Source organism: Phoenix dactylifera, chromosome 13, assembly GCF_051530095.1.
Source record: "Phoenix dactylifera cultivar Ajwa chromosome 13, Ajwa_hap1_PhDact_Kaust_v1.1, whole genome shotgun sequence".
Classification (NCBI taxonomy): Eukaryota; Viridiplantae; Streptophyta; class Magnoliopsida; order Arecales; family Arecaceae; genus Phoenix; species Phoenix dactylifera.
This window is the reverse complement of record NC_143202.1, coordinates 16,754,767-16,820,858: the sequence shown is the minus strand read 5'-3', so window position 1 is coordinate 16,820,858 and position 66,092 is coordinate 16,754,767. Positions and strand designations below refer to the sequence as shown.

The 66,092-nt window shown below is 39.3% G+C and overlaps 2 protein-coding genes across 3 annotated transcripts; both read right to left on the bottom strand.

Annotated features, from left to right (window-relative positions):
- Positions 1 to 8,456: 8,456 nt before the first annotated feature.
- On the bottom strand, positions 8,457 to 19,446 carry LOC103697320 (ferrochelatase-1, chloroplastic-like). Of its 2 annotated transcripts, none has more exons than XM_008779158.6 (10): positions 19,275 to 19,446; positions 15,922 to 16,029; positions 15,263 to 15,614; positions 11,745 to 11,888; positions 11,363 to 11,464; positions 10,617 to 10,720; positions 10,385 to 10,511; positions 9,961 to 10,113; positions 9,662 to 9,762; positions 8,457 to 8,911 (listed from the first exon to the last, which is right to left on the bottom strand). In XM_008779158.6, exons 2-10 carry the CDS (start codon positions 15,996 to 15,998, stop codon positions 8,599 to 8,601), a joined length of 1,473 nt encoding a protein of 490 aa, XP_008777380.3. In that variant the 5' UTR covers positions 15,999 to 16,029; positions 19,275 to 19,446; the 3' UTR covers positions 8,457 to 8,598. The 2 variants fall into 2 exon arrangements, with proteins under 2 accessions (XP_008777380.3, XP_008777382.3); XM_008779160.6 differs by having other exon boundaries at positions 10,385 to 10,490; positions 19,275 to 19,416.
- Positions 19,447 to 21,831: 2,385 nt separating this feature from the next.
- On the bottom strand, positions 21,832 to 33,961 carry LOC103697321 (U1 small nuclear ribonucleoprotein C-like). The gene is made up of 6 exons (XM_008779162.5): positions 33,628 to 33,961; positions 33,490 to 33,532; positions 29,358 to 29,399; positions 29,009 to 29,279; positions 26,492 to 26,547; positions 21,832 to 22,443 (listed from the first exon to the last, which is right to left on the bottom strand). Exons 1-6 carry the CDS (start codon positions 33,633 to 33,635, stop codon positions 22,102 to 22,104), a joined length of 762 nt encoding a protein of 253 aa, XP_008777384.4. The 5' UTR covers positions 33,636 to 33,961; the 3' UTR covers positions 21,832 to 22,101.
- Between the last annotated feature and the right edge of the window lie 32,131 nt (positions 33,962 to 66,092).

The window sequence follows — 66,092 nt, the reverse complement described above, 5'->3', positions numbered from 1 at the left end:
TAGGAGGAAGATCCGTCGACTAAGCGCATCAGCAGCCTTATTTTCAACTCCAGCTTTATGTTTCAGCACAAAAGTATAGGCTTGTAGAAACTCAATCCATCGACCGTGTCGAAGGTTTAGTTTTTTTTGAGAATTGAGATACTTTAAAGCCTCATGGTCTGAATACAGGACAAATTCTTGCGGTAGCAAATAGTGTCGCCAATGTCGCAAAGTTTGCACTACCGCATAGAATTCCTTATCATAGGTGGAATAACGCAACCTGCCGTCACTTAACTTTTCGCTAAAGAACGCGACAGGGTGACCTTCTTGGCTTAACACACCACCTATGCCAACGCCAGAGGCATCACATGCAACCTCGAATACCTTAGTGAAATCAGGGAGGCGCAAGACAGGTGCTTCGGTCATCCTATGTATAATATCGTTAAATACTTGGGATGCCGACTTAGTCCAGATAAAGTCTCCTTTCTTCATGCAATCTGTGATGGGAGACATTATTGAACTAAAATTCCTAATGAAGCGACGATAGAAAGTAGCCAGACCATGAAAACTACGTACTTCTGCTAAGGTCTTGGGCTCAGGCCAATCGACTATCGCGCTTACTTTTTCTGGATCAGCGGAGACACCCTTGGAAGACACTATGAATCCTAAGAAAGTGACGTGATCAGTCAGGAAGGCACACTTCTTAGGGTTTGCAAAGAAGCTTTCTTTCCACAGGACTTCACAAACCTGCCTTAGGTGTGAGAGATGGAGCTCTTGAGTTTGACTATAGATGAGGATGTCATCAAAATATACAACGACAAATTTGTTCAAGAAAGGTCGAAAGATCTGTGTCATCACCCTCATAAAAGTACTTGGAGCATTTGTTAGTCCGAAAGGCATTACTAACCATTCGTAGAGTCCATCTTTTATTTCCATTCATCCCCAGAACGAATCCGAATCTGGTGGTACCCACTCTTTAGGTCGATCCTGGAAAAAACTGTAGCACCAGACATATAGTCTAAAAGGTCGTCCAGCCTAGGAATGGGAAAACGATACTTAACCGTGATTTTATTGATAGCACGGCTATCGACGCACATCCTCCAAGAGCCATCTTTCTTGAGAGTGAGGAGTGCAGGTACAGCACAGGGGCTCAAACTCTCATGAATATACCCTCGAGTGACGAGTTCGTCAACTTGGCGTTTCAGTTCAGTGTGCTCGTTTGGATTGAGTCTATGGTGGGGAAGATTTGGCAGTGACGCTCCAGGAATGAGATTAATTACGTGCTGGATATCACGTATTGGAGGGAGTGCCTCTGGAAGATCAATTGGGAAGACAGAGTGAAACTCCTCCAACAGAGAAACTACGGCGGCCGGATGTTCGGCATTTGACTCCACATTGATAACTCTAGCCACAAGGGCGAACACAGGTGAATGGCTTTCGATATCTTTCATTACCTCTTTCGAAGTAATGATGTGAAGTGACTCATCTTTTTGTGGTGTAGCACCCTTCTTCTCAGGGCCGGGCTCTCTAGGAGGCAATGAATTCAGTATAATTTTCCGACCCTGGAACATAAAACTACACGAATTTGACCGACCATGAAGTGTGACGTCCCTATCGTATAACCAAGGTCTTCCTAGAATGACTTGACCTACGTCCATCGGAAGGCAGTCGCACCAAATCTCGTCTTTATAAGATAGGAATTGAATCGGGACAAGGCATCTTTCTGATACCGAAATGGACGTCTTATCTACCCAGGCTACTTTATATGGATTAGGATGAGGGGTAGATTTCAGGCCAAGGCGAGAAACAACTCCAGACGCAATGGCATTGATGCAACTCCCACTATCAAATAAGATTTTGCATGTTTTACCATTGATCTTAATAAGTGTATAAAATAGGGAGGTTCTTCGCCAGTCTTGTTCGGTCTTTGTTTGGGCTAGTGTGCACCTGACCACATGGAGCCTATGGTTTTGGTCATTCCTATCAGTGGGCTCATTTTGGTATTCAGTCTGAACAAACTCTAACCCGATCTTTTCGTCTCCAAAGTCATCTACAAAATCCTCGATGTTTGGTTCATAGACTTCTTCGACACATTCAGTATCCTGGGTTCTTGCTTCCAGTTCAGTCATTAAATAGGTCTTGGCGTTACATTGGGACGCAATATGGCCAAACTTTTGGCACCTGAAACACTGGGTTTGGTTTCTTAAGGGCGGGTTGGACCCTAATATGCCTTTTCCTTTATCAGTTGATGTACTTTGAGCAGGCACCGGGAACGTCCTAGTCGGTGTTTGGCTAGAACCGGGCTGGGAAGGATGGTTGGAGAGTGGTCTGGGTTGTGGAAGATGGCTTTGATTAGGTCGGGCTCCTGGGGGTAAGAACCGAGAGTCGGTACGTCTCACCACAGGGACTCGTAAAAAACTATCCACGTCTTGAGCCAATTGGTATGCCTGGCCAAGGGTAGTAATCTCTCGGAGGATCAATTCTTTCTGGATCTCCTCGCGGAGTCCTGCTCGAAACCTAGAAAGAGTAACAGTCTCCTCTTCGATTACACCGCACCTCATGTGAAACTCCTCAAATCGTGCAATGTAATCGGCAACAGTTGAAGTTCCTTGAGTTAGTTTCTGCCATCTATCCATAAGGCGTTGTCGGTAAGAGAATGGCAGATACTTCTCATTCAGTTTTTCTTTCATATCCTCCCAAGTGGTGATGCGTGGAAGCCTTTGGGTCTCACGCCGATGTTCAATGTTATGCCAGTACCAGTGAGCTTGCCCAATAAGCTTCATTTTGGCAAACCGTACTCTTCTATCATCAGTCATATCGTACCACTCAAAATAATTATCCATGGCTGCTCTCCAATCAAGGTACACGCTCGGCTCTAATTGACCAGCAAATGTGGGGGCTTCTGCTCGCACGGTACGAAGTAGTCGCTCGTCAAGATCGCGCTGGTGATCAGGATGAAGTTGGTTCCTAGGAGGATGGGGAAAAGCTACAGGCGGTGTGGTCAAACCAAACTCGGGATAAGCTGCGATTGGGGATGATGGTTCCGGAGTCCTAGGGTGTTGTACTAGAGCACGGATCTCACGTTTGAATTCGTCTTGATCAGCTCGTATTGCAGCTAATTGTTCCAGAATATCTTGTATAACTCTGGGGTCCATGGTGGATAAAGGGGTTTGAGAGTCAGTGAGGACGTACTCTCTACCACTACGGGTGGGCATACAGGAACTACTCTAGTTGGTGATATGATATGCAATGCTACTAATGAATCCTAATTGTCCAAATGTGATGCAGGACAACCTACTGATGCAACCCACTAATGCAACCTACTATGAATTCAGAAATCAGCAACTTTTCACAAAAGTAACTTAAAATTAAATGTTACTAATTTGTACTTTGGTTATTTCAGAATTAAAGTAGAAAATTAGTCACTATAAGAAGTTAGGTTGCAAACACATTTTACAGTCATTCAAAGTCCAAAAGTAATCTGATCTATGGATATTGATGATGTCTTGTCGCTAAGGTGTGCTAATTTAATATTTAGATTTAATTGGTAGGTAGGACGGGTGTGGTGGAAAATGTTCTAGGTTTTGCAGTTTGACAAGAAAATAAGTTTCAAAATAGGGCTGTCATGCAAGAGAACTAGAACATATTTAGATAAGCAAGCCCAAAGGAGGAAGAACCTATTACCTGTGGTGAATGCAGTTGACCAGGATCGTCTGCTCGTGGAGTCTCGAACACGAAGTGGGCGCCGGACAGAGCTAGCTGGAGTTGTGGAACTGCATCTACAGCACAAGGCTTCCTGGGCTGTTGAATTGGGCTGAAGAACACTCTGGTTTGGGCCTGAAATAGGGCCTGCGGCCTGCTGGACAAGTGGCAACAGGGCCAGAAGAGGGGTTTAGTGGACGGCGGGCCAAGGAAGCCCGCGATGGTAGCTTGGAGGAATGCAACAGGGGGTGGGGAAAGTGGAGTTAGGGGGAAGGGGCTCGGTGCTTCTCGGCGGAAGAGGAAAACAGCAGGCGGCGGTCGGCAGTGGTAAGGAGGCGGAACTGCAGGGGCGTGCGATGGCGATGGAGTGGAGGAAATTTGGGGAAAGTGAGAGAGGGAGAGGAGATGAGGGAGGTGACGGCGGAGATGGTGGCCGAAATCGGGAAGATGCTGCAGAGGCGTGACGGCCGGAAACAGTGCAGGAGGTTCTTCGGGCGGCAACGGCTCGGGTGGATGCGTCAGAGGAGCGCTTGGCGTAGGCGGCGTCCGGACGGAGGTGACACGGCTTGGCAACGGCGGCGGCGACTCGGCGATTGTCGCTGCGGTCGACCGCGAGAAGGAGGCGGCCGAGGAGGTGGTGGTGGCAATCGGGCGGTCGAGGGAGCGGCGGGGACGGCGACGGCGAAGCGGCGCGGCTCGGTGGGGAGGGAGAAAACGGGGCTCGAGCGATGGCGGATCTCGGCGGCGGCAGGAGGCGGCACGGGCGGAGGCGGCGAAGGCGGAGCGACACGGACGGCACGGACACAGGGGCGGCGCGGCTCGGTTGACGGAGGAGAAGGCGTCGGCGGCAGAGACGGCACGGCAGGGGCGGCGGCAATGGCGTCGACGGCGGAAACCCTAGGGTTTCCGTTCGATAGAAACAGAGGTTTTTTTTTTTTTTTTTGGAAAAACGTGCAGGTCACGTGATCCTACGGGATTTTTTTTTTTTTTTTTGGTTTGGAAGAAGTAGCCGGGAGATGGATCGGGGCTTTGGCAGCAGGGGCAAAACCAGCCTTGCTCTGATACCAAGTTGATGTAGGACCAAATCCGGGAAGGTAGACTTCAGTGGTTTCAATGTACTCACGTTGCAATTTTAAATCAGGAACAGAAGAAGAGGGAGAAGAGAAGGAGGAAGAAGAAGAAAAGAAGGAGAAGAGAAGGAGAAAGAGAGGAAGAAGAAACGTGGGGAAGAAAATTGTTAATCTTTCATTAAACCCTAATCATGAAAAGTGGTCCCTATATATAGGGCCAAAATACAAAATTTGCATAAATCCCCTTACACAGAAATAAATCCTAATAAACCCACAAGTAAGCCCTAAAAATGCAAATAAGCCCAGAATAAAATAAACCACAAATAAACCCTAAACACAAATAAACCCAGGAATAAAAATAAACAAATATGCAAATAAAATGGGGATCTAGCTGATGTCCCATCAATAGTGCAGGTGCTTGTTAGAGAACAAGGGTACTGAGCGTGACCAAGACAAGAAGTCACTTGGATGTCTATCCACTCGTCAGTGACTTGCTTGATGTTGCAGTAGTATGACTGGTCCTTTGACCTGCAGTGCTTCGGCTACTCACAGTGAGGTTATTGTAGTTTGACTACACGTATACATGGTCTCTAGCCATATGGGTCCTTGTAGTGTAGATTGGCTGTAGTAAGTTCACTGTAGGAGTAGGGTATGCACTTACATGGAATCTATCGACCTTGATAGAAAAGGAGTGATCCTATGTGATTTGTTAGACTGAGTTCAAAGACCTTGGCCAGGGCAGAAATATAAAGTGGAGAAAGAGTTTTTCACTATCGAACTCAAGTCAAATAAATCTAGACATATGACAGACGACGGAATTTGACGAGTTTTCCATGACCTCCGATCTGTAGGGATCCACGATAGAAGGACTGTATCATACGATTGCTGCACCTAGAGGTTCATCATTCTATTCTGCTGGGTGGCCACTACATACTGCTAGGTGTCACTGATGGATAGTGAGACTCACAGGGATCATCTCGATGGTCGATAATCCCTGGTGAGTTGAGTTGGAATTGTTTCAACCCATTGAAAGGAGTTTTCAATGATATTGTGATAGAAATCATAATATATCTCACTACCAGTCAGAATGGAATCTATGGGGTCACACACATTAGAGGTATTGACCGATCCAATGGTTGAATGTGATTAGGAATCACAAATAATCAATTAGATTGATAAATGAAAACCCGCTAAGAGTTAGTGGCTAGAAGAAGGAATAATTGCAATCGGATTGTAATTTAATTTAATTAATTGGATTTAATTAATTGGACTTGATCATGAGTCCTACTTGGAGTGGAAATCATGGAGTCCTAATTGGATTAGGATTTCAAATTAAATTAGAGTCCTACTTGGAATAGGATTTCTAATGTCCTAATTGTCTTAGGGCTGAAATTTGAACAAGTCCTGACTAGATTAGGATTTTCTTAAGTCCTAATTAATTTTAAATTTAATCTAATTAATTTCATGACTCCTAATTGGATTAGGATTGAAGAGTTCAATAGAGTCATGGTTCAATTAAGTCCTAATTAGATTAGGATTGGGAGGAAATTGAAATAGGTCCATACAAGTCCTATTTTGACTAGGATTGGACTCATGCACTAGACCCAAATTAAATCGCCCATTAATTTGATTAAGTGGCAGATTTAAATGGATAAGAGGGAGGGGAATATGCCCCTCCCTTTGAGCCATGCGTGGGAGAAAAAGGAGGGGCGCATGCCCCTCCTAGGTGGCATGAAATAGAGATAAGGATGAGCTCCTAAAAAATAGGAGCTCATCTTTATCCCTTGCAATTAAAAAAGGGAGTATGGAATTTTGGCCAAAATGAATGTTTTTCTCCTCATTCCAGCCGTGAGCACCCTTCTCCATCTTCCTCCTTTGAGCCACAATCAAGAGAAGAAAAAGAAAAGCTTGGGACGCCCTCTTCCTTCTTCATCTTGGTTCCAAAAAGGAAGAAAAAGAGAAAGGCTGCGGGTCTTGTTTTCTTCTTCCTAAATCCATCCTTCTTCTTCTTCCTCTCAAGCCAATCAAAGGTTGATTCAAAGGAGAGGACTTCAGCCATCCATAGCCATCTCTGCAAGGGAGCTAGCACCCCGGTGAGATCCAAAGGCTTCGATCGAGTCAGTACTTCGTGTGGATACCTGTAGAGGCCGGACGCGTGTGCGGCTTCCACTGAGCCTTGATCAAATACCACGTAAATCAGATTTGCGGAGACCATCTACCCTCACAAGGTGAAGATCTGATCTTCTTAATGATTTTAAAATGGTTTAAAATAATTTAATTCTAATCTATCTACAAACGAAAGGTTTTAAAACACGTTCATGCGATGAACGGATCCCGTATATGTTTTTCCGCTGCAATCTGAAAATTATTTCGAAATTTTCATAGCATATGTGGGATGCTAACATCAAGGAGGGAGATGAGGACGGGTTGGGTCGCCTAGTCATTTGGCCTACATGGGTTAATTCAGGTCCATCTAATTGGGGCTTGCGTCGGGACCAGGCTCGAATCGGGATTTAAACAATTTTTTTAGGCCTTCGGCCGACCCAAAGCCCGAAGAAATTTTGGGTCGGGCTTGGGCAAAGGTGTGGCCTGACTCAGTCCAACTCGGTTCCAACCCTACAATTGCTATTAAGAGGACCAAAAAGGCAAATTATTAAATATGAGCATCGTTTAAAAACCAAGCGTCTCATGATTTCAAGCAGACACAAACGAATAATCTAAACATCAGCTCAGTGGTTACACCACCTTGCTTGGAAACAAGGGATCAGTGGTTTGAGTCTTGAATGAAATTCTCCTTCAAGAATTTTGACCTAGCCAATAATTTTTCTAGTAGAAATAAAAAAGAAAATAAGCCGACATAATTATCATTTTATTTAATATATACATAATAATAAATACATAAACATGCCCTCGGAAAGTTACTATTTCAATAAAGCAAGTGGCAAAGCTTCATGAAATTCTCCCTCTTAATAAATAGTCAAAAATGAGAAGTAATTTTCTGTTTTTTATCACAATATTGCACATGTTATTTTCAATAAAAAAAAGGAGGGATGATCAACCAATGCTATAATTATCTAGGCCAAAACATCTGGAGATGTACCATCCAGTACTAGAATCTAGAACCCCTAGATGAGACCTATTTCAAGCCATATTTCAAGACCTAGTTCACTAATGATGTTGTACATTGAATTGTAGCCTTAAAGGTTATCCCTTTATTTTTGAGCAAAACAGTGACAAGCCACACCACATTTTGTTTAATGAAACAAGAGAAAGCGAAGTACAAGAAAAGAATAAGAGCCTTGTAGGTTATGTTATCATTAGATTTATCTAGTGTTAAGATATAAGAAAAGGCAACCTTTTACTAGAAAATCATTAACTTCATTTCCATTTTCAAAATTTAAGAAAAAAGGGCTAGGTTATTATCAACTATTATTAGAAAGCAAGCATTTTTCACTTGTCTCAATTTGCCATTTAAGATTAACTACCAATTGGATGGCTAAGTTACAAGCTCATCCAATCCAAACTTCAAATTAAAATAAACACTTAAAGAATTTTCTTTTAAAAGAAATGGTAAGATTATTGGGATACTTAAATGCTGATGGTCACAATCAAACATTAGGATCATGTATCAAGATGCAAATCTTGACAACCCTACTCTATATCAAACTTGCGGCAGGTTAAGAACAAATATGAAATTGAGCATACTTTGTAAACCATGAAAGGGTGTATTGCACCCATGTACATTGCATTCTTTTTTTTTCCCTGCAGTTTGTTATTACAGTGATCAACCATAATCACTTTCAGTTTCACCCTAGAATGAGGAAAGCCCGACCATACAACAAAATAGTTAGAGAGAATTTCTGAACACACAGAATAATTTAGGGGATAGCAACAAAATGAATGTTAAGATCGACCCAAAAAACATTTTTATTGCATATTGTACTGGGTCCATGTCAGCATCTCTGCATGTATCCTTTTCACTTGACATAGCAGAAGCAGAAGGGAGAGCTTCTATAACCGCATCTGCCAGATCTGAGATGAAGGAAGAGGTGCAACCTAGAGCAGGTACCCTGCCCCAGTTCTTAATGCCTGACTGTAGAGCCAACTGCTTGTACTCCATGTCGATTTCTTCCAGAGTTTCAATATGCTCACTTACAAAACTGTTTTAGGATGGCAGCATGAGATATGATATTATCATCGAGACATGAAGACTAAGTACGATGATATGAAGACTAAGTATGTGCCTAGTGCAAAGAATATTGCTTTGTGTTCAGGTAACCTACACTATCAATTCCATGTTGGGTAGTGTAAAGCAGGTGGAAATGCATATTTCTGACTTCAAGCAACCAAAAAATGGATGGGAGCATCATATCCCCTCACTTATGTCAACCATTCAATTGCCGAAGCAAAGTGTCATGACAAGCAACAACAATCAATAGGATAATTTTGCTAAGTGATTATTTGCATGGATATATGGTGAGGATGCTCAGCCATGAGCACTACTCGACTAAAGAATTAGGTGTTCTCTGAGAAACCTAGAAAAATTTCGAGTTGAATATATGCCACATGATACGAAAGTCCAAGAAATTCGGAGGCTAAATATGGACGTAGCAGCCAGCAGAAACAGGTGTGGAGAATCATATGGGGCAGTACAGCAAAAAGGCACCTTAAAAAATATTACTTTTTGGATAATGGTACTAGGCGAATAAGACTTGAAAAAGAATTAGATGTCATTGATTGTGGGGATACCACCACCAAAATGAGCACTGTATTACATAAAAAATGGAACTAAACATTTAAAAGACAAATGGAAAAACAATTATGCAAAAGAAAGGGTTGATTTTGGAAGTTAAATCCAGCTGAAGAATATAACAGTTCAAAATGAGATTGTATTCACATAAAATACATACCTTATTGGAACAGCCAGAAGATTCTTTACACCTTTCTGACCAAGCTCAACTATAACTTCATCGGTATAAGGCTTCAACCATTGAACAGGCCCAACTCGGCTCTAATAAGAAGTTGAGAAAAATGTAAAGAGCTTCTAAAAAATCATTCACCTTAACATTTCAGAACAGTGCTTACTATCCAACTTAACTCTAAATGTCATTTTATCTTCTAGATGCTAAAGAATACAATTGCACAATAACTCAGACATGTAGACCTAAAAACTTTACCAAGTTTTGACCTCTGATTTCATGTACAATACCTGATAAGCAAGGGTGTGGTTGTTGGGAATTCCTCTAGATTCTAATTCGTCCATGATTAAAGCAATACATTCTTCCATTTGATCTCTATAAGGATCTCCTGCATCCTCCACATAGCTAAGTGGGACTCCATGAGCACTGAAGAATATCATGACCTACCATTTTACAAAAAAGATGAAACATCACAAATATTGAACAAACTATTATTGGTTTTCATTTAAGTATCCATAGTAGCAGGGTCCTAGACAAGTATGCCCAACATATAACTGAGTTATTAGACAAACAAGTCTAGATAGTCCAAGAGTGATCATACCCATGGAACTACACTGTCCAGAAAATGTACACATCCTGGTTAACCAATCACCACACACATATCAATGGGTCACTATTAGCATCACCATTACAAGTAAATATAAGAAGAATTACCTCTTCAGGCTCAGAGAAACTCAATAGCTCTTTCTCTATTAAGTCAGCCATCGATTTGATGTAACCTTCTCGTTGATACCATGATTCAATGATAGAAACCGGCAATCTTGCAAAGTAAGCATCTCCGCTGACATTAGACTTATACTTGGTGAATCTTCAAGGGAAAAGCTTGCTAGAAATTAAGTAGGAATTTGGAAAAGATGAATTCGAAAACTAGAAGTTGCTAGTCTACCTGAAGATATTCTGAAGAAGACGGATGCTTGATCCACTTGTAGATATGGAGAATTGAGGATAAAGTGGTAGAACGACAAGCTTTGTAATGTTATCCTTTTTAATCTGTAACCATGTGCATTAGTAAAAGAATAATGTAAATCAGGACACATGTTAATACTTGTTGAGATTTTATAAATATAATTTAAAGCAAGCAAGCACAGTTTAAGCAGTTTGATGTCCACATAGCATCCCATTTTACTTATAGAAACAAAAGGGGGATTGCCAATATCAACTTTGTTTCCACAAAGCAAGGTCAAATGCAACTAACAAACAACAATAATATACAACTCCAAATAGCTGTAAGACTGGATATTTTATTTGATACATTACAAAGCTCACATACTAAAATATGAAAATGAGGGATTTCAATTGATCTTTGCAGTTAAGTTTGCAGCCTAATTAAAACTTAATGTTTGAATCTAATTGCAAAATAAGCTTTTATCTGGAACAAACTAAAGATCCCAAAAAAGTTATCCAAAATGTTTGCAATTTCCATCACCAAATGGAGAGGTAGAAAAGCTTTTATTTTAGATATTATTTGTGTGTTAAACTAAAACCATACAACTCAAAAGTAATTGAAACAGACAGATGATAACCAATTGAGGAAAACAAAATCTGTAACTCAGAAACCATAATAAATATGTATCTTGCATATGAGCATTGACCAGATCATTGCCTACATGCTAAAAAAGCAAAATGACTAACCTGATGAATGGCTTCCTCAGTGAAGGGGTGCCAATATCGCATTCCAACATAAACATTTGCATGCAAGTTCTTCTCTTCCAGAGCTACTCTCAGCGCACGTGCCTAAGACAGGTCTCAATTCAAATCAACATCTTGCTCACATATATACTTAAATCACTGCTTGTATTCTTTTGGAAAAAACATTGACAACTTTGCAATTTCTGACTACAAGACCACAAAGCACCTAATTGTGAAGATAAAAGTTGGAAAACTACCCAAAGAAATAAAAATAACAAGGATGTTTTATTATGTTTTCTGTTATAATCTCAAGAAGTGTCTGGTCTAAAACTCAAGGACTACCACTTATATTTCATGAAAAGAAATGGGACAACAAGATTCATACCTGCTCATCTGTGATTCTTCGCAAAGGTGACCCACCACCGATAGCAGCATACCCCTCTTTACTCTTTGGAGCTCTCAGAACAGAAATTAGTTGGGCCAATGGTTGCTGAAGAAATCGAAATAACCTTGGCAACCGTATTATATCCTTTTATAAAAACAGAAAAAATATTACTCATGCAATACAGTTTGAACCTAAATGATAACTTTTCAAGATAACAATTTATGGGTCCATAAAATGAAACTGAATATTCTTGACAAAAAAAAAAATCATCTTATACATGTAAAAAGAAAAGGATTGTACACAGCATTTGACAGCATTGGAGATATTATGGTTTTGGGACATGCATGTTTACCTTTAAATCTTGCAATTACCCTTTGTCTAAATTTACAGAAAAAGTACTCCCAAAGATGCCAGTTAGATCCAACATAGTTCATGTTTGATGAACTACACTAAATGTGTAAGTTATTTGCTATTATTTCACTTTAGAATGCATTTTTGAAATTAAATCTTGTTGTTGCGCACAAATATTTCAGCCACCTACAGTATAATAAGTATTTAATTATTTCTCGACCAAGGTTTGCCGTCTCGGTACCGGACTCCATCCCGGTGCCACACTAGCACTGTGTCATTACGGTATGATACGATATCTTTTCGGCAAACTGAGTATCCGTACGCCATCTGTACCAAATACCAATACTGAACCGGTACGGTATGGTGCGTCCTATACTGTCCAATTAAATTGGTGTCATAACCCAATTAAAAAATAAAAAGCACCCTCATCTCATCTCTCTCTTCACCCACCTCTCTTCTTCCAACATTCTCTCTATCACCTTTCTATTTTCAAGTTTTAAAACCTTTTTCCTTGGTTCCGGTTTCAATCTTTCAACACGAATTTCAGATTTGATAGGTGTGATACCTAGCCCAGCCGGCTGTGTCCCAGCAAGCCCAACCGAACCCGGCCCACCTGTTAAGGCGATGCCCTTAGGCAGTGGTCGTCCTTATCTGAAGCATAAAAATAGGGGACGGATCCACTGTTCAATCGGAACTGCAGCGCCCCTTACACGACGGCCTCTCACACCCTTTTTCTCCCACTGCGCCCGCACCCCCCCCCCCCCCCCCGCTCTCATTCTTCCATGCTCTTTCTCTCTCCCACGATTCTTCTTCTTCTTTTCTCTCTCTCTTTCTCCCTTTCTCTCGATCGCTATCTCTCTTGTGGAACTAAAAAGAAAGGAAGAGGAAGGGAAGGGCCTTTCCCACCCTCTCTTCCTCCTCTTCGTCTCCCTCTCTTTCTTTCTATCTCTCCCTTGTCCCTTTGTGTGTTTTGGTAGATGAGGGCAGCTGTGCCCTCTTTACCACAACCTGCTCACTCTTTCTCTTCCTTTTTTCATTCTCTCCCAGTTTTCCCCTTTTTGTGGGTGTGCGTGTGTTAGGTTGCAGGTAAGGGCTTGCACGGTGCCGCCTCTTGTTCCACTATAGAGGACAACAAGGCAAGGTTTGTAGCTTAGATATTAGAATAATAGCCATTCCCCTGTTATAGCGGTCATTAGTTTAGAAATTGAAATTATCAGAATTTTAGAGTATTTTAGAAATTATATTAAAATATTAGCCTGGCATTACCCTGTAAAGTGATCTAGTTACCTAGTGGTTGGCATTTTTCACACTTTGTAGTGTTTTTTATGATCAAGTGTGCAAATTGATATTATATTTCCAGAATAAAGTACATATAAAATTTAGTTATTATATGAAATCTGATTTACCATTGTAATTCTGCTAATCAAAGGTATGATTGAATAATCATTATGGGATCAAGCATATAAAATTATAATTATTGCATGTTTAATTGCAAAACTCAAAAATGGTGTTGAAAAATGAAAGAAGATTTACATATTTATATATATATGTGTATCACTTGATTCTCAGCATGACTATGTATGGATCTAGAATGTAATTATGTGACCTATGCCATAGGGGTTAAATGTGACTATGTGACCCAGACCACAAGGATAAAATATGGAGTGACCTAAGTCGCAGGGGTTAAGTGTGGCCACACATGATCATTGTCTCCTGTATTTGATTACTATTGATTCAGACCACAGGAGTTAAATATGGAGTGACCTACGCCACAGGGGTCAAGTGCGGCCGTAGTCATAGGCTATAGAGCAAAAATTGGAAACAGGATATGCATATAAGCATATAAGTGTAAGCATAGTATGATCATGGCAATTCGATACTCTATTTTATTCTGATTTCAAGTATCGATTCATTTTGTGTACATTATTGAAAATATAAAATGTATCACTTTAGTATGTGAATATTATCGAAACTAAATGTTATGAAGTTTACATGTACAAATGTACTATGATTTATATATTTTAATTGAACCGAATCATGTAATTTTATTTGATCCAATTCTATAAAATGGATTTATTACTTTCTGAGTTGTGAAGCTCATAAACTTCACCTAAATTTTTCGATCGAGGGACCAAGGACTAGGCCAGTACCGACTTTTTGGGGAAAGTAAATAAAGGCAAGGCAATTTTCCTAGTTAGTATACTTGGTTTTGATTAGTGGTGTATATTAAAGTGTGGCTAGGAGTAATGTATAAATACTTAAATACAAAAAGTTGATACAATTGTAAATTTTGGAAAAACTATTTAATGACTTGTGGCGGTGTGTATAATTTATTGTGATATTTCAGTTTAATAGTTTTGATGTTCTGATAATCATTTCTGCCTGTGGTTGAAATATATAATTCCAAGTTATATTGATTCATTGACAGGTGAAATGTGTTGCATGCTTATGGGGCCAAACCTTGTGAATATGCAGCAGTTGTCATGCCCTCAGATTGCAAATCTGGGGTTGAGGGAATGACAATAGGTTTAATGCTTCCAGCATTTTATCAACTAATGCCAAGAACTAGACAAATAAGAACAACTTAAAAAGTCCTAAGAAGAAATGAGACATCAATTTTGGTAGCTACAAGGGTTTCAAACTTTGTGAGCAAAATTTACTCAAAAATAAAAAAAAAAAGTAATAAAATTATGTTTCCCATCTGTTATGTGTAATAGTTTAATCCTTAATGATAATCTAACAAGTGCTAATGTGTGCATCTTTAAAATTTGAGCTCTTGGTAGCTAAGAATAAGTGAAAGTTTTACTTTTCTCTATTTCCCAATGGGCCACAACATTGAATATTCTACGTTATCTCACAAACAAAAATCTAATTTTCCTCTATTTCTCAGTAAGCTACAGCATTGACTATTCTAAGTTATCTCACAGACAAAATCCAAGTTTAAAATTAACAATATGCATCCTAGAATGTATAGAAATGAAGACAAGAAAAATATTAATACAAATTGCAAGAAAAAATGACCCCCTAAATCCATTTCAGCCAACATTTCAAGATGGAAAAATTTTTACAACCAAAAATGTGAAGGCAAACAAAACAATATCTGAGATAAATCCTTAAGTTCATAGCATATCAGTTAAACCTCAAAGCAATGTTAAGTTATCACGTACTGGATCGGCAAATAAATTGAATAGAAATGGCTGAACATCATGAAGGGTCTCTGGACCACCAAGGTTCAATAACAGCACCCCAACCCTTCCCTGTGCAATATCTGAAGAAACTCCCAAAACTTCTCCATCAAGAACATATGCTTCAGTTGAAAAAAATGTTTTCCCATTTAGATGTCGCTTCGTAACTGGTTTATGCAAAGATGTTTTGGTAAAATTGTCACTGCTACCAGCTGAGGCAAGATGTGAGATTGCAACTATCTCTAATGGTTTTTTGCTTCTTTGTGAGTCTTCCCGTAAACAATGGAAGATAGATGTGGCATTGAATGTAAAAGCCCTTAAACTGTGGCATGACCTGAAGATAAATAGCCATCAAAATATAATCTATGAAACAAAGACAGTAAGAAGATCGGCATTTTTTACAAGAAAAACTTCTCTTTGTTTTGAAAATAAAACAGGAATCAGCTTATTTTTTGAAAATCAGGTGTATCAAGGAAAAATAAGATCAGTTCAAGGTAAGTTTATAACTGGTCGCAGACGCATGATTTACTAGAAGTATTTTCTTCCTGTAAACTTCACCTTCACCCCACAAAGAAAGGGAAATATAAATAGTTAAACAAGAATTATCACCAAGCATGGATAACCTGCAACACAAGACTTACAATTCTGGGGAATTGTTAGTTCTTCGATGACAAAAACCAGAAAGTTTGAGGTGAACTCCAGATCCCATGGCTTTCATGCTTTCAAGCTAGAGTTAACAGTAATTTCACCTGAAAGGGCAAATATGACAATATAGTTCAATCATGATTGAACAAACTGACTTGTAGGATTAACTCAAAAATTGGTGTTAGATAGTTGCCACTGTGTGAATAGTATATCACAGACAGCACACAAGTATAATATTCAGTCAAATATATATTTACAATTACCGAAACTAAAATCCATTTAATGTCTCTCCTATAAGTGTGACCCACATCTTTCACAGGACAATTGTGTTAAACAAAAGGGCAAATTCAAGGGACCATGGTAATTGAACCACAATAAAGAACATGATAGACAAGCTACAATAAGGCTTACAATGTTCATGTAACTAGATTGCCAAAATTATTTTCGTGTTAACATAAGTAAAACCAAGGTTCGCCAAACCAGAGCGAACCACCCCATACTAATATTGTACCATATTGGTACCGAACTGAGACTAGGTATAGGTGGTGTACCGAGTCTCGGTATGTTGAACCGACTCCCACACCAAACGTACCAATATTGTACAAGTATGATATCAATATGGGGTCCAGTACCAAGATGGTAAACCTTACTACAACCAATATTTAGCAATGCTCTCCAGAACACCTCCCTTGAAAACCAGAGGTAATAGTCGATCCACATGACAAAATGCTCACTGAAATTTAAGACCTTAAATGAAAATTGGTCCAATTAAACTAAGAATCTCATAATACAACAATAGCTTATAATATCACTTTGTAAAACATTTCCTTTACCAAATTTATTTTCAAAGTTCAAATTAAATTTTTCCAAATATCATAACATGATGTAAATGCAGCATTTCAGACATGAATCTAATTATTAAGTTTTTGCAGTTACACTTATTAAACACGCAATGGAACATCAATCCCTTATGATCACAATTATTTTGCTGCTCTCTGAATATATATTACATCAATCATTTTGGCTTTTGTAATGGTTTTCTTGACCTCCATATTAAGTTTTGCAGCTGTCTTGAGCAATCTGTTGCCCATGCCTTGTTTCATAATTTACTAGGTGAGGAGAGAAGATTAGTGAAAGGATGAAAGTGCCAGGTTGTAATAAGGTAAAACTATGTGATGATTAGGAACTTCAATTGCCCATAAGCCATTAGGGATTGTCACTTGCTGATGAGTATAGTCTATGCTCGAACATTTTGAAAATTGTAGGAAACTAGCAAAGCAGAGATGCTTGATGAGATTATAAATGATGTGCAGTCATTGCAGCACCAAGTTGAGGTATGCATGTAAAATGATCAATATTCTGCATGATAATTCACTGAGAAGACTGGAATTTCATTTGAACCAAAATTATTGGTTTCTGATCCTTTTAGTAAAGCTGGTAACCAAGAATTCCCCACTAGATTTTGATATGAACAATCACCTCCCAAAAGACGTAAGTTTTTATGATATTCTCAGCTCTCATTCCAAACACACCCATCCATTTAAGTTCAATATGCCTTAAATCGGATTCCCTCAGTGAATTTAGATGCATCAATCATGTGGACCTATGCTACCACCAGTTTATTCATGAGAGGCCAAGAGCAAAGCATTCTCATAACCTCACCAACCTCAGGGGATCCCTCTAAAGAGTGTTGTGACCAATGGCCTGGCAAACTAGTGCTCCTTAAACCATTGGACTCTTCTCTATGCTGAAGTCTAAGCATGCAACTACCTCCCTTTGATGGCTTCGAGGAAGGCACCTCTCCAGTAACTTTATCTTTTGCTAATCAAGAATGACCATTACATTATCCACAGCCTAATATGACCTCTAGAGTGTTGTTCAGAAGGTATTTAGCAAAAGCCAAGAGAATTCACTTTCCTCTCAGAGCTTCCATGGTAAATTAATTGAAGGATCACTGTGCATCAAGTGGTTATTCCATAATTCAGAAGGTTTTAAGAAAAAACGATAATTCGGGTATGTAATGCAGATCCAAGGCCCAAAAATGACATGAAGACTGAACTCTGATTGTTTTCAATTCTGAGTAACCAAGGCTTCTGTATATTTAGAGATGTTGGTTCAAGACGGCATGGGAAGCTTTGAACTAACAACCATTAGGTCCGAGTGCAAAATCTGTGCACAGATTTCTTCAGCACCACATGTGAGAATGAAACCAGTGAGGGCGAGGGCAAGAGGGAATTCATAATCATGATATTGTTTTGTATTATCATGAGCATACTATTAATTGTTAATTCATTCTATTTTCTGTTCATTGCAGTTTTCACGTATGCATTGTGTGATTACTCAGATGAAGTTGGAGAAATGTTGAAAGTTCCATCACCTTAAGGATATTGTTACTGCCTATGCTTGTTCATAACCAGCTGTTGAAAGGACCCAACTCGTCTCCTTCAAGCCTTTGGAGATGAATTGCAACATCTTGCATCTTCTGTATGGTCAACATAACTAGTTGAGCAGGAATCACCTGTAATTTTGCAGAATCTAAACCCTCTTTTCTTCACTGTATAATTTACATTCCCTATCTAACACTGGAAATATACCTCCCAGCGACCCTGTTCTTTATTCCCCTAGCACCAATACAAGCTGTCCTCCAGTGCTGGCAAGGTGGACAGCATAATTCTCAAACAGCCTAGGCAACGCCAGGTGATGACCCTTCTATAGCCTAGTAGATCAGGCGACTGTCCAGGTGACAGACTTTGAACAAAATTCAGAAAATAATATATAACTTTCCCATATTTCAATTATTAACCAAGATTTGCATTCCCTTCAATCAATTATCCATCTCAGATGACTCTAATATACATCCCTAACAACCAACACGTAAGTTCCATTTAATAAGCTTTCTAGTTTATCATAGTGTTATTATTTGAAGAAGAACCTAGTGGAATCCAACATATTTTTGTCTTAGCTCAGATTGTATTGCATGCATTATTTACTGGACGTGAATATGGATTCAAATCCCATAGAAAACACTCCGAAATGACAATTGATCAATTTAAACCAAGTATACATATGACTAATTTGAACAATTACTATCGAGGAAGTACTAAAACCAGAGCAAATTTCAGATCATAAAAACAGAAAGACAAACAACGACAAATCACCCAAATCCGGTAGCGAAATAAACAAAGAAACGAACAAAAGAGGAAATAAGACAGCGAAGGCCTCCAAATCCATCAATTCTTCCAAGAAGGCCTCTGTAACAGAGGATGTGTTTTGTTTAGAGCATTCCACACGAGAGAGGTATATTTGAAAAAAAAAAACGCGAGGAAGCAAGAGGGAGTGAGGGACTTACCTTGATGCCTCTTGGATCTTCGCCGGTGGCCTACGATCGCCGTCCAGCGCCGCTGCTAGCCGTTCGGACACCCAAGATGGAGAGCGGAGGAATGCCCTAGGGCTAGGGTTGGCGAGGCTATGGAATAACTGGACAAGAAGCTTCGAATACCCCCATTTTCTCTCCCTTTAGTGATCTTGGGCTCCCTGGGAACGGATCTTAGTCTCCGATGGGCTGAGGTGGGCTGGGCTGCACTTGGGCATATGGCCCTATGGACCTGGCGGGCCAGTCAGTAAGGCCTTGCCTGGGCGAGCTGGGCATGGTAGCATCCCAATGACCTAACATGAATACTCTTTTAAAAATTGTATACCCTCACAAATTTTCTATTTTCATATATATATTTATAATATATTTTTTTATATGTATATCATTATAAATATTTAAAATTGCATGCCTATCCTTACAAATTTGCTATTTATAAACATATGCTTATTATTTCTTTTTGCTTATATACTCTCACAAATTAGTATTTGTATTTATATCCTTATAATTCATTTCTTTTTACACGTCCTCATTATTGAGTTAAGGGCATACATGCAAAAAGAAGTAATTTATAAGGGTGAATATGCAAAAATAAATAATATATAAAGGTATAGATTCAAGTAGTAAATTTATGATGGTATACATGTAATTTTAGATATTTGTAAGGATATCCATGCGTTAGTGAAGTAAGCCGATCTAAATTGACAGCAACTCTTGCAACATAACCTAAAAGAAAAATTCAACAAGCGGAACTCCAAAACTTAACGGCCTCTGAAGGCCAGACTAGGGGGCAAAGGTCTAACCTCATGTGCAGATAGCTTTTTGGAGCCCGCCTCAAAAGAGGTTGTGACCTCTACGAGCTAACCTCAAGCAATAACAACTTGCTGAAAGCCGACCTTCAAGCTTAAAGCCTCCAAAGCTTAGACAGGGGGTAAAGTTCGAAGAGCTGACCTCGACGGCTCTCAAGTCAAAGAGTGGACCTCGACGGCTCTCAGGTCAAAGAGTTGACCTCAACGGCTCTTAGGTCGAAGAGTTAATCCAAATGGCTCCTGGTTTGAGAACCCGATCTAAGGCATTTAGGCCTTATAAGAATTTACCTTGAAAAGAACTACGAGCCAACCTATAGGAGGTAGGCTCATAAGAGAGAACCTCACATGATCATGGCTCCTTGAAGCCGATCTATAGGAGGTAGGCTCCAAAGAGCCGACCTCACATGATCATGGCTCCTTGAAGCCAACCTAAAGGCGATAATTGCTCTTGTGAGCCAACCTAAAGGAGTTAGGCTCCTAAAATTCAATCTTAGACGATAACAACATCTACCATTTAACCTAAAGAAAGCAGGCTCCTAAAAGCTAACATAAAAGAGATAGGACCCAAAAATCTGACCTCTAAAACTATAGTCTTTACAGGCTGAATAGAGGAGCAAGGGTCTAGAAGCCTACCTCATATAGAGCCTTCAATAGCTCAGATCAGCTAGAGAACTGCATCCGAATGTATTCTTGACCCGACGAGGTGTCATGCATCTTGCTATTATTAGCTGTCACGTGGATTGAACTATCAGCCCCCTTGATATAAAGCATCAATCCTTTTAAATTTCAAAATAGTCTACCCAAATAACCTGCCAAGTTTCAAGAATTCCACCCAAAATTTCTATAAGCAAAATAGGTAGGCTATGACCTATAGATAGGTGTGTCGAAGTGGAATATATCTAAACTAATTTAGCCGCCCTATCTACTTCCTTGGTTCGACCCAGGATAAATGGCTTAGACTAGGAAGTGAGGGGCATGTGATGTGGCTAAAATCAGATCAACCAATCGTGGGTTGACACATGGCATAGTAGGGACCAATTTCAATTGGACTCATATTCTTGGGTTGATCTAAATAAAGAAAACCTAGAGATAGTTCTCCACTCGACTCTGTACTGTAGAGCCCAACTCCGATTGGATAGGCACTCTTCATCTAGAATTCTGGCTTTTGAGGTGTGGCACCTTTTAAGAGAACCCAAACGAGGTAATGCTACAGAAACCAACTAGCTTCAATATAGGAACATATCGAACCAGCACCATATGGCAATGTCCAATCAGTTACTCATTGTCACTTCGCATTAGCTAATCCATCAAAATAGAGGGCCCACCCCTTATTCCCAAGCTTATAAAGGACTAGGCCGATATCTGCACGGGCTAGCAATTTGTGATAAAGAATATAACATCTTTAAATAGTGGCTTGTTCTCTGGAACTTCACTTGCACCAGAAAAATGGAATTCACCAAGAATCAGCTTAAGACCATTTATGTGCAACAGAGCAATGCAAATTCGTGATGGATTGAAATCATATTTTCAACAAGCAAGCAATGGTTCCACAAAAATAGACCGTATAATCATTGGAGAAAGAGAATTGCGTCTGAAGTGGTCAAAAAATTTTGCGAGTCAAGCAAAAAAAAAAAGTCTTCATTGCATCATCGAAACAGTCTATAATTTAGAGTCTTCTGCAGTAGAACTAATAAAAGATTTCTTCATTAATCTAAAACTGAAGCCAAAGAACAAAAGCACTTGACACGAAGTGAAAGAGTAGTTGCACAGCATCTCCACATTCAACTTCAGTTTAGACAGTAGACCAAATTGGATTACTTGCATCCACCTCTCTCCCAAGACTGCATTGATATAAAAATCTATGCCCTTAGATTCTGACTGCATATACGTGGCTGGAAAAAATAATGACGGTTACTGCAGAGGTGAAGCAATTACCAGAACAAAAATATCCGTAACACAAAACCATAGAGCACAAAACAAAGCAGTTGTACGAAAAACTAGTGGCTGGTCTCAGAGGATGGAGCGTAAGAAAAACCATCCTGCAAGGCAGCAGTAGCCGGGGCAGTGGGTGCACCAGTAGGTGTGAAGCTTGCAGTTGTAGCTGATGATGGATTGGCTTGATATAAAGCAGGATTGAACAGAGGGGCAGCACCACTCGAGGTGGGGGCTGTTGCAGCACCAGAAGTTGGAGGTGGCAATGTAGGAGGCCCAGGAAGGTTGTTCATTTGCATTGGCATGGAAGTTGCACCAGGTGGGACACCAGTTGGAACATTTGGGGCAACACCATAACCTGCCAATCCCAATACAAATAGGATCATGTTTATCGACAAATATTCAGACTATGTTCACAATTGACAGATGTGTATGGCCCATAAATTATACTGGTGAAGATCATGTATGAAAAAATAAATAATAATGAAATATTTGTGAAAAAAGGTGTCTGAAGGCAGATTCAAAGAGGAAAGAAACCAGAATGCCTGCACAGTTGAAGAAAGAACATCAAAATATCCTTGAGATGCATAATCATCTATTTATTCCTCAATCATAATACAATTTTCTCGCCTGATTAAATAGGTACTCAATAAAATGTTTGGATCTCATAAAATTACTGTATCCAAAAAAGAATTTCAGCAAAAAACAAACATAACTCACCAACAGCACAAATAATGACATCATTGGAAAGTATACTAAAAGTTCCACTAAACACCAACCGTTTTTAAAATAATAGAAAGAAATGTCTGAGTTCACTAAAAGATTAGCTCCACCGCGCAACTCATGTCGAAAAGAAACTTAGATATTAAATAATAAATACCCAAATAAAGCATGCCACAATTGAAATCAAACAACTAGCCCTTCCAATTCCTACCTGAAAGATCATACCCTAGCTAGACTTACCCCTAAGTCTGCAGGGAATTCAAACTTGAACTTATTTACCAGACTTGACTCCAACCCAAATCTGACCTGCCTAACCCAATGCTGGTTAGGTTCAAGTTAGGCAAGGGAGATATAATATACATCAAATATATAGTCACCATACCATATAATATAATCCATCAGGTCACCACATAATATACATCAAATATATTTTCAGATAAAAAAATGTATAAATTCTTTAATTCCACCCTTTCTATGAGAGTGAGCCTTGGTGCAATAGTAAGGTTGCTCCAATGTGACTTGAAGGTCATGGGTTCAAAATATGAAGAGAGTCTCTCTCCACATATCGGGGTAAGGTTGTGTATACTTGACCATGCCTAAATCCTATAGGAGCCGCATGCACTAGGCTGCCCTTTTCTTAATTTCTCCATTTCCATCTTCCTATCTCCTTTTCTTCCTTATCATCTCTCCCTTTTCCTACCCTCTTTCCACTCCCCTCCTAGACCATCTCCTCCAGCAAAGTCCATTCCCAAGACCAACACCCTTCACTCTTCTCAAGGATGACTCCAATGGCGAGATCCATGCTGCCAACTACAATGGTAGAGGACAGTAAGATCTGATGAACTACGCTAGACCAACCAATTCAGAGCATATAGAACCAAATTGGTTGATTATCAGCATAGTTCATTCCCTTGGTTCGAAATAGAGGGAGAGCAAGGAGAGAAAGGAAAAGGAAAAGAGAGAGAGGAAAAGAAAGGGAGGGAGAGGCCGAGAGAGAGAGGGCTTGAGGAAGGGAGGGAGAGAGCGGGAGAGGGAGAGGAGAAAGAGAGGCCGAGAGAGAGAGAGAGGGGGGGCTCGGCCTCTCCCTCTCCCTTCATCTTCCTTCCTCCCTCTCTTTTCCTCTCTCCCCTTTCCCTCTCCCCCTACCTCTCCAGCTCTCCCTTTGTATGCCCCGAAACAACAATGATACGGACTCGTACGATAATGAACCAGTCATCGGCCACTACTTCCTATGGTATCAATTCGGCAAATCTTAGAGGACAGCATCGCCATCAAGGTCACTAGGTGCTATGAATCAAAGCTTTGATGCTAGATAGGGTTGTCCTTGGCATGAAAGCTAGCACGAGGACAAGATCAAGCTTGATTAGGTTGCCCTCAGCATGGAGGCTAGTGCAAGGATAACAACAATGTCAGATCAGGTCACTGCAGGCACAAGGGCCAGCAGAGAGGCGAGATTAATGCTAGATCTAGTCAGTGTCCGGCTAGCATGGGTAGGTCAGCACCAAAATGGGTTTTAGCAGCGCAATATCAATAAGCCATCTGGAATTAGGAAGATGCAGCCACAAGAAAGCAGTTACGCAGTCAGCGGGTTGGATGTGGGTTAGCATAATCCGTCCACTATAGGTTCAAGTCAAAGGGTCTGACCTACTACAAGTCAGGTCATGTTTGGCTCAAATTAATCACGCCTTGACATTGCGAATATACCCACTAAACTCGACTAGACCATTGCCACCCCTACTTGCCCCTGTTATAGGCTTTATCCTCACTTCAAAGCAAATTCAACTGCATGTTCCCACAACCCGCCCCCTACCAAAAAAAAAGAAAAAAAGAAAAAGAAAAAAGAAAAAAGAGAAGGAAGAAAACTCTTATCATCATCGATACATATAAGAATCATTTAAAAGAAGCTTTATCCTTCAAATAGCATTGACCTTATCCTATTACTAAACCTTAATTGATATTTTATATTAATTATTAATAGAAAAGCAACCTGTTGAACTCCTATTGTCAAATCTGTAAATGGAATTTCACCAGGCTACAGCAATAATCTTCTCAGAGAACCAATTCCAAAAGATTGTGTAATCAGATCTCATTGTGAAGACATTGGGATACATTTCCTCCCTTATTCGAAACATGCCATGTACTAGGTTTGAAGACTTTAACTGGTTCAGCAAAGGGTAAATATTTGACGATGTAACCAACAAGGAAAAGAGTATTACCTTGACTTAGAAAGTTATAGAGGTACTTCAGTGTCCAGAGTTGTGATGATGGCTTAATAGGTTCTCATGATGAACTTAAAAGTCTTCAAGTATGCCAAAGTTGAGAAAGGATTTCTAATTAAAATAAAACAGGCAACACCAGGAGACCTATCCAATCAATGGAAAAGCTGATTCTAGTACAATTAGCCAACTTGTTTTATTTTGTGGTTTTGCCCTTAGGAAGGTGGATAAATCATTTAGTAGAATAACTTGTATTTCTTAAGCTTCTATATTTCTGTATTTTGGAGATGATTCCCACAAAAAAGTAAACATGAGATTCCATTAGATTGTAATTGTTAGTAAACCAAGAAAAATAGAATCAAATTAATTTGTTTTCACATTTCTCCCTGCAAAATCAGGCCTTCACTTAAACTAAGAAAACCCAACCAAGGTCAAAAAAAAAACAGCAGGTGTAGTCGCACCCACAATCAAGTGGGGAAGATCCTCAGCGCAGACCGAAGCAAAAAACACAAATTGAGAGATAATGAGAAAATTGACGTTCTATTTTATTTCTGCAGAAATAATTTTACATCATCTCTTCCTTAACTCTAAAAGTTGACCAAAACGATTCCAAGGGCCAGACAAAATACTCTTCTGACAAAAGATTTCCAAAGACTATCTCAAAATAGGTAAACTCATTTCCAGGTAGCCCCAACACAAAAGGCCATCAATATTCAAACCACAACCTTCATAACTCCAAAGGCAAGTAACAACAAAAAGAAGAAATGAAAGAAGAAAAAGGGTAAAGGAAAACGATATTCGTGAACTTTCTCCAGGATCAAGGAATCGCACATAGGGTTTGAAGGCCTCCTATTCCATTGTGGAATCACACGACAGATGAAAGAAACCGAGAACTTCTTTGTTCACTCATAATCTGCACAATTTCTAATTACATAGCTCCCCATAAGGTAAAGAAAACCCTAACTCTGACTTTGAACTCCCTGAGATACCCTCTATAATGCACCCAAATATTGTAGAAGGAAAGTACTGTGTGAATAGTACCATGACAGAAATTCGGCCCACCAAATGGCCAAATAGGATCTAGGATCATACAATCCATAGATTGTCAAGCCCCACCACCTTTTCAAACAGGTGTCACATTTGCCACTGTTTGTCATGAAAACAAAAGCATTATTCAAATGCCAATAGTTAGCTCCTGGTAACAGCTAAATAGAATTGTTTGGCTTCATCTCTCACTTATGCAGAGAATGCCACTTCTATATATATCCAACCCATGGAGCAACTTACGCACTCATTTACAAAAGTCCATTCACTCAAAGCATGTGTGGTCACTTATGCATCGCACAAGTTAACCTCACTACACCACCTTGCTATGCAACCTGATAGACTCTTGGTAGACATTGAGAATCATCCATGCAGGCAGTGAGATAAACACTAATACACAAAAAAAAGACAAGCATGGTACTCTTAAATAGGTTCATCTTGTATTTGCTTAATACTTGCTTTGATAACTTACATGGAGGATATTCTCCATTTCTGTGTACGCGTTCATCCTAACATCGGAACCAAGGACTAGATATATTGGCATTTATCCAATAGCCAATAGCATAGAAACCAAGGAATGCAATATTGTATTGGACCGCTCAATTCAGTTGGTGTTATACTATACCGACCACAAAACAGGATGGTTGCGAATTCAGTGCAGGATTTTGCTTGAACTAGCATGAACCGATCCTTACCAGGTCAAACTACCAAGAATGGCTCAGTTCCAAGCGGTTCAACTAGTTAGGTGCTTTGTACTAGTTCAGGGCCTCAAATTCCCCCCCTCTGCTTCAAGGTAAAAGAGGAGAAAGAGAGGAGAGGTTAACAAAAACTACAACATGAAAGCTTAAAAACCTTTAAAACACAATATATATATATATATATATATATATATATATTGGTGTATTGGTATGGTTCGTGCAGGACGATACTAGTACTATGTCGATAGGCGCAGTTTGGCACAAAGACTATGAACCATGGTAGAATCCCCTAGCTTTTATGCACTCGCATATTCACAAAACAGTTCACCGTATTTGGAAGCATTTGAGATTTACTAGGAGTCCTTCTACCATGAAGCTTAGTGTACTTAAACTTTGCATATACAACTAGGAAACTACAAAAACCTGTGGTTGTCAAACAAGCTTCCTCACATTACCATGCATGTTTGCCTTAGAATCAATATTTTACTTCAATTATCATACATTTTGGTGAAACATCATGACTTACATCCATAGATTGTCAAGCCCCACCCCTTTCACATATCTCCACATTACATGTTAAGCCATCATATGTCTTGCTTCATATAACCCCTTGTATTGAAATAGTGTGTTGATGTAGATGATTAGTGGTAATTGACCACAATGCAACTATCTGAAATAAATATTAGACTATGCTTCTTTAAATCTGAAATCCACAAAAAAGATATATATTTGGGTCTAAATCGCAAATCTTGAGGCAAAACCACCGCTGTCAAAAGAAATTTCAAGGTGGAGAAAAGAAATAGCATAAAGAAGATAATCAAAACTCTAAATAATATTACAAGAATACTAGAAAATTAGAACCCTTGAGCCCTTATTTACAATTTTTATGTCTTCTATAAGTACTAACTCGTAATAAAATGATGTAGGGTTCATCACATAAAATAAAAAATACAAAGAAAAACTTAAATAAGAAATTGTATTTGGTAGGTAAGTAGAGGCCTGCATAGGGTTGTCGCATCCTTCTCTTTTTTGTACTTTTTTCTCTTTACCTTAATCTTTGTCTCCTATTTTTTTCCTTTTTTCTACTCATATTTCTTTCCCTACTCTCTCTCTTTTCCTTCTTTCCTTTTATTTTCTATCCTAACCAAGTTGGCACATAGTAACCTGATGTCATGACTACCTATTTTCTAGCTACAGCTTCCATCCCCCACCAAGTAAGGTCATGTAGACCTTTCTTTACTAGATAATCCGTTTCATGACTGGTCACCCTCTTTGTTATGAAAGGAAAAAAGGAATGGAAATTCTAATCGAGTAAAAAACATAAGCCCAAATCAAAACATAAGTATACCGGCACTTCCACTGCACAGATCTCTTCTTCAAAATCTTTCAGTTGTAATCAATGTTTGAATCTTACATCCTTGATGATGACTGACAAACATCTTCCACATATCAGCCATCGAATGATGACCCCAACAGAGCTCATTCAATGACCATAAGGGAATTGTGTGTCCAGAGCCTACAATAAATTGATGAATCTGAAGAACTAGTAGGAAATGGATCATGGAAGTGCCCAAACTTGATCAAGATTATCAAACAAGCAAAAGTCCTTTCAAAGGCCAAGTACTCTGGACACAGTTGATAAATCAAAATGGGCTCAGTTTGGTATTGCTTCAACTGTCAATCATTGAAGGCCACAGAGTATATATCAGAACTACAGCACCTTTTTTCATGCTTCTGCACATCTTCGCCCTTGGCGATACCTGACATGATAAAAGCTGCTTTGCAGAGAGAGATAGAGAAACAGGGTGGGAGCTTTCCTTCAAATGACCTTGAACCCTAGCTAAATGAAGCCTTCTACAGCCAATTGATAAAATTATGCAGTTTGACTACTGAATACTCAATTTTGGACTGGTACAAGCTTGACCTAAACAAATTTTAAACTAGTGAGCTAGACTAGACCCAGTCAACAACATAATTAATATCAGTTGGTGGTACTCAATGAGATAATTTTAAAATCTTGCTCTTGAAAAATTTTCAAATGAATGAAATTTATTTAGATTGAACAGAATGTACATTTGTAATAATACAAAATGCTTTTTTCCGCATGCAGGCATTTTGCGCTTTTTAGAAAATTCTCAAAGCATGATCCAACCTAATCACAAAATGGCGACAACCAGATGATCTAGAGTACTTCAAATGTAAACAAATGAACATTTATATTTCTCAAATCACATAAGTGATGTCAGCACAATTAAGCAATAGAGGAATCCAAAAATTTTTAATCTACATACCCAAAACTGGGCGTGGCAAAATAGGAGGCCTCACTCCTGGCAGTGAGGTCATCGGTGCCAGAGAAGTTGCTCCAATAGGCAAGATAGGTGGGGTTAACACAGGAAGACGGGGCCTCTGAGGGTTTCCTGGGAGAGACATCAGGTGTTGGTTAAAAGTTGCACCCACTTGTTGGAATGCTGCAGCCTGCCCAAGATGCTCTTTAATTCTTTGATCAATTAAACTCTGAGTTTGTTGCTCCTCAAATTGTTGATAATATGAACGCACATTTGCCTGAAATGATGCACACCTTCAGAATGACCATAGAAAGTGGGAGGAAACAATTCAAAACTAATAAGGAAGCATTAGAACCTTGTGTCTGTAGCCAGCATTGTGCTGTTTTCTGACAGATGGCTGCACCATTAGGACTATTAGTTAGAAAAATGAAATATAGAATGTCTCAACATACTAAATATAAGATGGCCAAACACTGAACTACTGTAAATATAAAGTCTCAGTTATCTGGTAAACAGAAAACTAATAGAAGCTAATGAATGATTAATGATACCAAGCTGGCTAGAATATGGAGTGATATTTTCATTTTGCTCCAAACTGAACATGGGAGAAAATACATAAGCTTGGTAATGCTTATTGAGCAGATTAGCAATGTGTATGCTCTAGAACTAGAATAAAATGCAAGCTCAAAGTTTTAGAAGCACCATCTATTCTAAAAGCAATGGAGAAAAAAGACAACTAAAACCAGATACCAACATCAAAAAGAGCATATAGCTACTGCCTTACCTTTTGAATAAACATAAATAGCTCAAGAATCCAAAAAGTGATGATTGTTGCACATAAGATGATGAAAGATAGAAATTATCGACAAAGAACAAAAATAAAATCAGGATTGCTAAATGTACATCAGCGACAATTCAAACTGCAAGGCCCCACTCATAATACAAAAATAAAACTTACTACAAGGATTCAGTGGAAATTTAATAAGAACAACTAGTTTGAATGGATGAAGAATCAATTCCTTATAAAACTGATCATTGAAGTGATAAGTATTTGTCGGCTTAACTGCATTCTTTATGGCATAACTTCTTCCCAAATTCTTCATCAACAACAATAAATTGTACCTGAAATTGATAAGGATGATGAACTTTTGACCACTCTGCGTAATGTGATTTACAAGATGAAGTATGATCCAAAAGTCGCAACCCTATGTTTAGAAGAGATAAGTTAACTTAAGTGACAAGTGTAAGTTAACTGGTATCTTCAATTATTAATATATTACAACACGGTTCTTTTTCATAGACCAAAATATTTAGAGAGGGTACTAACAGCTTTGAAGTCTCGGCAGCTGTCGTAAATAAGAAAAGTATTAAATCCAAATATATTACACATTAGGAGGACATTTATCTAGCGTTAGATGGTTACTAATATGATATTATCTTATATTTAATATTTTTTAATATTTTTACAGCTGAATGGTGAATTTATTTTGGTTTGTTCGCGAGAAATCTTAAGCAACTAGCTATTCAGATCCTCTGCCAGACGCTGTGAATGCAATTGATCCACCTTCGTCCTCATCCACAGCAAGCAGAGAAATCGTCTGACATAGAAGTGTTTCAACGATCTCGTATAGATTTACTACAATCTGAGGTTGAGGTTGAGGTTGAAGTACATTCAGGAGAAGTAAAGCTAAAGTACATAGATTCGATCATAGTGTTCTCGTTGACGATAAAAATGATCCTATGATCAGATGGCTTGAGGGCCAGCAGCAGGAGCCAGAGCTTGATGAGCGAGTATCGCTTCCATGACCACCAGTTTCGTAGTCAACGAGGCTAGAATCGATGCAAGACAATGGGTAGATCGCAATATTCCACTCAATATTCCACACATCCTTCCAACCGATCGGCCACAGCTACGGGGTCACTAGGAAGCCGATCATCACATGACTCCTTGTTTGAGATATGCTTTTAGAGATATGATCAAAAGATACTTATATAGGATAACCACGCTACCTAATCGACTCGATAGGCGGACGACATCCACCCTCCCAATATAGCCAAAGAGGGGCACGAATAGTAAGTAGGCAGAGAGGGGCATGAATAGTAAGTAAGCAGAGAGGGGCATGAAGGATAAACAGACAAAGAAGGGCACAAAAAAAAAGCAGGCAGCTGCTCAGCATACCAAAAAAGAAAAAAAAACACCTACAGCCCCTTGAAGAGTATAGAGGAGCCAGTTCACTCAGATTGAAAGACCAGGAGCAGCAGCGATGATAATTCTGGTGGTCATAAATTTGTTGGCCAGAAAGAGAGTGGAGGTCATGAGACCACCATTTATGAGATAGCCACAAGGTGGTTTTGATTTACCAGTGAGTCCTAATTTACGCATCCACACAGGATAGGGCCACGGTGTACGATCTGGTAGAGCCTGTGAAAATACGATTGCATATAGAAGACGAACTCCTCGAGGTCATTTAGGAGGACACGATGCAACTACAGATGACCTCGCACGTGGAGTAAAATCCATTGATATATCAGACTCCTAATTGTATACTGAATCCTATGATCCACAGCCACAGGCAGCCTATAACCCATACGAATACGGATATAGATATAGTGCATCCGAAGCATCGTCGCTTGGTGGCTACTTACTTATGTAGCCCGAAGCATCTTACAGATCGAATTTTGCTATCGGCATATTCGAATGCGCACCTCCACAGCCGTATTATTAGCCAAAAGACACCTATCAGAGTCAGAGTTTCAGCAAGAGATTCAAAAGTACTCATAACTCAGAGCACTTTCCTTATGGGATGAACATACAAGACTACAACACTGCTCAGTTAGAGGGATAGGTTGATATGCCTCCTGACTATGTTAATGATCCGAATATCTATAAGAGACATCGCCACTTGACGAAATTTTAGATATCAGTATGTATGTTGTACTTTAAATATATGTAATTGATTGCATTGTTTTATATTTTTTACATCACTAGTTGATTTTAAGATATTTCATATTGCTTTTTGTAGCATATAACATCTCACTCATCATTTTATATTTTATATTATGTTAGAATAACAAGATGCATCATTTAGGTAAAATCGAAATCATAAAAACATCAAAAAATATCAAATTATACTTAAAATTATTGAAAAAATTGAAAAAAATGATTATCAATAAACTTGAAAACTTAAAAAAAAATTAGCCCAAGCATACCGTGTGTCGATACGGTACCGACTTGCCTACTGACCGGTATAGGTTCTGGTACTGATTCGGTGGACCTTGATACGTAGCTTCTTAAGCACATCCTTGCAAGCTAGACTACGCCAGGATTCCAAGTAAACAAGAGCACCAATAACTACGAATGAACATGATTCAAATCAAAACACTACAGACCACTTAGATTTTCCTCAAGAATTGGCAACATTTTATCAAAGAAAAAAATAAAAAGCGATGCAGTATAGAATGCAGCCAGCAAGTACTACGACCAGCTAGACCATGCCAAGCATCATAGGAGCCAACGGAATCACAAGCGAAGACTACACTGAGCTAATATTTGATTCATTTCCATTAGGGACAATATCAAATTTTTGCCATATTTTTTTGTGTAATTAAATAACTCTAGCATATGTTTATTGTCGAGTCCTCCTTCGAGTATGATTTTGTAATGGATTTAATACCTGAATTAGGGTTAGAAAACCATGTCCTACAAATGTGTCTAATTTATTGTAAGGGATAGCCTTTAAGATATTAATAAAATTCTTTTCCAACATAATTGCTTTTACCAAGTAAAGTATTCTTCAATCCGGTTTTCTTCTATTTGTGTATTGATCTTTGAAGCATAATCTCATCAATCAGATCGCCACTTCAAGATTATAGAAGAGAGAAGAAAAGGTAACGTAATCGTTCTTTAATTTATCATATAGAATGCAACCAACTCGTCAAAAGAAGAACAAAAAAGAGGGAGAGATAAAAGGTGGAAAAGGCCCCAATGTTGCCACTAACAAGCCACCTCAAAAGGCAGACCAACATTTTTTTTACTATCTTGTAAACCTTCCTATAATTTCTCTTAAACTTCCATAACGGTATATAGCACAACCCAATGTTTATAATTTTCCACTACTCTGTTAGAAAAGAATCCATGCAACCCGCACATTATAGTTGAATATAGAAGATATGCAAACTAGCGATCAAATATCAACAAAACCTAAATTGAGATAGATATTAAAAAATCCAAAAGCAAGTTATCAAATAGTTGATCCTTGGCATTCTACGATCTTTGGCATTCTAAAGGCAATGTTTCAAGACAATAATGAACCGCAACACTATAAAATCTCTCCAACCAGTTACAAACCAAATACTTTGGAGGTATTATTTGCGCCTAGAGGTCATAGCAGAGAAAAGCCAAACATCGAGACTTAAACAACAGATAACAACAGCAACAGTAACTGCGAAAAAAATAAACGAAAAGAGGAGAAAAATAAAAAACTTACTGAATCGTGCGTGAGGTAAGTGTCACAATAATCACAGTAGTAGCTGTGGAACAAAAGGCAAAAAAGAGGTACAACATATTAGAACTTTTTGGACGAACGATTCGAAGACTGTAGGAGTAAGAGAAGCAATCGCACTACCGAGGCATGGCGAGGGGCCCCGATCGAGTCCTTCCTTTTGCGATCAAAGGGAAAGCCCGGCAAGATATGAAGGAACCCCAGTTTTGTCGTGGGGGCTGGCGACGCCAACGCTGGAGAGGGCGACAGGATGGATGGCTGAGAGAAGAGAGGCAGAAGTGCGCGTTAAGGATTCCGGTGGCGATCGCCAGCGAGGACCACGCAGCGGACGCACCGGAGGAAGCGGTGATGGCGAAAGGAAGGATGGTGCGCCGCCTATAGTCAGGGAACAGGGGATGTCGAGCTCTCTCTACCTGGCTGTTATTAATCCCGGGTCGAAGTAACCTCTCTCCACGCGTATCTTTTTTTTTTTTTTTTTTTTTTTTTGCTGCAACACAAGTGACGCACTTCTAGCATCAATACATTCAAATATATATATATATATATATATATATATATATTTCGAAGCAGCCCAAAGAGCTTCTCCAAATAGTCAGTTACATATAAAGCCATCCAATCTTCAACTCTATTAATTTCTCCTTAGCTAGAATGCAATGTTTCTACCTACTATGGTCTGAATATCCCAGAGCAAAGAGTGGCAACCCCTCATACTGCCCCCTAAATCTAATGGATCATTGTGGTCGAGTTACCCTCCAGAAGAACTATGTTGGCCCAGGGAATATGCGTGAACTTGACACAAACCAACCCGTGCTGCACTCAGCTCTGCTCCAGACACAGAGATGTCAAAGATATGGCATCCACCAGCAACAACCATCCTAGAGTCCGAGCCTCTCTGATCATGAAGCCTGCACCACCCCTTCTGCCACCATCTAGTACGCATCCGTCAAATTTGATCTTGAGAAAACACGAGGGTGGGGGTTCCTAAGTGAAAAATACCGTTTGTGGTGCTACAAGAGCAAATGTAGAGCCCCAGATGCTCCAAGCTATCAAAGGCCTGTAAGATAGACCTGCATGGATAATCTCTGCACTTGTATGCATGCCCGCTCCACAACGAACCTAGGTTTAGGGCTGCTCTCTCCAAATATCCAGACGTTCCTTGGTGTGGCTGAAAACCTACATTGAGTATATTCTTCATCCATAGTTTGTTTTTAAAATTATTCTACATCAAGAACAATGATTTTAAGATGAATAGAAAAACAAGATCAACATTGTCATACCTCCGATTCGAAATCATGAATCGGAGGTCGTATCAACCACCACATGCTCATAGAAAACTCTATCTACAAGAGGTATCTCAACATGATATCGCAGCAAAATAACTTAAATAATAATATTCAAACTTTATTTCAAATACTAACTCAAAAATTTAAATGTCTCATAATTCGAATATTATTCTAAGGTAATACATCAGTTTAAATAAACTCTAATCTAAGACAAATCTGTGCCAAAGTCTTGCTAGTCGCTCTTCCATATTAAACCCCAGTTAGGCTAGTTCTCTAAATCTGTAAAAAAAAAGAAGTCATAAGATGAGCTAGACAACCGAGTATGCAATTATCACTTTAGCTAAATAAATCAGGCAATCAAATAGTGTTGCCCAAGGTGACAACCCAAGAGGGGGGGTGAATTGGGTTTTCTAAAAATTATGTTCCCTAATTTTTACTTTGAATAGAATGCAGCGGAATAATAAGATGTTATTTACTTAAGCTCTAGCAATTACAAGTAAAGCAGTGGAAGATTAAGCTAGAGCAATTATACTATGGCTTTAGGGTGCAATTGATCTAACATTAACTTATAGTTGTATGATCAATTTTAATCTATGTGTATGGTAAGAATGGAGTGGAAGCTAAGCAAATCACTTATAACTCTATAGAAACAAATCTAGAGATATTACACAATCAAGCATGAATGGAAGGCATGAAATACAAGAGATAAAGCATCACAAACACAAAGATGTATAGTGGTTCGGTGCACCCCAGCACCTACATCCACTCCCCAAGACCTCTTGGGAATTTCACTATAATCCCTTAGATTACAGTCGGTTGTTTTACAAGCTCACAACCCAACTTGTTGTTTTGCGAGATCACAACGAACTCGGTCGGTTTTCACAGGATCACCGACTAGAACCAACCGATTGTTTTCACGGGCTCACAATCCAATCCAGTTGGTTTTCCCAAAGGCTCACCAACCACAACCTTACAATGATTGTTTTCCGGGTTCACAATCAACCCGGTTGGTTTTCCCCAAAGGCTCACCAACCACAACCTTACAATGTTGGTTTTTCCCTTTGGCTCACCAACAAACCTTAACCCCTTGATTCAATCCCTTGATTGAATCAAGTTACAAGATATTAGAACAAGAGTTTAAATCAAATACAAGCTTCTCAAATAAGCAAATATAGCAAATGTAAATAAGTAAAGAAAAGAGAAGAAGCCCTCAAACTAATTTGTAGATGGAGGAACTCGGCTTCTTCTTCACTTGCCCCCTCTTCTGATTTTGCACGAAGTAGAGGATCTCCGAGGCAGCACACGGATGGAGAGGAAGCTTTGGGATTCACTTGGATGCTCTTCTTCTCTCTATTTTACTTTGAATGGCCCTTTTGTGCTTATGGAAGATTTTTCTTGTAATCTCTTTCAAATCTCTTCCCTAAATGTTTTCTCCCACTTCCATACCTTCTCCCCTAGCTCTTCTCTTGATTTTATAGCTTTAGAGGGAGTCCCAACAAAAATCTAGCCGTTAGAGACAAAAATAGAGCCGTTGGAATCAAGAAAAAAACTAGCTGTTATGCCTCCCAGCGTGCTCGAGTCGACTCGGCTGAAGTAGGAGTCGACTCGGCTGAAACAGGAGTTGATCTGTGAATAGTAGTCTGCCGGCACTGTAGCTGGGAGTCGACTCCTGAAGTTGGGAGTCGACTCCTGAAGTTGGGAGTCGACTCCTGAAGTTGGGAGTCGACTCGAGATCACTGTAGCGCAGAAAATCAACTCTCTGTCTTTTTGTTTGTTCTCAGTCGGAGTCGACTCGTAGAGTCCCGGAGTCGACTCGAGCACTGTTCCTTGAAACTCTAGAGTGCCAGAGTCGACTCAAAACTTTCAGGAGTCGACTCGAGGACTATTCTTTTGAATTTTTCTTTGAATTTGCTCCTTCAACTTGAATTCTTTGAACTTGAAGCTTGGGCCAATGAATTGTAGCTTTCTTCCAACTTTTTTTGAGAACTTTGGAGGCCTTCTTGTATTCTTCCAACTTGCTATGTTTCTTGCAAAATAAATATCTTTCTCCTTGCAACACAAACATTAGTATTTATACTTCAAGGTTTTGTGATCATCAAAATCAATCTTTGAATCAATCTTTGGGTCATCAGTCTCCCCCTTTTTGATGATGACAAAACTTGGAGTATATGCAATATAAAAGATATTGTTTTCTAGAAGTAATACATAGCAAAATTGCATGAAGTAGAAAACATATATATTTAAAAAACATACTTCATGATAATGCTTTAGATTTAATCAACTTAAGATAATCAATATATGTCAATTCCAGCTGATTTGTATTCAATTCAAAACATAAAGCATTATGAGCATATACTTAGATATTTCTCCCCCTTTTTGACAACATCAAAAAGATAGGGAAACATTAAGCACAAAGATCAGAATACTCATATATTTCTTTTTCTTATTGTACTCTGATTTGAATGTTAAATTATTGCAGGGATATGAATCATATAACGCAAGGCAATAATATTGGAATCAGATTAATGAGCACAGATCAGAGCCAATTAAGATAATTTCAGAACAGAACACATTAAATGTGATTTCAAGAAGTTTTCTAATTTGATACCACAGATAGTTTTCTATTCAAGTGTAGGTGGAATCTTCCTTAGGTTAATCCAAGAAGTACTACAAATGATATTCAAAGAAAACACGAGTGGAAATCTAACCTCTCTTCAATAATAAGTATGAAAGCTTGTTCATTTAAGACCTTTTGCCCAATCTATTAAGTATTTTATCAAACATGAGAGCAATTTTAGTTAATTTTCAGAGTAAAAGATCAAAACTTATATATTTGAGAGACATATCATCATGTTGGATCATTAATTTTTAATGTCTTCAAAGTTCTTTTATTCCTTTAGAAAATAAGCACAATTTGATACATATATAAAAATATGAATTGGCACAGAATTGACGTTCTAAAGAGCAAGCTAATTAGGACTTATTAGTGAATTTCAAAATAAATTTTCTAAGAGATACTCAAGACCATTCAACACGTTATTCTCCCCCTTTGTCATTAAGTTAAAGGCTCTTAAGATCAACTTGCAATTTGGTTCATGATTTATGCATAAGATATACTAACCAAATAACACGCCTCAAGGTGTATCATAAAGGTTTTCAGATTTAAATTTCAGATGATACATATTGGAGAGTATTAGGATCACTTTTCATTTAGTATTCTTTCTCTCTCCTTTATAAATTTATGCAATTAAGTTCCATCAGACCTCTCCTTCTGAAATTTTCTTTCTCCCCCTCAATTGATCATTCCATCTAAGAGTTTTAAAATTTGAAGATAATGTTCAATAAAATCGTCAATCTCAAAAATATATTTTCTATAAGTTTCAGCTTATTTTCACAAGACTCAAGGTTTGAGATAAGACAACCTTTATAGAACTCATCTCAAGGTAATTAAAGCATGTCTTGCAATATAAGGAGGTTCATCAAAATCAATCCATAAAGTGCAAGGTATGCATCAAATTGAAGTGACTTTAGGATAAGATACTGAATATCTAAAGCTCCCCCTTAAAAGATGCATTCTTCTTTAATCTTTCTTTTCTTTTGTCGAATTTCAGATTTTAATGATAAACGTGAATAGAGCTGAAACTTTATGATATCAAGAATGTAGAGTGATCTAGAAATATTCACAATTTATAGTAATCACTCTTTTTTATCTTTTAAGAACAAGTTATGCTTTCTCCTAATCTTAGAAAAAATGTATGAAAATATTAATCAAAAGTAATTCATTTGAAGCTTAGTTTCTTTCAAAAGCATTTACATTTTCTTTCTTTTAGATCATTCACTCTATTGATGAAAGTCTTTAATGATATAGGAGAGAAAAAACATATAGATGATCATGGAAGTATATGTATTTATAGAACTCAATTTCTTAATCACAATTTTTCAGCAATGTATACATAAAACTCAATAAATTTTTAAATATTAAAATAAAGTCATATATTTTAAAAATATTTACTTACAATCAAGATCATTGAAAGACACATCATTTAGACCAATATTGGTACATTTTAATGATAAGAAAAGATATGTTTCGGATGCGTATCGGAGCAATCAAAATAAATTCTGTTTTTCTTACATTAACATTTTATTTAGTAATCATATGGAGTTTAAGCTTTTATACAAAATCAAATTCTGAATTTCATAAAGATTTTCAATAGAGGCCTTTTAAGTCATAATTTGAGATATGTATCTTTCACATTGTGGCTCATCTTAAATTATTATGATTGAAAAATACATATTTCAATACCATTAAAGCACTTTCAGAATCTTTGTGTTTAATTTTGAGTTTCGATACAAAATAAAGGATATTTTAACAAGTATTAGGACATTATGTATCAAAGTTAGGCGAGTAGAAAGATAGATCAAAATCAATTTATTTTTCCTAAATAGAGATATTCTTCTCTTCTCCTTTCTACAATTTTATTTAGCTTTCAGATTTTAACAATGATTGTGAATGACAAATCTGAAATTTCTTTTCAATAAAACTAAACAAAAGATGTTATGTAGCAATTCATGCATTCAATCAAATTGTCCAAGTATGAAACATTACAAAATATTGAGAACCCATAAATCAAGACATCATACTATATGCAAAATATATTAAGTGTTAAGTCATGCATTAAAATAATAATAACAAGCATGTCAAGGATCAAAGTCAATTCTTTTCAAATACACTCCCCCTATTTAAATATCATCTTGCATTGACTTCATCCTTATGGTGTGTTTCCAAGTGACTAATAATTAGACTTGATTCTTCTTATATATTTTCATTTACTTTGTCTTTCATTTTCAACTTTCTTATGCTTTATATTCTATTTGCTCCCTATCCGGTGGAGTTGGAAAGGGGCACGAGGTACTACCACTAGCCTCCCTCTTGTGCCGTCCCTAATATGCCCTACACCGAATAGTTGGGTCAAATAGTGCCGGGTACTACCACTAACCTCCCCATTGGCACCATCCCTATGATGAGCAATATAGAAGGATTAAAATGTTTGCTTCGAATTCTCCCTGTTTAAGTGTAATTAATTATGGATTTTATCCCTTCCAAATGTGCCAAATATATTATGCTTGTTTTACTTTTCCTTAAGATTGGAGTATTTGCCTTTGCTTAGATTCTACACCTCTTGAATAATATTCATTTTCTTTTCTTTATCTCTCTCTCTTTTTGTTATTCTCAAGTAATTTACATGAAAGAGCAGAATAAAGAATTAATCTTGTGTATCATATATATGTATATCATGCAAACAACATTTTTATTATGCTCATGGATTCATAACTTCTCACAAGTTATTTTACATCAAACTTTTAAGCATATACTTGTGTATTTCATGGTTATGATATAGGCAAAGAAATCATTTAGTTTAGGCAAACCATGAAACAATTTCTAAGAGCATAAGTCAATTAATATGTATAGAGCCATGATATCAAAAGTTAATAATTAAAGAACTTAATCATGCCATAATAAGACTTAAGTTGTTGACTTTGCTCAAGAAGTATCTAGAATTACCAATCCATTCTGCATTCTTCAGTCAAATACCTACTAGATTTCTTATGTATGAACCTTTGGCTGAAGAAGGTCCTCTCTCTTGTTTGCAAGTGAATGTTTATTGTATCTTACATGGAGATATCCTTCAAGTTGAGATCTCTCATTTTCTTGCTCAAGGATCCTGCATTATTAACAAACTCCTTTTCTTTCTTGAAAGAAAGTCATTGGTTTCTTCAAGATACAAAACATTCATCCAACATATTTTTTTTTAACTAGATGACTCAATATAAGATATGACAATAGTTGAATATTGAGTCACTTTACGCCAGAGATTGCCTAAATATAAGCAAGCACATATCACTTGAACTAAAGAGATAGTTTCATTAACCAAGATGGTTCAAGGACAAGTATGTGAGGCAATAGGAAGTTTTATCAAGGTCAAATCAATTTCTCAAAAACGATTTAGTTTAGATTTTATTTGCTTAAGATAATTATTAATAAGACATGCTAGCTAAGTTTTAATCAACTTATCTTAAACAGTTGTTTCTATCAAAATTCAGATTATGATTTATTTGTTATCAATAAAATATGATTCATTAAACTTAGATTGAAGGCTTGCACAAGTGCACATAATGAGCATACAATCTGGTCTACTAGCTGTATGATAAAATAATTATTCTATCATGCTTCACTACAGCTTTAAAATAATAGATCTACTTTGCTCATCCTTTTCAAATTCTACAAGATGGGGTTATAGACATACCTTCTTCATGCCAATCTTCTATAAGAGTTTTCTTGTGGACTAACTTTGGTCAATGAAGATCCCCTTTCTTGTTTGTCTTAATTTGGAGTTTGAGAGAAGATGTTAATTCATTCATCATACGTATTTCAAACTCACCTTACATGAGCTCAGTAAAATCTTCATATAACTCTTCATTAGTAGAACCAAAAATGATGTCATCAATGCATATTTTGAGCAAATAAGATATCACAAATTCTTCTTTTTGATGTGTAGATTTATCACTATTACTTTCTATCAAAAAGGTTACTTAAGCTTTTATATTATGCTTTTGATGCTTGTTCCAAATTATATATTGCTTTATCATATTTGTAATGAGTGTTTTCAAATATGGTGGTTATTTAACATATATCTTCTTTAATAAAGTAAGCATATAGGAGTCCATTCTACACACTCATTTGATAGAATATAAAGCTCATAAAGCAAGCAAATAATAATGGTGATCTTTACTTCTAATCATGCAAGAATCAAGATCTATTTCATCTTCTAAGCAAACAATTTTTCTTCATTAAATGTATTTCTGAAAAACTCAATTTGGTTATAATTATTAACAAGTTTTTAGATTGTTATATGTAAAAGATTAACCATATACATATATAATTTAATTTTAGTATTTTGATAATAAATCAGTAGTCTCATAAAGAATAAGATACCTTGATATTTTTGCATCTAAAAACTTTTCATTGAATACTCTATATGCATTGCTTGATGAATGATATCCAAGGGTAGACATATCTCTATCAGATTTGGCATTATTTTCATAAGAGCATATTAAGCATAACATGTACGACTGAAAAATGTGAAAGATATGCAATGGTTCATTTTCCATTTTTTCAGAAGATCAAAAGGAGTTTTCATCAAAAAATAGATCTAATAGAAATCATATGTATGACAAGCAGTGATGATAGCTTTTTTTTTAAAAATTATTTAAGTAGATGACTATCATACACAATTGTCTTTTTCATTTCTTCAAGAATTCTATTAACCCTATTTTACTTAAGGTGTCCTTGGTGCTGAAATAATTAATTTCTGTATAAACTTTATCAGAATTTTGGTTTTCAACATTGTGCCATGATACTCTTTATCTTCACAGTTTGGAAACCTTTATCATTTGAAACATTTTTACATGATTTAGCAAATACAGAAAATATTTTAATTTTATTTGCCAAGAACAAATCCAATGTAAGCTTTTGAAAACTTAGTGATGGAAACAACAATTTAGAAATTGATTTTTGTTTGTTTCCTTAGTTAGCATGCATAGCAAACTTTGACCTTTCAGAAGATAATCTAAGTAAGCCAATGGCAAGGTCTTTTGAGATTAAGTACATACTAGCATGAGTTGATTTTATATGCCAAAGATGGTTTCTTTAATCTTGGTATTCATAGTGCATATATTCAAAAGCACACCAAGTACACATTATCATATCTATGATCAATAAACAATAATGCCATGGATAAAAAAACTCTCAATCAAGCATATAGAGAATTCATAGAGTTATTTTTAATAAATTGATTAATCATTTAGCAACTTATCCAATAGTGAGTAAAGTATACTATAAAATGAAGTGATTTGATTATATTTCCAAAAGTATTTTCTATATCATAAAATTGATCAATACTTGCAATTCATATTTTAATCAAATACTAAGGCAAAAATAATGATGAGATGCAAGGATTACTGATTTCATTATTATTATTATTATTATTTTTTATTTAAAAATTACTTTTCATAAGTATGTTTTAAGTTTCATTTTTTTTGACGTGTGTCTAGAACACCCATTTGTATGAAAGTTCTATTTGTTCCATGGGTATCTTGGCACACCTATGTCTACATCCTCATATTTTTATTTTGGGTACCCAAGCTTGCTTGGGTCCTTGAGAGTTAGGACATATGGTTCCTTTTGGAACCCAAATTTGTTTAATTGTAATAACTTTACTACTTGATTTAATTATGTTAGAACGATAGGTAAAGTTGTTATGTCCATTCTTTTCATGTTCGAAATATGTTATCTTATTTAATGGTTTGCTTGATAAATTCAAAACATTTTTCTTTAGGGATTCATTGCTAAGTGAAGGAATCAAGCCAAATTTTGATTTATCAAAATCAGCATGTTGGCTTTCAAACATCATTTTTAATCTTTCTGAACTTACAGTGAACTTGTTAATAAGAGATTTCAGTTGGTTAACTTCTTTACTCAAGTTTTGGTTTGTTTTGATTAAGCTATGATTTTTTTGAATCAATTCTTCTGAATTTAACCTTAAGCTTTTATTTTCAGAATTTAGTTTGTCTTGTATTTCAGCAATAGAATTTCTTTCTTTTGAAATTTGCAAATTTAGCTTTTTAAGATTTTTATTTTTCATAGCTAATTTTCTACATTCACCATACAAATCATGGAAAGCATTTAAAAGTTCATCATAAGAAAATTCTTCATGAAATTCACTAGATTCAGATTTTACTTTATTTTCTAGTGCCATAAAACATAAGTTAGTTACCTCTTGTAGTTCATTGTTGCTTCTAGCTTTCTTGCTTTTTATCTCTTTCTTCCTTTCTTCTTGCTTCCTCTTCTTCTTTGACTTTAGGAAGCTTTTGAATTTTCTTGCTGTTATTTCTTCCTCGAGTCGACTCGAGTTTACTTGGAGTCGACTCGACTGACTTGAGAGTCGACTCGAGATCTTCGGGAGACGTCTCGTTCTCAGAGGCCTAAAAGATGATTCTCTGTCTTTTGAATTGTTCTGCCTCGGAGTCGACTCGGGCCTTGTCGGAGTCGACTCGGCTAACTTGGGAGTCGACTCGGAACTACTTGGAGTCGACTCGTTCACAGGGTCTTCAAGACTGTGTCTCTGCCTTTCAGACTGTTCTTCTCTAGGAGTCGACTCGGACAAACTGGGAGTCGACTCGGCTACTGTGGAGGATTCTGCAATCTCATTGTTAGTATGCAATTGAAGCACATGTGAGCTAATCTGAGATTTATCATAAATATTTTCTAAAGTATCCCAGATCTCCTTAGCAGATAAGCATGCAGAAATTTCATTAAACTTCGTTTCATGAATAGCACAATATAATATGTTCATAGCATTAGCATTCAATTGTGCTAAGTCCTTTTCATTAATAGTTTGAGAGAGTGTGTGAAGGTCATTTATTATGATTTTCTATAAATAATAGTTTTGTGATTGAATAAAAATGCGCATGCGTGCTTTCCAATATGTGTAGTCTATGCCATTAAACAGTGGAGGCCTATCAATTAACTGTCCCTCTCCTAGAAAACTATCTATTTGAGTTGTCATGATCTTTGGCTCTTGATCGTGAGATCAACAATTAATCTTGAGCACCTGCTCTGATACCACTTGTTGCCCAAGGTGACAACCCAAGAGGGGGGGTGAATTGGGTTTTCTAAAAATTATGTTCCCTAATTTTTACTTTGAATAGAATGCAGCGGAATAATAAGATGTTATTTACTTAAGCTCTAGGCAATTACAAGTAAAGCAGTGGAAGATTAAGCTAGAGCAATTATACTATGGCTTTAGGGTGCAATTGATCTAACATTAATTTATAGTTGTATGATCAATTTTAATCTATGTGTAGGGTAAGAATGGAGTGGAAGCTAAGCAAATCACTTATAACTCTATAGAAACAAATCTAGAGATATTACACAATCAAGCATGAATGGAAGGCATGAAATACAAGAGATAAAGCATCACAAACACAAAGATGTATAGTGGTTCGGTGCACCCCAGCACCTACATCCACTCCCCAAGACCTCTTGGGAATTTCACTATAATCCCTTAGATTACAGTCGGTTGTTTTACAAGCTCACAACCCAACTTGTTGTTTTGCGAGATCACAACGAACTCGGTCGGTTTTCACAGGATCACCGACTAGAACTGTGGAGTGATTGATTAAAACCCCGTTTGATTTTGATGAGCTCAAAGCATTTGAGTATATCGTGTGATTACTAATGAATTCAATTGAGTGTTTCAGTGAAAATCCTGCTCAAGTGTTTCTAGACATGGTTTACAGTATTTTGGATAAGTTAAGAAGTCTGCTGAACCAATGTCTGAGACTCGAGTCGACTCCCGAGTTTCACGAGTCGACTCCAAGCGTATCAAGGTCACTGGCACGAGCTCGAGTCGACTCCTAATCAGTATGAGTCGACTCCGACTGAAAACAGACAGAAGGATAGAAGAGCAGTCTTTCAGATCTGAGATTCGAGTCGACTCCAGTGGAACGCGAGTCGACTCCCAGCGGTGCACAAAGAAAAAGTCAGAGAGTGTTTTATGGACTCTGAGATTCGAGTCGACTCCAGTGGAACGCGAGTCGACTCCCAGCGGTACACAAAGAAAGAGTCAGAGAGTATTTTATGGACTCTGAGATTCGAGTCGACTCCAGTGGAACGCGAGTCGACTCCCACCGGTGCACAAAGAAAAAGTCAGAGAGTGTTTTATGGACTCTGAGATTCGAGTCGACTCCCGCATTACGCGAGTCGACTCCAAGATTGTGCGACCATCAACAGAGAAAACCATGTTACTGCCACTGAGATTCGAGTCGACTCCCAGACAGCTCGAGTCGACACCAAGACAAGCTTCACGTCAAAAGGCAGAAGACCAACTTTCGGAAACTGAGAGCCGAGTCGACTCCAAGGAAGTTCGAGTCGACTCCAAGACTGGATGAGCCAAAAGACAGAGAATCGGGAGTTCGGGCTCTGAGATTCGAGTCGACTCCCAGGACAGTCGAGTCGACTCGAGAGGGCAAAATTCAAATTTGTATCCACGGTCTACAGAGGAAAAGCCGACTCCAAAATTGCCAGGTCAGCGCCAGAAGTTGGCGAGTCGACTCCGGGCCAAGACGAGTCGACTCCCAGTCGTGACGGCAACTTTAATTCAAACTTGGAACAGTTGCCGAGTCGACTCCTGAAAAGCTTGAGTCGACTCCCGCTACAGCCGAGTCGACTCCTGATCGCGCGAGTCGACTCCAACCCACCAACGGTCACATTGTCAGGCTGCGCAGAGTGTGCAGAACGGCCAGAGAAAGTGGAGTAACGGCTAGTTTCCGTGGGGGTTGGCTTAAATAGCCACAGAAGACTGTAGCAAAATAGAGAACATACATTCCACTCCAAGCATTCAAGTCTTCAAGCTTTGCAAGTGCTCTTCAACGAGAAAAAGGGGAGATCAGCATTTACTGCGCCACCAACTTCTCCCCAGCATTCAAAGCTTCCTCCTCCTACATTCAAGTCGATCACTCATCCAAGAGGAGACCAGAGTCAAGAAGCCATTCCTCTACTTAAGCTTAAAAGCGTTTGAGGGCTTCTAAACTCATCCTTGAATATATTGTTTCATACCTGCTTTTGAGAAGCTTATTTTCTGTTTTCTTTCTACTACGTGTATTTACTTGGTTCAATCGGGGGATTGAATCAAGGGGATAAAGGTTAGTTGGTGAGCCAGTTTTAAAACCAACGTGTGAAAGGGTTTGATTGTGAGCCCGGGAAAACAATCGGGGTTGGTTCTAGTCGGTGAGCCTGGGAAAACCGACCGAGTTCGTTGTTAGCTCGTAAAACAACAAGTTTGGTTGTGAGCTTGCAAAACAACCGGCTGTAATCCAAGGGGGTTATAGTGTATTCCCAAGAGAAACTTGGGGAGTGGACGTAGGAGCAAGGGATAGCTCCGAACCACTATAAAACTTGTGTTTGTGATTGATTGTCTCTTCCTCTTCTCATTTCATATTGCTCACAGCACATAGTAATTAATTAAATAACTTGGCATAGTTTTTAATTAATCATCCATAACGTTTTAAATTATCCAAATTGTTTTAAAACCCAATTCACCCCCCCCTCTTGGGTTGTCTATCTGGGCAACAGGTGGTATCAGAGCCAAAAACTCTTCCACTCAAGAGTTAAAAGATCAAAATGACAACCCCATTTGGATCTTCTCACATTGAGGGTCAGTCCACCCAAAGACCCCCTTTCTTCAATGGATCCGACTACTCATACTGGAAGGCTAGGATGAAAATATTCATCCAAGCCCAAGACTATGAGATGTGGACCATTGTTGTAAATGGCCCATACATCCCATCCATATATATAGATGGTGTCAAGGTACCCAAACTAGAAACGGATTGGGATGAACATGACATGAGGAAGGCACAATTAAACTCTAAAGCAATGAATGTCTTCTATTGTGCCTTAGACCGTAATGAATTCAATAGGATTTCAACTTGTAATTCAGCAAAAGAAATTTGGGACAGACTTGAAGTGACCCATGAGGGCACGAATCAAGTCAAGGAATCCAAAATAAACATCTTGGTTCATAAATATGAACTATTTAAAATGGATTCAAATGAAACTATCACATCCATGTTCACTAGGTTTACTGATATTGTCAATGGCCTAAAAAGCCTTGGCAAGAACTATACTAACAGTGAGCTTGTCAGGAAAATCCTTCGATGTCTACCGAGGTTGTGGGAAGCTAAAGTGACAGCGATCCAAGAAGCTAAAGACTTGAACAAGCTTCCACTTGAGGAGCTCCTTGGATCCCTGATGACTCACGAACTCACCATGAAACAACACGAGGAAGAGTCTTCCCATAAGAAAAAGGTAATAGCTTTAAAATCTACTTCTTCTAACAAGGACTTATCTTGCAGCAGCAGCAGTGAAGAAGAAGAAGATGAGGAAGATGGTGGTGAGGCTCTTCTTGTGCGCAAATTCAAGAAATTCATCAACCACAAGAAGTCCTATCATCAAAGGAGAGGGCCCTCAAATTTCTACCGGAAGGACAAAGGTAAGGAAAGAGAAAACGAGGGGATTGGATGTTACGAGTGCAAGAAGCCGGGTCACATAAGAGCTGAATGCCCCTTACTGAAGAAGGGGAGTAAGTACAAGAAGAAGAAAGCTCTTGTCACTACACTATCCGACTCCGACTCATCATCCTCCTCTTCTGACGAGGAACAAGAAGAAAAGGCCAATTTCTGCTTCATGGCCAACGAAGACGAGGTAACTTCCGATACGCATCCTGATTTTTCTTTTGATGAACTTTATGATGCGTTCAATGAATTAATGATTGAGTATAAGAATATAAATGTTAAAAACAGAGAACTAAAAGTAACTAATCAAACTTATATTCATAAGCATGATTCATTAATTAAGGATAAAGATAATCTTACCAAAGAAAATCTAGAACTTAAGACAAGCAATCAACTTTTAATTAAGAAGACTAACACCTTAACTAAAGATAATGAAAAACTAACTAAGGAACTTTCAAACCATAAACAAGTCTTAAACAAGGATCTAACAAAAGAACTAAATGATTTAAAAACAGAAAATCAAACATTAACTAAAGAACTTAACAAATACAAACCCTTAGTTGAAAAATTTACATATAGTTCAGAAAAGTTAAACATGATACTAAATAGTCAACGTGCAGTATTTAATAAAGCAGGCTTAGGGTACAAACCAAGGAATAAGCAAAAACTTCTTAGTAATTTCTTTGTTAAAGCTGGGGAAACAAAAACTAAGAAAATCACCTGTTTCTGTTGTGGAAATATAGGACATAAAGCAAATACATGTGACTATAGGAAAAGGAAAACTAAAAGAAAAATTAAAAGGGTATGGGTTCCAAAAGGAACCAACTTGACTAACCATGAAGGACCCAAGAAAACTTGGGTACCTAAGATGACATGATTTGCTTGTGTAGGAGTGTCTTGCAGCCAAGGTCAACAAAAATTGCTGGTATTTGGATAGTGGCTGCTCAAGGCACATGACGGGTGATAAAGACCAATTTTTCACCCTTGAAGCTAAGAAGGGAGGTGTTGTGACGTTTGGAGACAACAACCAAGGTCACATCATTGGCATTGGTAAAGTTCAAATCACCCCTTCTACTTTTATAGATAATGTTAGATATGTTGATGGTCTTAAACATAACTTGTTAAGCATTAGTCAATTATGTGATAAAGGATATGATGTTATGTTTAAACCATCACTATGTATTGTAACAAATCCTAATGATAATAGTTTGGTCTTTAAAGGGATTAGACGTGGAAATGTATATGTTGTAGACCTAGAAGATCTTGCAAAACATAACCAATGTCTAGTTGTAAATGAAACCAAAGAAAATGATGCTAGTTGGTTATGGCACCGTAAGTTAGGTCATGCAAGCATGGACACAATAACTAAACTAGTTAAAAGAGACTCCGTGATAGGTTTGCCAAAATTAAAATTTGAAAAGAACAAAATCTGTGAAGCATGTCAATTTGGCAAACAATCTAGGAATTCTTTTAAATCCATAAAATGTGTCTCTACCTCTAGGCCTCTAGAATTATTACATATGGACTTATTTGGTCCTACTAGAACAACAAGCCTAGGTGGAAATAAATATGGTCTAGTTATAGTAGATGATTACTCTAGGTACACATGGGTCATGTTTCTAGCGCATAAGGATCAAGCATTTTCTATGTTTAAGAAGTTCCACAAGGAAGTAACAAATGCTAGAGAATCCTCAGTTATAGCTATTAGAAGTGACCATGGTACCGAATTCGAAAATCAATTATTTGATGAATTTTGTAGCAAAAAGGGGATAACCCATAATTTCTCAGCACCTAGGACACCACAGCAAAATGGAGTTGTTGAAAGGAAAAATAGAACACTAGAGGAAATGGCTAGAACGATGTTATGTGAAAGTAACCTCCCTAAGTATTTTTGGGGAGAAGCCATTAATACTTCTTGCCATATATTAAATAGAGTTCTATTAAGACCCATCATAAAGAAAACACCATATGAACTGTGGAAAAACAGAAAACCAAAGGTTAACTATTTTCATGTTTTTGGATGTAGGTGTTTTGTACATAATAATGGGAAAGATAATCTAGGGAAATTTGACCCTAAATCTGATGAAGGAATATTCCTAGGTTATTCTACAACTAGTAAAGCCTATAGAATCTTTAATAAAAGAACTCTAGTTATAGAAGAATCCATACATGTTGTTTTTGATGACTCTAGTGACATCTCATCTAGTAAGAAGGTTAATTTTGATGATGATATTGAAATACTTGAAGAAAAGATAGATGAGATGGGATTACGAGATGATAATCAAAAGTTGATTGAAGGAGAATCATCAAACCAAGAGCCTATAGTGGATCATGGGCTAACTAAAGCTTGGAGGTATGCTCACGGGCATCCTAAGGAACTAATTCTAGATGATCCATCACAACCGGTTAGGACTAGAGCATCCCTTAGGAATATGAATAATCATCTAGCCTTTGTTTCACACTTTGAGCCCAAACATATAGAAGAAGCCGAAAATGATGTAAATTGGATAAATGCAATGCAAGAAGAACTAAACCAATTTACTAGAAACAAAGTGTGGGATCTAGTAGAGAGACCTTCTGAATATCCAATTATTGGTACAAAATGGATATATAAAAATAAGCTAGATGAAAATGGAATTGTTATACGGAATAAGGCTAGACTAGTAGCAAAGGGTTATAATCAAGAAGAAGGTATAGACTTTGATGAAACCTTTGCTCCCGTAGCTAGACTTGAGGCTATTAGACTATTATTAGCATATGCATGCTCTAAAGATTTCAAACTATTTCAAATGGATGTAAAGAGTGCATTTTTAAATGGGTATATTAATGAGGAGGTGTATGTAGAACAACCTCCTGGTTTCGAAAATCATCAATACCCTAATCATGTGTATAAACTAAACAAAGCACTTTATGGGTTAAAACAAGCACCTAGAGCATGGTATGAGAGACTTAGTAAATTCCTATTAGAACATGAATTCTCTAGGGGAAATGTAGACACAACATTATTTCTGAAAAGACAAAATAAGGATATGTTGTTAGTACAGATTTATGTTGATGATATCATTTTCGGTGCCACTAACAATCGCCTCTGCGAAGAATTTGCTGATTTGATGCAGAGTGAGTTTGAAATGAGCATGATGGGAGAACTGAACTACTTCCTCGGGCTTCAAATCAAACAATCTGAAGAAGGCATCTTCATCAATCAAGTAAAATATATCAAGGAGATGCTCAAGAAGTTTGATATGGAGGGAAACAAATCAATCAGCACCCCCATGAGCTCATCATGTAAGTTAGACCAAGATGAATCAGGTAAATCCGTCGATCAAAAACTTTATAGAGGTATGATAGGTTCTTTACTGTATCTTACTGCAAGTAGACCTGATATTATGTTTAGTGTGTGCATGTGTGCTAGATATCAGGCTAATCCTAAAGAATCACACCTAGCTGCAGTTAAAAGAATCTTTAAATACTTAATAGGAACTAAGAACATAGGACTGTGGTACTCTAAAGAATCTAGCCTAAACTTAATAGGGTACACAGATTCAGACTTCGCTGGATGTAAACTTGATAGAAAAAGTACCAGCGGGTCTTGTCAATTTCTAGGAGAAAACCTAATCTCATGGTTTAGCAAGAAACAAAACTCGGTTGCATTATCCACTGCAGAAGCTGAATATGTTGCAGCCGGGAGTTGTTGTGCTCAAATCTTATGGATTAAACAACAATTAGAAGATTATGGCATTAAACAAGATGAAATCCCCATTAATTGTGATAACACAAGTGCCATAAATCTAACTAAAAATCCAATTCAACACTCAAGAACTAAACACATTGAGATAAGACATCACTTCATAAGAGATCATGTATTGAATGGTGATGTGTCACTCCACTTTGTGTGTACTGATAATCAATTAGCAGATATTTTCACAAAACCCCTAAGTGAAGAGAGATTTAGTGTGCTTAGAAGGGGATTAGGAGTGATTGATCCATCCTAGTGGGAGTTACCACTAGATTAATTGATTTTGATGATGAGAATGAGGTTAAAAGAGAGTTTCTATTCAATGATCATCATATCAGTCCTTAATTAGGTGATTTTCCCTCATTTGGCGCGATTATAGCAAGAGTTTTAAGTGCGTGCCAAGGTTAGAGACGACTCGAGTAAGTTTCAGAGCCGGCTCCTAAGGGGGAGTCGACTCGCGCATTTGCGGGAGTCGACTCGCAAAGCTGGCAGCAAAAGGGGAGTCGACTCGCGCATATTCTGGAGTCGACTCGAGGTCGAGTCGACTCGCGACTCAGGGGAGTCGACTCGCAGTCGGGATCCGACTTTTTAACCCTAGGTTTGTCGTTTCGCAAACACTTTTCCTCAAGCCGCCACTGTTCACAAAGCCCTAGAGCCGACTCCTAGGTCATCCCCGATCGTCTCCAAGCCTTTTTCCCGTCGATTCTTCGCCGGACATTGAGTTTCCATCCGTTCCTAGGTCATTTCCGGTCCGTCCCGAGCTTCCTCTGTCCGTCCTTCATCGTCCTCAAGGTATTTTTATTCCCGTTTAGGTCAAGATGCCTCGTAAGGCCGTCGTTAGGAAGAGGTCCCGTCCCGCGGCCGTTCCCGAGCGGCGCTCCAAGGCGCGGCATGATCCCGCGAGGCAACCACCTCCGGATCGTTCCCCGCCTAGGGAGGTTCATGTTAGGCCATTGGCCGGGAAGGCCGTCTCCACCGGGAGGTATGTCGATTTTGACTTCCTCTCCCGGGAAGGGTTCACCATAGGCGATAGGCTTAGAGCCCAGGGTCTAGAGTACTTCCTCACCTTGGACCTTCCCACCTATCCTGGCCTAGTTCAAGAGTTCTATAGTACCGTCCATCGGGGAGATGGAGGTATTGAGGGCACGGTATTAGGTGTCCCATTACGTGTCACGGAGGATCTCGTTGCCCATATCCTCCACCTCCCACTGGTAGGGGTAGCTCCTGCACATCCTGAGGATAGATTTGAGGCCCTTACGATCGTCTTAGGGCAGCCACCTCAGTCCCCCCTAGATGAGGTATCTGCTAGCTCACTTCCTATTGAAGTGAGAATCCTCTTGAGCATTCTATCCAGGTCCATCTTCCCTAAGACAGGAAGATTTGATTTTGTGAATGAGAGGGACCTAGCTATTATGTCTTACATTCTTCAGGACACCCCGGTCAACTTCCCCAAGCTGATTTATAGGTATATGTGTGAGCCTTTAGATAGACCTAGGCTCTCCCTCCCATACGGGATGATATTCACTCTCCTGTTTAGGCAGTACGAAATTTCCATTCCTGAGAGGGAACCCTCTCGTGCCTTGCGATGGACTGATCGCTTGGGTACGGGGACCATGCACAGGATGGAATTTCGGAAGAAAGACGGGATCTGGGTTAGGAAGTCCACTCTCACTGCTCAGACCACCAGACCATCACCCAGTCCTGAGCCAGACTCTGATTACCCAGACTCTCCACATCATCCAGACCTTCCATCCACTCCTCCTGCTCCTACCACCTCTGCCGGACCTTCCTCCTCAGCTCCACCATCTATGGAGGTCCGTATTGATCCAGAGCAGCTCCGAGAGCTGCGGCAGGAGATCGTCCGAGATTTGAGGGACGAGCTGCTCCGGGAGCTCCGAGGTTCCGTGCCAGCTGCCACTCCTGCACCCACTCCTGCACCCACTCCATCCTCCGCATTGGTGCCATCCTTGACAGCCGTGACAGACATGACGGCTAAAGTGCGGGAAGAGATATATAATATCAGGGATTTGATGCAGGCCCAGTTCCGCAACATGAGGGAGATCAAGAGCACCACTCGACAGTTTCGAGAGGAGATAGGCCGTGACATGCACACCACTACCGAGGGGGCCGAGCGCTTGTCGAATGTGATTGTCGGCAAGCTGGACGCACTTCAGACCTCAGTGACTGGGCTTCAGACGTCGGTGACTGAGCTCTCCACTATGCACAGCAGAGCCACCTCGTCTATCATCACACAGCTTAGCCATGTCACAGAGGCAGTCGCCCTCCTCATGGAGCGGAGCAGATTGGGAGGAGGAGCCACATCCTCCAGAGGAGGAGACGCATCCTCGAGAGGAGGAGCTACATCCTCGAGAGGAGGAGCTACATCCTCGAGAGGGGGAGCTACATCCTCGAGGAGGACATAGATGATTTTGAGTTGTGTTTTATCTTCTTTTGTATTGTTTTTGCCTTACTTATAGTATGCTCAAATGTATTCACCTTCATATCAATACAATGAGTAGACATCTTATCTTTATTTCTGTGCCAATTGACTGTGCCATTTGATGTTTGATTGTGCCATTTGTGCCATTGATTGTGTGTGTGATTACCTCCTTTTTGATATGATGACAAAAAGGGGGAGAAATATGTATAAAATATGTAATAAGGGGAGAAATATGGTTAAAATATGTAAAAGAACTCTTAAAAACACACACAAATTTGTTCTAAGTGGATTCGGTACCTCGAGGCTCATTATCTCTCTTTTGGGGCTCCTAATGGAGTAATCTCCAGAATCTATTCAAGGGATATTCGGAGATTAGCTTAATCGTACTCAAGAACAAATTGACAGATTTTCCCTCTAAAAACAAAAAATTCAGTTCAAAAATTTCAAAGCATTAAAAGGAAATTCAGAAAACTAAAACTAGTTGAATGCATATGTTGAGGGGGAGAATCTGAATTTTAATCAAGATAAATCATTGATAACATATAAGCCAAACAATTGATTGCATAATATGGAGGCTTATATAATTCCAAATGAAAGGGGGAGCTTTAACTCCGAAATTTAAATGTTTCACACCTTTCAAACTTGGATAAATTAAATTTTCAGACATTTGAATTCACTTGTGAATTTTATTTCATTATTTATTGAGCAATTCATTTTACGTATACTCAAAGTTTTGTCATCATCAAAAAGGGGGAGATTGTGGAGTGATTGATTAAAACCCCGTTTGATTTTGATGAGCTCAAAGCATTTGAGTATATCGTGTGATTACTAATGAATTCAATTGAGTGTTTCAGTGAAAATCCTGCTCAAGTGTTTCTAGACATGGTTTACAGTATTTTGGATAAGTTAAGAAGTCTGCTGAACCAATGTCTGAGACTCGAGTCGACTCCCGAGTTTCACGAGTCGACTCCAAGCGTATCAAGGTCACTGGCACGAGCTCGAGTCGACTCCTAATCAGTATGAGTCGACTCCGACTGAAAACAGACAGAAGGATAGAAGAGCAGTCTTTCAGATCTGAGATTCGAGTCGACTCCAGTGGAACGCGAGTCGACTCCCAGCGGTGCACAAAGAAAAAGTCAGAGAGTGTTTTATGGACTCTGAGATTCGAGTCGACTCCAGTGGAACGCGAGTCGACTCCCAGCGGTACACAAAGAAAGAGTCAGAGAGTATTTTATGGACTCTGAGATTCGAGTCGACTCCAGTGGAACGCGAGTCGACTCCCACCGGTGCACAAAGAAAAAGTCAGAGAGTGTTTTATGGACTCTGAGATTCGAGTCGACTCCCGCATTACGCGAGTCGACTCCAAGATTGTGCGACCATCAACAGAGAAAACCATGTTACTGCCACTGAGATTCGAGTCGACTCCCAGACAGCTCGAGTCGACACCAAGACAAGCTTCACGTCAAAAGGCAGAAGACCAACTTTCGGAAACTGAGAGCCGAGTCGACTCCAAGGAAGTTCGAGTCGACTCCAAGACTGGATGAGCCAAAAGACAGAGAATCGGGAGTTCGGGCTCTGAGATTCGAGTCGACTCCCAGGACAGTCGAGTCGACTCGAGAGGGCAAAATTCAAATTTGTATCCACGGTCTACAGAGGAAAAGCCGACTCCAAAATTGCCAGGTCAGCGCCAGAAGTTGGCGAGTCGACTCCGGGCCAAGACGAGTCGACTCCCAGTCGTGACGGCAACTTTAATTCAAACTTGGAACAGTTGCCGAGTCGACTCCTGAAAAGCTTGAGTCGACTCCCGCTACAGCCGAGTCGACTCCTGATCGCGCGAGTCGACTCCAACCCACCAACGGTCACATTGTCAGGCTGCGCAGAGTGTGCAGAACGGCCAGAGAAAGTGGAGTAACGGCTAGTTTCCGTGGGGGTTGGCTTAAATAGCCACAGAAGACTGTAGCAAAATAGAGAACATACATTCCACTCCAAGCATTCAAGTCTTCAAGCTTTGCAAGTGCTCTTCAACGAGAAAAAGGGGAGATCAGCATTTACTGCGCCACCAACTTCTCCCCAGCATTCAAAGCTTCCTCCTCCTACATTCAAGTCGATCACTCATCCAAGAGGAGACCAGAGTCAAGAAGCCATTCCTCTACTTAAGCTTAAAAGCGTTTGAGGGCTTCTAAACTCATCCTTGAATATATTGTTTCATACCTGCTTTTGAGAAGCTTATTTTCTGTTTTCTTTCTACTACGTGTATTTACTTGGTTCAATCGGGGGATTGAATCAAGGGGATAAAGGTTAGTTGGTGAGCCAGTTTTAAAACCAACGTGTGAAAGGGTTTGATTGTGAGCCCGGGAAAACAATCGGGGTTGGTTCTAGTCGGTGAGCCTGGGAAAACCGACCGAGTTCGTTGTTAGCTCGTAAAACAACAAGTTTGGTTGTGAGCTTGCAAAACAACCGGCTGTAATCCAAGGGGGTTATAGTGTATTCCCAAGAGAAACTTGGGGAGTGGACGTAGGAGCAAGGGATAGCTCCGAACCACTATAAAACTTGTGTTTGTGATTGATTGTCTCTTCCTCTTCTCATTTCATATTGCTCACAGCACATAGTAATTAATTAAATAACTTGGCATAGTTTTTAATTAATCATCCATAACGTTTTAAATTATCCAAATTGTTTTAAAACCCAATTCACCCCCCCCTCTTGGGTTGTCTATCTGGGCAACAAGAACCAACCGATTGTTTTCACGGGCTCACAATCCAACCCAGTTGGTTTTTCCAAAGGCTCACCAACCACAACCTTACAATGATTGTTTTCCGGGTTCACAATCAACCCGGTTGGTTTTCCCCAAAGGCTCACCAACCACAATCTTACAACGTTGGTTTTTCCCTTTGGCTCACCAACAAACCTTAACCCCTTGATTCAATCCCTTGATTGAATCAAGTTACAAGATATTAGAACAAGAGTTTAAATCAAATACAAGCTTCTCAAATAAGCAAATATAGCAAATGTAAATAAGTAAAGAAAAGAGAAGAAGCCCTCAAACTAATTTGTAGATGGAGGAACTCGGCTTCTTCTTCACTTGCCCCCTCTTCTAATTTTGCACGAAGTAGAGGATCTCCGAGGCAGCACACGGATGGAGAGGAAGCTTTGGGATTCACTTGGATGCTCTTCTTCTCTCTATTTTACTTTGAATGGCCCTTTTGTGCTTATGGAAGATTTTCCTTGTAATCTCTTTCAAATCTCTTCCCTAAATGTTTTCTCCCACTTCCATACCTTCTCCCCTAGCTCTTCTCTTGATTTTATAGCTTTAGAGGGAGTCCCAACAAAAATCTAGCCGTTAGAGACAAAAATAGAGCCGTTGGAATCAAGAAAAAAACTAGCCGTTATGCCTCCCAGCGTGCTCGAGTCGACTCGGCTGAAGTAGGAGTCGACTCGGCTGAAACAGGAGTTGATCTGTGAATAGTAGTCTGCCGGCACTGTAGCTGGGAGTCGACTCCTGAAGTTGGGAGTCGACTCCTGAAGTTGGGAGTCGACTCCTGAAGTTGGGAGTCGACTCCTGAAGTTGGGAGTCGACTCGAGATCACTGTAGCGCAGAAAATCAACTCTTTGTCTTTTTGTTTGTTCTCAGTCGGAGTCGACTCGTAGAGTCCCGGAGTCGACTCGAGCACTGTTCCTTGAAACTCTAGAGTGCCAGAGTCGACTCGAAACTTCCAGGAGTCGACTCGAGGACTATTCTTTTGAATTTTTCTTTGAATTTGCTCCTTCAACTTGAATTCTTTGAACTTGAAGCTTGGGCCAATGAATTGTAGCTTTCTTCCAACTTTTCTTGAGAACTTTGGAGGCCTTCTTGTATTCTTCCAACTTGCTATGTTCCTTGCAAAATAAATATCTTTCTCCTTGCAACACAAACATTAGTATTTATACTTCAAGATTTTGTGATCATCAAAATCAATCTTTGAATCAATCTTTGGGTCATCAAATAGATAATAATTTACAAAAAATAAATATATATGCAATACTAATATATGAATCAAATATTTCATTTTAGGGATTTAAAATTTTTCTATATGGATTCTAATTCTTTCAAATATTTAATTTATCTTATCAATCCTAAGCTATGACCACATATTTTCTATGATAGGGTCATAACACCGCTCATCTTCTTGCAGTGAGCTACGCATCATCTTGCAGTAATGTCTTTAAGATCACATATCTACTTATGGTATGTCCTCATCTTATAAAACCTTCAGGATAAATCATATGCAAACGTACTAGCCCCCATTGGCAGGTCCTCAACATAGCCAGGTCAAAATTCAAATAGTTTTAGGATTTCATACTTCAATTCTAAAAATATGCGGTGTCAAAATTAATCAATCATATCTATAATAAGATCATATATCATCATAATATTCCAAAATAACATATCCAGTAATAACATACTATGCATCAAATTCATGCATCATAAATGATACCACTCAAAAGTTATGAATATAATAATTTTATAATTGATGATAAATTTAGAAAAAAAGTGAAACATTACTTACCTTGCAAGTAAATCCAAACTGCAAGTCCAATCAATTTCGAGAATCCTCCTCAGATCTTAATATTTAACAATTATATACTCATTAGAATTTTATCATGATTATTCAAAAATAAAACCCTTAATCCCCCTCCTTTACAAGGCTGACCTAATGGGAATACCCGACACCCCAATCGATCCGGTCAAAATGGAATGCATCTAATCATACTCAAACTAGGATAGAGGTGGTTTAATAGAGATCAGGTGACCCAATCTACATTGTTTGAGATGGGCCAAGGTAGGGGTTGGCGTGCCACCTGCTGACCATAATTAGAGTCGTTACCAGTGTTGATCGAAAATCACGGAGAGAGATACCATACTAGATCTAGCATCTCTAAAGAGAGAGTAGAGAGAGAAACAAGAGAAAGAAAAATAGAGAGAAAATAGAGAGAACGGTAACTTCTCTCTCTAACTAAGGAGGAAGGAAAAGGGTGGCTGCGAGTGGTGCTCCGGGTTAGGGACCCACGACCAGCCAACAGACAGCAGCAGCAATCGATGGCCGGTAGCACCAAAAACCATCAAAAATGGGGGTTCCAACCCATTAAATTGTAAAATAAAGTATCTCGACGGCCGGAACTCTGGCCATGGCCGTAAGCCACCATAGGGGATCAAGAGGAAACCCTAACAATGAGCACTGACAGCGGAACCTGCTAGAAACTAAAAAAAATAGGGTTGATTTTTGAAAATAGAAGAAAATAAGGCATTGCCCTCTTCAGCCAAAATCTGGCGATCACTGACCAATATCGGATCTCCAAAGGTTTTCAAAAGAAAGTGGAGAGGAGTAGCTCAAAATTGAGAGGGTCTTACCAGTTTTCCAATAGTGATTTGTCGCAGCAACGGTGCGGAGGCGATCAACATTAGGAGACAAAAAACAAAGAGAACACCGGCGGTGAGCTCAAATCCAATTAAATCTCTAGTGGGGGTGAGAGAAGAGTCAAGGAGGGCCTCTAAACAGGCTTGGGGCGACTAGAATCTGACCTTGTCCAATGATTTTGAGGGAGGAAGAAGACTCTGATCGGAAGTCTCTTTCCTTCAGGCATGTGCATGGCACGTGTCGAAATTCTCTCTCTCTCTCTCTCTCTTTTTTGATTGAAGCCAAAAATGGCTAGGTCGGTCAAGTGGACCAGGCCTAGTTACTGGGTCTTACATTCTTCTCCCTAAAAAAAAAATCCATAAAATTTTCATACCTATAGTTTTGAAGAGCTGAGGGTATTTCTGCTTCATTACATCTTCTAACTCTCAGGTAGCTTCTCTTTCTGAATGACGACTCTATTGCACCTTGTCATAAGCAATAACATAGCATCTCGAAACTTGATCTTTCTAGTCCACTATCTGTATAGGATGCTCCTCATATAATAGATCTTCTCTATCGTGTAAAGGCTCAAGCTCCACAACATGACTTGGATCTGATACATATTTCTTCAACATGGAGACTTGGAAAATATTGTGTACCCCAGCAAGTGAAGGCTGTAAGGAAAACCTATAAGCTACCTCTCCAATTCTTTCCAAAATCTCAAATAGCCCAATAAATTTGGGATTCAACTTGTCTCGAATACCAAATCTCGAAATTTCTTTTGTAGGAGATATTTTAAGAAATATGTGATCACCAACCTAAAACTCTAGTTCTCGTCTACTATTATCTGCATAACTTTTCTGTCTACTTTATGCAGTTTAAAGTCATTCTTTAATTAGTTGAATTTTCTCAATTGTCTGCTATACAAGTTCAGGGCTAACAATCTTCGCTCACTAATATCAAGCAGTCTCACAATCTCTTTAATGTACAATTTGGCTAACCTTTCCAAATTAAACCCAACTCTAATAGGTAAAAAGTGTGCTAATTTTGTTAATTTACCCATGATGACCCAAACTGCATCATTAGTGCCTAGAGTCTTTGGTAGTCTAGTCACAAAATCAATGGTAATTTATTTCCACTTCCATAATGAAATATCAAAAAGCTGGAGCAGTCCTATTAGTCTCTGATGTTTGACTTTGACCTGTTGACATATTAAACATTGTGACACAAATTGAGAAATTTTCATTTTTATGTTGTTCCACCAATATAATTCCTTTAAATCCCTATACAACTTAGTGCCTCTTGGATGTACTGTATATCCAAACTGATGAGCCTCTTTAAGAATTTCCTGCTTAGTTTCTATATCCATAGGTATACAAATTCTATTCTGAAATGTCAAAGATCCATCCTCATGTATTCTAAATTTAGATTGATTCCTGGATTCAACTGATTCTTGAATCTTTAATACTTGCTGGTAACCCTGGGCAACTTTGATCTTTTCTATTAGTGTTGGTTGAACTTGCATATGAGCCAATCGAATCCCTGACTCATGTAATCGGATCTCTAAATCAAGCCTCCTCTTATCTTCCAAAATATGTTGTTGATTAGTAATAAAGGTGGTCACATTTTCTATTAATTTTCTACTCAAGGCATCTGCAACAACATTAGCTTTCTTAGGATAATAAATAATCGTTAGATCATAATCCTTTAATAATTCCAGCCATTTTTTTTGTCTCATATCCACCATACAACCCATAGAAACAATGAAAAATATAATTATTCCTCTTGAAATATCCAATCATAATGACATGAGACTTGTGTTTATTTTTTGAATATTATGAAGGGATAATCCTTAACTTTTTCCCTATATCCACCTGATGGGGACATCAGAGCCCTTCATCCAGATGATCCTGAGCCTCCGGATTGAGCCAGACGCATTTATTTGCATATTTATTTTATTTTATTTCTGGGTTTATTTGCATTTAGGGATTTATTTGTGGTTTATTTTATTTCTGGATTTATTTGCATTTTAGGGCTTATTTGTGGTTTATTTGTGTTATTTGTGGGCTTATTAGGATTTATTGTTGTGTAAGGGGGTTTATGCAAATTGTGTATTTGGGCCCTATATAAAAGGGACTATTCTCATGATGAGGGTTTAATGAAGAATTAAAGATTTCTTTCCCCCACGTTTCCTCTTCTTCTCTTCTCCTCCCTTCTCCTTCTTCTCTTCTTCTTCCTCCTTCTCTTCCCCTCTTCTCCTGCTTCCATTTAAAATTTGGTCCGGCATCAACTTGGTATCAGAGCCTTGGCTTTGCCACTGCTGCCAAAGCCACGATCCAGCGTTGCCTTTTTTTTTTTTCTCTCCCTCTTTCTCGGTGTTCACCAGGCCCTCCCTCCCCTCTGCCGGTTTTCACTAGAGAAAAAAAAAAAAAGAAAAAAAAGAATCTCTCTCTTTCTCTCTCGGTTCAAACCAGAGGAGAAAGGAAAACCCCCTTTCCACCGTCAAGCCGCACCGCCTCCATCCTCCGCCTGCGCCACCGCCAGACCTCACCCGAGCTCCAGACGTCACCCGAGCTCTTGTGCAACCTGCTCGTGCCGCCGCTCTCTTCCACGACCACCTTCGCCGACGTCCCAGTCGACGCCGCCGCCCGCCGTGCTCCGCCTCATCTTCTGCACCACCGCCGCCATCTGTCGCCAAAAGTCCGCAGCCGCCACCAGCCGGAGCTCGTGACCGGTTGCCGTCCGCGCCTGTGACCGCCTGCCCGAGGTCGGCCGCCCCCGTCGCCACAGAGCCGCGGCCGAGATCTCCGCTCCGCCCGCAGGCGCCGCCGCGAAGAGCGGCACGCCCTCCCGAATCCGTCGGGAGGTTGAAGAAGACCGGCGTTAACGGGTAAGAGCCAAACCCATTAGCCTGTTACCCGCTAGCCCGAGTCCGGCCCCAACAAATCAAAAAAAAAAAAAAAAAATCGCACGTGACCTGCACGTGTTCACCTCACGGTTATCGGAGCGGGTTGCAACCGAAAACCCGTACCCGTTAATCCGAACCCGTTAAGGTTCAAAAAAAAAAAAAAAAAAAAAAAAACTGCTTACCTTTGTTCCTGCCGAAAGGAAACTCTGGGGGTTTCCACCCGCACCGCCTCTCCCGTCGCCGCCGAGGCCTCCGCCGCGGCTTCCTCGCCACCGCCTACGCCGCCGCCACCCCGCCATCTCAACTGCCGATCCGCGCCGTCTGCGCACGACTCACCGCGCCGTCACCGAAGCCGAGCTCCGCCTCCTCTTTCAAGTCGCCGCCGCTGCTGCCGCTCTATTTCTTTTTGCGCCACCTCCGCCGGGCTCCGTCTCCACCGAGCCTCATCCGCCGCCGTCGCCGAGGCCGTCTCCTTCTCGCCTGCGCTGTTGTACCCACCGCCGTGCACCACCTCCTCGGCCGCCTCCTTCTCGCGGTCGACCGCAGACGACCATCGCCGAGTCGCCGCCGCCGTTGCCGAGCCGTGTCACCTCCGTCCGGACGCCGCCTACGCCGAGCGCTCCTCTGACGCATCCACCTGAGCCGTTGCCGCCCGAAGAACCTCCTGCACTGTTTCCAGCCGTCACGCCTCCGCAGCATCTTCCCGATTTCGGCCACCATCTCCGCCGTCACCTCCCTCATCTCCTCTCCCTCTCTCACTTTCCCCAAATTTCCTCCTCTCCAAAGCTCCGCCATCTTCCCCGGCCCTTCCACGCCGCCGACCACCCCTTTGTGTTCCTCCCATCCAACCCCCCCCCCCCCCCCCCCCCCATCTCCCGTTTAGACTACACCCGAGCCCAACACCAGAGCCCCTCTTTTCCCCCACTCCACTCCAGCTACCCCATATTCACAGGTCCACCCGCTTAGCCATTCATCAGGCCCAACAAACCCGAAGCCCAACCCCACAGTAACACCCCTCCTCACGGGCTTAATTCCTTAGGGCCGCGCCAACCTCGCTGCCTGTTCCCCTTTTCATTACACGGGCCTAACTGCAGCCACAGGCCCGCAGACCTTTCAGGCTCACACTGTACAACTACTACAGGCCCACAGCAGCATCCTCTTAGTGTCCATTTCAACTCAACAGCTCGGATTCAGTAATCAGCCCCCACTGAGTGTCGGCACCGTGTCATCGTCTCCACTGCTTGGAAAGCCACGAGCAAATGATTTTGGTCGACTACTTCACGACAGATGATAGGTTTCTACTTTTCTTGGGCTTGTTTATCTAATTATGTTCTAGTTCTCTTGCATGACAGTCCTATTTTGAAAACTTACTTTCCTGTCAAACTGCAAAACCTAGAACATCTACTTTCAAACCCATCCTATTCGCTTTTTAAAATCTGGATATTAAATTAGCACACCCTAGCAACTGGACATTTCTCAACATTCTTTGATCAGATTGATTTAGGATCAGAACAACTGTACTACTTGATTGCAATCTAATTTCTTAAATTGAATAATCTTAATCCTTAATTCTGAATAACCGAAGTAAAAATCAGCAACATTTAAACTTTAAGTTATTGTTGTGACAACTTGCTGATCTCTGAAACCATAATAGATTGCATTAGTAGGTTGTCGTGCATCAAATTTGATCTTACATCATATTTATTAGGGTTTCATTAGTGACACTGTATTTCACATCATCACCCAGTGTCATCATTGCATGCCAACCTGTAGTGATATGGAGTACTATCTCAATCAACCTAAAACCCTTGTAGCTACCATGAATTCCGACATTTTAAGGTCTCTCCTAGAACAGATCGTTGCCATGCGGGCTGGATACAAGGAATTCAAACAAGAGATCCGTGAGCTCGTGCAAAATTCTAGGACCCCTAAATCGCCAACCCCTGTTACAGCCCAACCTAAAATCGGTTTAGTCGCACCACCTGTAGTCCTTCCCTACTCTCCTAGGCACCAAACCCAATACTCTAGGTGTCAACAATTCGGCCACATAGCGCCCCAATGTTCCTCTAAGACCTACCCGATTACTGAACCAGATGTTAGGAACCAAGAGGCCGAATATGTCGAAGAAGTCTATGAACCAAATATAGAAGACTATGAAGAAGACTTTGAAGACGAACCTACAGAATTAGACTTTGTCCAAAATGATTCCCAAAGGGAGACTATTGATCTAAGTACAACCAAGCCACTTCACATCACTACTGTGGAAGAGGTAGTGACAGATATTGAGAGCCAGACACCTGAATTGGCACTTGTAGCTAAAGATACCCGTGTGGAGTCCAATCTTGAACATTCCCCTATAGTAGTTTCCCTTCTAGAGGAGTTTAATAATGTAGTCCCTGATGATCTTCCGGATGCACTTTCTCCGATGTGTGATATCCAACACGCAATTGATCTAGTTCCCGGAGTATTTCTGCCCAACCTTCCACATCATAGGCTCAACCCAAAGGCATATGCTAGGACTTGGGATTTAATATTACTGACAGTTGAGTTTGCATATAATAGTTCAGTTCATAAGTCCATAGGCATGAATCCATTCGAAGTGGTGCTTGATTACAAACCTAGGCAACCCATAGACCTGTTTTTCATGTCTCATCAGTATAGAGTCGTTGAGTCTGCACAATCAATTGCATCACATCCACATTCATTGCATCAAGAAATCAGCAATTGTAGTCACTTTAATAACTTAAAATATAAATTCCTTGCTGATTTACACGGATGTTATACAGAGTTAAGTGAAAAAGATTACGTCATGATAAGAATTAGGCTTGAACGTTTTTCTTCGGAAACATTTAAGAAATTGCAAATTTGTAGTGCAGAACCGTTCAAAATCTTAAAGAAAACCAGTTCGAATGCATATGTTGTAGATCTTTCTGATGACTATGGAATTAGTGCGACATTTAATATTGAAGATTTAGTCCCATACAAAAATTTAATATTCATGCCTTCTGACCCCTTTATTGATTTACCTACTCATGTTGGACACCCTGACCTCTTACCTGCTGTTGAGCCACCACCTTCTAAATCTCATGCACACAGAGAACAAATAGAACATATATTGGATGAGCAGGTTATTTCAACCAGGAATGGTAGTTACCAACGTTACCTTGTTCGGTGGAAAGGTCGACCAAAGTCTGATGTGACGTGGATTTCCAGAGCACAGTTGCAGCGCCTTGACCCCGATCTTATGGAGCAGTACGACAGCCGGCCAGACTTGTACTCGACGGGGTCGAGTTTTTCTCACCCGGGAGGAGTTGATGGGGACATCAGAGCCCTTCATCCAGATGATCCTGAGCCTCCGGATTGAGCCAGACGCATTTATTTGCATATTTATTTTATTTTATTTCTGGGTTTATTTGCATTTAGGGATTTATTTGTGGTTTATTTTATTTCTGGGTTTATTTGCATTTTAGGGCTTATTTGTGGTTTATTTGTGTTATTTGTGGGCTTATTAGGATTTATTGTTGTGTAAGGGGGTTTATGCAAATTGTGTATTTGGGCCCTATATAAAAGGGACTATTCTCATGATGAGGGTTTAATGAAGAATTAAAGATTTCTTTCCCCCACGTTTCCTCTTCTTCTCTTCTCCTCCCTTCTCCTTCTTCTCTTCTTCTTCCTCCTTCTCTTCCCCTCTTCTCCTGCTTCCATTTAAAAT

Coding starts and splice junctions, on each gene's coding strand:
- LOC103697320 (XM_008779158.6), bottom strand. CDS start 15,998: ATGAAAGCCATGGGATCTGGAGTTCACCTCAAACTTTCTGGTTTTTGT. Junction 11,465..11,744: donor GAAGAATCACAGATGAGCAG/GTATGAATCTTG, acceptor GACCTGTCTTAG/GCACGTGCGCTGAGAGTAGC. Junction 10,721..11,362: donor CTGAGGAAGCCATTCATCAG/GTTAGTCATTTT, acceptor ACATGGTTACAG/ATTAAAAAGGATAACATTAC.
- LOC103697321 (XM_008779162.5), bottom strand. Junction 29,400..33,489: donor CTTACCTCACGCACGATTCA/GTAAGTTTTTTA, acceptor CTAATGGTGCAG/CCATCTGTCAGAAAACAGCA. Junction 26,548..29,008: donor TTTGCCACGCCCAGTTTTGG/GTATGTAGATTA, acceptor CAATATATCTAG/TCCTTGGTTCCGATGTTAGG.